The 72089-nt window shown below is 36.0% G+C and overlaps 2 protein-coding genes and 1 long non-coding RNA gene across 3 annotated transcripts; all 3 read left to right on the top strand.

Annotated features, from left to right (window-relative positions):
* The first annotated feature begins 27496 nt into the window (after positions 1–27496).
* On the top strand, positions 27497–28234 carry LOC113340144. Its single transcript, XM_026585349.1, has one exon. The coding sequence runs from the start codon at positions 27497–27499 to the stop codon at positions 28232–28234; it is 738 nt and encodes a 245-aa protein (XP_026441134.1).
* Positions 28235–35261: 7027 nt separating this feature from the next.
* LOC113340143 lies at positions 35262–37187 on the top strand. The gene is made up of 6 exons (XM_026585348.1): positions 35262–35539; positions 35623–35719; positions 35824–35897; positions 36056–36319; positions 36431–36521; positions 37044–37187. Exons 1-6 carry the CDS (start codon positions 35262–35264, stop codon positions 37185–37187), a joined length of 948 nt encoding a protein of 315 aa, XP_026441133.1.
* Positions 37188–44714: 7527 nt separating this feature from the next.
* On the top strand, positions 44715–46067 carry LOC113339423. The gene is made up of 3 exons (XR_003355080.1): positions 44715–45004; positions 45229–45272; positions 45382–46067. It is a non-coding gene; the product is annotated as an uncharacterized LOC113339423 (long non-coding RNA).
* Positions 46068–72089: the final 26022 nt, after the last annotated feature.

Below are 72089 nucleotides of genomic sequence, written 5' to 3'. Positions count from 1 at the left end.
CCTAATATGATGTACGAAAACTCTGATAGGAAGTCTGGTCAAGCCTTGGCTGGTTTGGAAATGGCTTTGTACTCTGTACTTCCTCTTCTGTATTTGAGTAACAATTAGCTTTCAAAATGGATTTTTTTAAACAATTAGCTTTGTTTTCATATAAAAGAAAAGGACAACATACACTATAAAATTTACACAAAATTGGTTAAAAATCAATAATTTCTGTACGAAAAAGACATCTAGATTTTGATACTGTTTAAATGGAAAAAAAATATAAAATTAGTCAGGATGTAAACAGTTTCATCAGGATGCATCCAGTTTCATCCTCGCTATTTTTTAAGTTTAAGCCTGGATGAATCCAGTTTCATCCTTGGTATATTTTTTGTGTCCATTTCACGTATACTAATTTATACTCGTCCATTAGAACCATGTTTTAAAAATATTTTGAAAAATGAACCATTTTCCTTAAAACATACTCCTCTGTTTCTAAAAAATAGGTTTGTTTACATACATGAAAAGTCAAATGTTATAATTTTACTAGTTTACCCATGGAGGGACCACTTTTTTCTCTTCTTTTCTCTCTTAAAATAGAAAGGGGACCACTTCTCTCACCATCTTTTCTCTAATATCAAATTAGTGGGGCCAAGAGTATATTAGGAAGAAGCGTGAAAAAGTGGCTACAGTGATTGCTTTTCTTAATTTTTATGAAAAGCAAACAAAGCAATGTTTTACAAATGGGCGGAGTAAATGTGATAGTGTCACTGTCATACAGTGATAACTGGGTGATGATATCATACTAGTGGTTAGAGTTCGAAATTTGTTAGCATCAAAAATTTTAAGGATCAAGGAAAATAAATAAATTAATGTGCCTTGAAAAACACCTATTTCATATCTCCACGCCGATGTTATTCGGTTTGGAAATGGTAAATTTCCCACGAAAACTACACATCATTGGACTAGGAGATGAATTTACGAGGTAGGTAGTGTTTGAGGAGACTGGTTCCGAAATATTCTCTATTCCTGCTCCAACTTCGGCAATAATTTTTGGGATATTTGTAACAAATCCACGAAAGGATAGAATCTCCCTCTCATGCTGAGATATTTTTTAAATATATCTTGTTAATTGATTTATCTTTATCTTCAACCCTCATGCCTTTGATCGATTAATCTTTTGGTATTCACAATGCAGGACACACGTTCGGGCTTTTTGTAAAAAACGAAACGGCTCAACTTGTCGAATTATATTCACGAACCATAAATAAGGAGGCCCATGCTAAATTCATTTTCAACTTACCTAAAATTAAAGAGTACAACAATTGGTTTCCCTCATCAGTTTCTTGGACCCTTGTGATTTGGGAGCCAAACCAATTTTAGAATCATGCAGATTTGCAGTATATTTTCAGGGGCGGAACTAAGATTTGAATCTAGGAGTGGCTTTGAAAAATATTTATGCATGTTAGGGGTGGCTTTTAATAATTTTAGTTGGGTTTGCATTGGATTTGGCTAAGCTTGACTACCTATTTTAAAAAAAAATTCCAAGTTTAAGGGTGGCTTAAGCCAGCCTAAGTCTAGCTGTAGATCCGCCACTGATATTTCGGGTCATCGAGTAAATTTTGAAGATTTCGTAAAATGTTGTATCAAAGTTGTCTGGAAAAATGGTGAGTTTGGATTTCTTGAGTACTGCCGAAACGCATACACCCCACGATTTTCCTCCAAGCGTTTAGCCTATTAGAGTAGGCACTATGATACCGAATATTGTCATTTCTCTATAATCAAACCAAGCCAAAGAGGAGGACAAAATCGATTGACCATCGCCCTTGGTTACATTTAGGCGGATGTTCAAGTTTGGCGAATAGCCAAGCACCGTCAAACCCAGCACCGCCAAACCCGTGAAATCACGTTCCTAGCGTGCCTTATGGAACTGTGTTAGAGATTAAGGTATGTCGCGTTGTATCGTGATATGGGGTGTGTGTTGAGTTGCGTCAAAAAAATAATGGTGCAATACAGGCACATTTATTTTATGTTATCTGGAAAAAAAAAGTACATATTTTTTTATGTATTTACTAGGTCTCGGCGCGTGCCCATACAAGGATATCAATTCATACATGTCGTAATTGTATGAAAAGATCCGAGTCTAATTGTTTTGAGGAGTTAGTTAATAAACATGTCATTATCCTCTAATGTTTTAATGTTGTGTATGTAAGTCATAAAACCCTTTGGGACAAACATAGTTAATCGTTAGAGAAAATCCTATGGGCATTAGAACATTACTTCGTTCACTACTTCAAAAAAATATCATCAAAGGTCATTCACCAAACTTGTAACAAAACTAAGAACACCTAAAATTACTTTAAAATCAATTAGATTAATCTTGCAAAATCAGTTAGCATTAAAATTTAATTTTTCTCTTTGATACAATTTGTTGGGTTCCCGATTGACATAGATTTGTGTTTATTCATTTTTCTAAATGTTTGAGGGTGAAAACGGTTTCTGCTGATTTTGGTAATTTCGTGTATGGGTGAGAAACGAGTCTAAATCCTAAACAATGTACTGCAGAGGAGTACTTTAGATTCGAGAGATCAATCTGTACAAATCCGTCCTAAACCAAGAAATGACCGTTCCAGATGGTCTTGGGGAGGGAAGCGAAGAGAGTGTTGAGACCAGAATAGTTGATTCTGGAAGAGTGGTTGTTTTACGACTTGTATCAGAAAGTGAATCGCTAGCAATGTGGAAAGCTAACAGGTGATTTCTGAGTGTTGTATTCTCCTGACCAAAACTTGTCCTTTGGTGGAAATAGGTGAGACCTATTTATACAAGTCGCAACGAAACATACCATGGTATCGTAAGAAGTGGAAACGGTTGAGTAAATGGAAGAAAGCGATAACGGGTAACGCCTGGAATTGATGTTTCCATAATGAAGGAAATGTTTCACCATTATTTCTTGTATTTACTAAACGCATCACTCTTATGACACTTTCTTGTAACGGGTGTAGTGTACGCCGCACGCTGTAAACCGCCAGACCAATACCCTGATGAGCATCCCCCAGTTTGTGACATGTTTTGATGTCTCGAATGTTTTGTGTAGCATGTTGCTATTGTTTGGCAAGTTGAGCTTGGGAGGCTTGTCGGCTCGGTGGTGACCTTCGATGGTCGAGATTTTGCATCTTGAGAGGAAAGGTAGCCGTCGATTGTTGCAACCTTCCGTTCTGGTAGCCAGTAGCATGTAGGCATGGACGGGAATGACTTTGGCATGTTTTAGGCGCGGCCAGGTTAGGATTTTGGCATAGTTCAGGCGCGGCCAAAATTAGGGTTTGACATTGGGTCAGAAGTTGCCACGCGTTTGGTGGTGAACTTGTGCGCCTGAGATTTGCAACTCAGAAGGAAAGGTGGTCGTTGATTGTTGCAACCCTTCATTTGGAAGCCACCGGCATGGAGGCATGCCGGCATGGCTTTGGCATGGTTTAGGCGCGGCCAAACTAGGATTTTGGCATAGTTTTAGGCGCGGCCAAAATTAGGGTTTTGGCATGGTTTAGGCGTGGCCAAAATTAGGGCTTGTCATTGGGCCAAAAGTTGCCACGCGTTTGGTGGCGAACTTGGACGGCTAAGATTTGCATCTCATAAGGAAGGGTGGTCGTTGATTGTTGCAACCCTTCGTTTGGAAGACATCGGCATGAGGCACGACCGACATGGCTTTGGCATGGTTTAGGCGCGGCCAAGCTAGGATTTTGTCATAGTTTTAGGCGCGGCCAAAATTAGGGTTTTGGCATGGTTTAGGCGCGGCCAAAATTAGGGTTTGGCATTGGACCAAAAGTTGCCACGCATTTGGTGGCGAACTTGGACGGCTGAGATTTGCATCTCAGAAGGAAGGGTGGCCGTTGATTGTTGTAATCCTTCGTTTGGAATCCAGCAGCATGAAGGAATGCCCGACATGGCTTTGGCATGTTTTAGGCGCGCCAAATTAGGGTTTGGCATAAACCGTGGAATTTGGCATTGGGCCAGAAGTTTCCACGTGTTTGGTGGCGAACTTGTAAGGCTGAGATATGCATCTAAGGAGGAGGGGTATCCGTTGATTGTTGTAACCCTCCGTTTGGCAGCCAGCGGCATGGCCGATATGGCTTTGGCATGTTTTAGGCGCGACCAAATTAGGGTTTGACATAAACCGTGGAATTTGGCAATGGACCAGAAGTTGCCACGCGTTTGGTGGCGAACTTGTACGGCTGAGATATGCATCTAAGGAGGAGGGGTAGCCGTTGATTGTTGCAACCCTCCGTTTGGCAGCCAGCGGCATGGCCGGCATGGATTTGCATTTCTTTGGCGTGGTGGGGTGGTTGGCATGCCGTTGGCACGGTGGTTTGGCCGGAATGGTTGGCATGCCTTTGGGGCGGAGGTGTGGCTGGCATGTCGTTGGCACGGTGGTGCGGCTGGCATGGTTGGCATGCCTTTGGCGCGGAGATGTGGATGGCATGCCGTTGGAACGGTGGTGCTACTGGCATGGTTGGCTTGCCTTAGGCGCGGAGGTGTGGCTGGAATGGTTGGCATGCCGTTGGCACGGTGGTCGGCTGGCATGGTTGGCATGCCTTTGGCGCGGAGGTGTGGTTGGCATGCCTTTGGCGCGGAGGTGTGGCTGGCATGGTTGGCATGCCGTTGGAACGGTGGTGCGGCTGACATGGTTGGCATGCCTTTGGCACGTAGGTGTGGCTCGCATGTCGTTGGCATGGTGGGGCGTCTGACATGGTTGGCATGCCTTTGGCGCGGAGGTGTGGCTGGCATGTGCGGATTTGATACCAGTCAATACCGAGGGTTCTGCCGTGGAACATTGCATATATGTAAAAAAAAAAAGGTACCCTGGTAAATTTCTCGTAGACGTATTTAAAGGCTCAACAAATGTGCTAGTGGAGATATTGGTACTCACGGCTCCGTTTCCTTACAGAGTGACGTCACGTTAAACTAAGGTTTTACGGTTTTAACCCTAAGCTAATCCATCATCAACACTAAAATTTATAGTAATATTTAATTCTTGATCCATTTCTTTTTTTATCTCTTTACCTATTATCATGAACTATTTCTCACACGAAGTTGTGGAGAAATGATAAAAACATAAATCATGAAAAAAAAGGGGAATAAAGAGAGATGTGAGAAACTGAATCGATATAATTGATTCACGCGTAGCCTTGCATAATCTAATGGAGTAGGAGAGAAATAATGATAGAAACAGAAACCATGAACAAAAAAGAGGAATAAAGAGAGATGTGAGAAACTGAACCGATTACAATTAATTCGCGTGTAGCCTTGTGTTTGGTCAATTTTTTTATAGGTTTCATTTTTCTTCCTTCCCTCTACCCGGAAAATCTTAAAATCACAATATCTTATCTTTTGGAAAAATTGGCCTTTAAAAATTGATTTAATTTTAAAAAATGAAAAATAAAATCAAATTAAAACGAAACAAAGAAAAATTAACCAAGGGTGACTAAATAATTTACCTATCTTACGACACCTTTTCTCACCCTACCACCACTACTTCTTCCACCACCATATTATCGTCACCACTCGACCAGTCTCACCACCACCCACCACCATTATCCCCACCATCGATCCACCACCACCACCCATCATCACAACCACCATTAGTGCTTAATTTACCTATCTTAGGACCCATTTTCTCACCCTACTACCACTACTTCTTTCACCATCACATTATCGTCACCACTCCACCAGTCTCATCAATGCCCACCACCATTATCCCCGCAATTTCCCACCATCACAACCACCATTAATGCTTACTGATATGGTTAGTATCAAATAAATTTATCATGTATCAACAAAAATATATTCATTTGATTAATTAAAGAATCATTTATTATGAATATCAATTGAACATTTATTATTAAATTTTATTAAACTTGATCATTTATAGTTATAGATTTATGTTCTGCAAGTATAAATTTGATCGTTCTTTATCTAACCTAACTTGTCCAAACTTTGTTTTTTATTTTGGAAATGTAATCAATTTTATATTAATACTAATAATCGTTATTTATTCGATCGGGTACTATAAATAGCTCGGATCCCATTTTGTTGATCCAGTAGTCATGATCATATTGTCTTATATGATTTAGTATCCTCAAAATATTTATGTTTTGTCCTTACCAGTTGTGCTAAAAACATGCAACTACATCTATCACAATAAAATGTTTCCCATTTTGTAAAGACACAAAACTATTATTGTCCACTACTATTCACTAACATCCACCATCGTACGTAAAAATCAGCCACACCCACTATTTTCCACCACCAGTAATGTTACCACCTCCAGCACTCACAAATACCCGCCACTGTTTCCACCACCCACTGCTTCTTTCACTACCACCATTAAAAATTATTAATATATTTTTTAACCGGGGTCATTGCAGTACCGTGGTAAAGTCATTGGGTGATGATACCAGTTACCTAAGTTCGAAAAACTCGCCAGCACCAAATTCTTTACCGATCAATATATATATATATATATATAGTTTTTAATAAACTTATTTATTAATAAAAATATGTATTTATTAGATTCATTAAATGAACATTTATCATGAAAAATTAATTAATCATTCATCATGAGAAATTATTAGGACACTAATTAATAAAGTATTTATAATTGTTAGTTGAAAAAACCACGACTGTAGATTTATCCCTCCTAGACAAATCTCGGTCGCTCTTTATCTATCCTAACTTGGCCAAACCTTGTTTTGTACTCTTCATTATTATAGAAATAAGTCAAAATAACGAAAATAAAATGTTGAAAATTTTCTAGAATATTTTGTGAAATATACATGAAATGTGATGTACCGTAATACTATGTCGGAGTGTCGTATGTATGTACAAACGTGCTTTCATAGCAAGTTGTGTCCTGTTGTAGGGATCCATTCTTATCTATGTTGCATGTGCAGTCATGTCAGTGTGTCGAATAACCAGGAAAAACCCAGTGCACGAAGCTACGGTGTTGTACTAGGTCACGTACCCTTCTCAGAGCTTAACATGTTGTACTAGGTCACGTACCGTCCTCAATTCTTAACGTGTTGTGATGGTCCATACACGTGATGATATGACTCATTATCTGCATTGGGTGTTTCTCATTTATTATCCCTATTCCTTCATGTTAGACTCCTAATAGCTTTTTTTGGATGCCAGAAGCAGCAGGCAATTTCATAAGTTGATATTTAAAATGATTTTTTTCTAAAACAATCATTCTGAAATTATGTTCCCAAAATAAACTTTGGACTACAATAGAACCTTTGTATATTAATACTCATTCAAGTTATTATTAATACATGGAGTTATTCATTCAAAGAGGTACACATATAGAATGTAAAACTTAAGTTTAGTGTATTTATAGTTGTGCTAGACGATGTACGTAGCTTTTATTGTTCCATATACAAATAATATATGTATCGAAGAACTTATTAGGCTACTAGGAAATTTTTAATGCTTTTGACCGTTATAAGTAGTACCATTACGCATAGTTTGAAGATAAATCATCAATTTACTATTTTTTCAACAAATCAAAATGCCATCCAATGCTAGGAAAATAAATTATATGAGTGTTTAACAAGATCTATATAGTTTCAGTATATTTAGGTAAATTCCTTATAGTGGGACTAATAAAAAAGACCGCGCGGTTGGGGGATATAAAAAACAATTGGGGGATATAGGAAAAGGACAAAAAAAGGGATCCAAATATCAAATCAGGGTCACCCCTTATCAAAGTATTTTAAGTAATTCCTAATCTACCCCTCACTAATCAGGATTAGTGATTAATAATAATTAATAAAATCTTAAGATTATTTGATAAATAATTAGTGTGTATTATTATTTGTGTTTGATTGAGTGAGGTGAGAGTAGAAGGAGGGAAAGAAAATTTGAGAGGGAAATTATATTGGTGAAAATGGAGGATAATTGTGAAGAGAGAATTGTTGCTAAGAGATTGAAAATTTGATTTTTTTTCTTTGAATCCACCATTTTTGCAGCTGAAAAAGCTCGGTGCCGGCATGGACGTGGTATGAATACCATGCCGGAAACAGCCATACCGGCATGGTATTCATACCACGTCCATGACGGCACCAAGCTTATCCAGGGGGTCTGGGGGGTCCGGGGAGTGTAGCCCCTTCCGGCGATGTAAAAAAATTATTTCCGACATGGGCTTCATAATTACCGGCATGGTCTTCATCACTACCGACATGGTGTTCATCACTACCGGCATGGTGTTCATCATTTCCGGCATGGTATTCATCAATTCCGGCATGGTCTTCATCACTACCGGCATGGTTTTCATCACTTCCCAATGTAAAAAAAAAATGTTTTCAAAGTTAGGAGCCGGCAGAGAAGGAGAAGAGAATTTGATAAGGAGTGGGGAAAATTTAGAATTTGAAAAGGAATGGGGAATATTTGGGTTTCAAATCCCAAACCTTAAAATAGATTAATAAGAAGTGAAGATGGGAACGGGGGATGTGATTTTGTTTTTTGATTTTAAGTTTTTAGATTTTTATTTTGAGGGAAGGGTATTTTAGTATTTTCGTACCCAAAAATAACCCGTAACAAACACTACTGATTGGGGGAAGCAATCTATATCGCCCAATTGGTTTTTATATCCCCAATCTCGCGTTCATAAAAAAGCCATTAATATTGAACTATACAGGTTATTACTATTTACAACTAGCCCAAATTGGGACCACATGATGGAAAAACATGAGGAGCCCAAACTTGGTTCCTCTCTTTCAGAAACCCACCATTAAGTTGGCATATATGTGTACCCAAAATACAAGATCTACGGTGAAGATTAGTAGTTTTATCTTGAATTTGAATTTCACATTTCATGTAGGACTAAATTAACCTTTTTATTCAATTTGAGAAAACTAATTCATTTACAAAAAAAATAATCCAATTTATACGGTCAATTCATTGATGACCCGAAATATCTCCGCTAATATCTTTCTATGAACAAAGTATTTACTGCCAAAATAATTTCATACCATAAAAATTTTACTCAAGATCTAAGACGAAAAAGTCGTCTTACTGAAACATATCTGTTGAGAAAAGGTGGAAAAACCCTAATTTCGTTTAGTATGGCATCAGCAGATTGGTTAGCAAGTAGATGTTCTATAGCTTGTGTAGAAACATTATACTAACGAATGAAAATCCAACACACTCCATGCTTCCAAGAAAAAAAAGTCCGACACACTCCCTCACATGCACAGGAAGACTGGGTTTCAATGTATGATCAGGTTATGGATCAGCTTGACATGTGTTCAATTAAATGAGGTATTTAACCTCTTTTGAAAATCTTGATGTTCACTTTGGCTTGGACTCTAAAAAATTTAATTACAAATGCTTTTTTCTCTTACTTGTTCTTTGTTTATCTCTTTTTTTTTTTTTTCCATTTTACCCATATTAATTTTTACTCGTTCATTTGAACCGTGATTTAAAAATATTTGGACAAATGTCCCATTTTCTGAATTTATAAACATAGTTTAATAACACCTTGTAGTTGTTGGATGTCAAAAACTTGACCTGCTTTCCGATTTGCATTAGAGGTTATATCTTTCTATATTAGTATTCAATTCGATATTGTTGGTCATTCGGTGAATGTATTTTACTATTATCTTTTTGCATTTGCGTTTCATTCGCGTTTTCAGTGAAAGAAGATGTGTTTCATTTTCCTCCACTTCATTGGGCATAAAACTTGATCATAATTCATATCTACACTACTCAAATAAGTCGATTCTCTAGTAGAAAGTGGCATCTAATGCCAAAATGTCATCGTCAAAGTTATTTGTGGTTAGAAAAAAGTCCAAAGGTCTGGATTATTTGAAGCAAAGATAGATCTACTTTGTGTGCTTAGAAAAAAGTCCAAAGGTTCAATTTTTTTTTTGTTTATTTTATTTTTTTTTGGTTAGAGTATACTCTAATTTATGAGAAACACTTCACCAGCACAATTCAGAAGTCCAAAAGTTCTACTAGTACCTGATTTATCACTTTAAAGTTGTGGTTCTTCACGTATCAACTCGGGATTTTCCGATGAATTTTTTTTTGCGAAAACATGGCTTGATTTAGGTTGGGAAAACTTGCCAAATGAAAAGTCTAGGCTAGCTGCCTAATTAAGATACACACTTAAGATTTGTTGGTCTGTGGAAACTATTTCATGACTTTGGAGGCTCATCCATTTGTTGTTACTTGTCAATTTACTCGAGTAAGCCTGTAATTAAATAGCATGAAAATTTGAATCATTTGGTTTCACTCCTCATTCCCTTGGAATCTGTCCATATGAAATATCAATACCTTAAATTTTCTCACCAGTTGGTTTCATCGTCTAGTTTATATACCACTTATCATTTGCTTAATTTAATAGATGGCAAGATTTGGGAAGCACCCGATTAAATTCAGAGGATTTTAAAAGTTGAATAATTTATGTTGAGATTGTGGAGGAAAATGAAAATGAACCTAGTATTGTTATTCGTCCATGCTAACCATGATTGAGCCAATTGATGAAGATGTTCTCATGAAGGCGGTTAAACAAACAATTAGCTTTAGTTTTATCACATTTACCCTGAAAGAAATCTTAGCCTAAACTTTTGAACGATAGGTTTTACCGGGACGCTCTAATCGTCTCCATTGTGCTTGTTCATTTTCAACACTTCAAAAGTCGATCAGGTTAATCTTATGGTTATGGTGCTAGTAGGATTGTAGGGGTAGCACCCCATACTATACTTAGGAATTACTTAAGAATGTTAAACTTCTCATTATGCAACACCTTGATGTCCACTTATCGATGAGCCTGTTTGGTTACCACTAATTAAAGTAGCCAAATTTCGAATTTTACAAGCAAAATAGTCAGAAACTAGTTTGGGAAACTATTTCAGAATAATTCTACGAAGCAAAAAAGTGAATTTTTTGTGAATTGAGGGACTTTTACTTCTAACTACCGGGATTGATTTCTGCTTCTGAAAATGCAGAAACACTTCAAATTCTAATACCAAACAACTTCTACAACGCATTGATCTGTTTTATGCAAATAGTGGCTCCGTCCTGCTAATATCGGTCTTGCTAATATAAGCAGCAGTGCCATTTTTTTTATTAGAAGGGAGAAATTTTATTAGAATCGAAGGATTTACAAAGTTTTACCAGCGGTAAAAAAAGGAAAAAGAAAACTATCAAAATTAGAAAAAAAAAACAGTATTCCAATCTCCCACAGAATTGGAGAAATCCAAGTGTACCCTATTAACAACAGCTGCTTCCCAAGAAAGCTAAAGCTTTTGCACTGTCACATAGTTCCATATGAGTTTTGAATGTGTATTTTTTTCAAGAACCGTTTTCTTAGGGACTACTCAAAAATGGTGGGAGACTACTTTGTGATAGGAATGTCTACCCTATATTTATAAGGGGTGTCATAACATGTGGAAATAACTAACCTACCGTTCACCTATATATATAATCACCTCCTCCCATCACCACCACCTATATATACATATAACCACCTCCTCCCATCATCACCGCCTCTCACCACCACCAACCACCACATACCACCTCAAATCACCACCACCGCCACCTTTATATATAGCTTAATTTAAATCATTAACAATACAAAATCAAAATCAAAATTATATCAAACCCATCACTTCTCATTCGTTTTCCATTGAAAAATGAGAAGCAATCATCAAAATGAGTTGAAAATGGAAGTTACAGAGAGAAGTTCGGCTAGGAATTATGTGAAAATTTTTGTCGAAATAGCCGAACTCAACTTTAATGGAGGTTTTTGTTTTCAGAGAAAAATTCGTTTACGTCGAAAAAAATGTCCAAGCCGAACTTATTGTTCGGTTACGTCGCAAAAAGTTCGGTTATATCGAGAAAAGTTCGGTTACATTGCAACTTTTTTCTCCTAACGAACTTTTTCTCTGAAAAACCTGCATATTGAGTTCGGTTACGTCGTAATTTTTTTTCCTAGACGAACTCCTAGTTCGGTTACGTCGCAATTTTCTTCTCCTAACCGAACTTTTCTCTGAAAGAAAAAACTCCATTAAAGCTGAGTTCGACTATTTGTGTTTTCAGAAATATTAGCCGAACTACACGTGCAGATGAGTTCGGCTACCTGTTCTTCAGATTTCGTAGCCGAACTTTTTTAACCAAACCGAAATCAATTTGTAAATTGTTCATTTTTAGGAATGTTTTGGCTAATTCAAGCACCATTAACTAAATTTGAAGTATCCGTGAGTACCCAAAACATCATACTCTTGTTGTGGCTCTTAAAGATAAAGATCTTAACTTTTATTCTTCCAAAACCCTCATCTTCATTATCATCTTCATCTTCTTCCTCTCCCACTCAATAGTTCTTCTTTTGAAAAAAAAATTACTTATCAATTTAATCTCCCTAATCATTAATTAACTCACTAATAATTACACTAATTTAATTACCAAGGGAAAGTTTGGTATTAAAAAAAACTTAGATAAGGGGTGACTCATTATTACTTCTAATATCCACCCCAAAAATGGAGAGTAGTCCCCCACCATTTTTGAGTAGTCCCAAAAAACGGTTCTTTTTCAAGGATCCGACAACTTCTTTCTCTCGAAACTACCCAAATGACAGCATCAGAATAAGATCTCAAACCATTTGCCCGAGTGAGAAAGAACATTACTGGGCCAAGTATGAGCTAATGCCATCATATTTTGTGGGAATATCCAAGCCCAGTTCTTGGATGGAGTTATAATCGACCAGATTTATGTGCACCATATTTTTTTCTCCGACAATTTTGTGCCACATGCAGATGTATCTTTTCAGTGCTCCATCTCCAATACCGACTAGCCAGAACGGCTTGGTTCACTATCGTAAGATTTTGAACCTCTAAACCACCTTTTGATTTTGCAGCACATACTATGTTGCATGCAGCTTAGTAGATGAGAGCATTTACTTAATTTGTGACTGCAGAATCGTGGATCTTTAATTGTTTGGTGCAGGATGATCCCTCAAAACCAGAATGGCTGATGACTTGTATTTATGGCTCCTCTACCCTAGTAACAAAGAGAAGCAGTGGACTCATATAAATAATCTAAGTTCAAATGTCAAGCAGCCATGGGTAGTGCTAGGAGATTTGAATTTGGTCTTCAAAGATGAGAATCGCATCAGTAAATCCTCAAATATGCTTCATACTTCCAATATCTCTACTTCAATTACTTCTTCGTCAAGGGATTCTAATTCTGTCAAACTTATTCAAGACGCTGGTTTGGAAGATCTTGGTTATACTGGCAGATCATTTACATGGTCAAGCAATGTGCATGGTACGTGAATACGACGATCAAGACTTGATATGGCTTTAGTAAATGGATATTGGATCATAAACTTTGCTGATGCTAAACTTCTTCATCTTCCCAAACTTGGTTCAGATCACTGCCCCATTATATTAGAAACTTCTTCGACTAATGGAGATAGCAGGAGGATTGGAAGTACTTCCAATGCTATGAAAGTGATGCATCTCTTAAAGATGAAGTAGCTGCTTCCTGGCGAGTACCAGTTACTGGTTCACATGCATATCAATTGTCAGAACATCTTATTACCACCAGGCGTTATGTGTCAAAGTGGAATAGAGAAAAGTTTGGCAATATACAAAGTAATATACATCTTTTACACCAACAAATGGAGACAGTGCAACAAGAAATTCCGAATTCAAATACTGCTCAGCAAATTCAGCACATTGAAAATCAGATTGAACATTGGCATCAAGTGCAAAGTGAATTTTGGGGGCAGAAAGCAACAGACGAATATTAGCTCCAAATGGATAAGAATAAAAGGTACCATCATGCAAATGCAAATAGAAGGAGATCGAGAAACAATATTACAGCTTTAAGGGATGAAGGTGGACAATGGTGCACTACAAGAAATGACATGGAAAAGCTCCTAGTAAAACACTACATTGATCTGCATACTTCTTCATCACCAGCAACAAATGAAGCTATTCTTCAATGTATCCCTCAAGTCTTCACAGATTCATATAATGTGGAGCTCACCTGAATACCAGAGAATGATGAAATTATTAAAGCACTAAAGGACATGAAGTCATGAAAGGCACCTGGCCCGGATGGCTTCCCTCCGGGTTTATTCAAATCTCACTGGGAAATTATTGGCAGAGATGTTACAGAGATGGTGAAACAGTTTTTTCGCACTGGTTTTATTCTCAAGAGTATAAATACTACTAATGTTTCTCTTATCCCAAAAACGAAGAACAAACAGTTTCCTTCATACCTTCGTCCAATTGCTCTCTGTAATACGTCATATAAGATTATCTCAAAGATTTTTGCATCTAGAATGAAAAGAATTATGGGTAAAATCATATCTCCACTACAGGCAGCCTATGTTCCAGGTAGACAAATATCAGACAATATACATCTTGCTCAAGAGATTATTCACACTATGAACAATAAAAAAGATCCAATCAAATATCTTGCTTTGAAGTTGGACATGTCAAAAGCGTTTGACAGGATCGAGTGGTCTTTTCTCATTGACGTTATGCAGAAAATGGGATTTAGCCAAGAGTGGTGTATTCTTATAATTTAATGCATTAGCATTACAAAAATCTCAATACTTCTTAATGGTGCACCTTGCACTGCCTACCAATGATAGACGCATTTATGTGTCTAATATGTCTCAATTGAATGTATTGTTAGTGCTCGATTGTGTATTTATTTTGTTATTTTATGTCTTTGTAGGTGTTTTGGAAAAATAAGCTCTTCCAAAAATTTACTATTTCCACCCCAATTGCTAAAGGGACCCCAGGAATGGATAAAGGGGAGGTCATCTTCTTCCAAAAATTTAAAACAGAAAATGGCGGAAAAAAATGTTCTTCCATGGCAGAATTTCAATCAAGTGTTTGGACGTGATTGAGTGAGATTCAATCCCTGATACTTAGTGGGTAGACGTGATATGATCATACAAAGCTGGTATGGGTGTTCGTTCAGACTAGAATTGGCTAGATAATCCACGAGTTTCAAACAGAGAAATACTTGCAGGAGAAAGATATTCACGGGATTTGGTGAGGATTGAACGTGTTCTGTACATGTAAGAAAACCATAACAACCTTTAAGAGCGTGAAGGAGTTAAATATAGTGATTTGGAGGCTTGAATTCGCGTGGAGAAGCTAAAACAGGAAAGAAAATATCCAAAAATATTTTCTTTCACTGCCGAGTAAATGAAGATTTTTGGGAGTAATTGAGCAAGTTTCAATGCATGATATGTGTATAAATACAGTCACAAGGTTCCATAGAAGGGTTGTCGAGAGTTTGGGGTCGAGAGGAGGGCCAGAGAAGCAGAAATCACGAATTTCCCAAACTCTGTTTCTGCTGCTGCTGATGATGAAGAACACGAAGAACAGACTACATAAGACTGTCGTTTGTCAACAATGATAGCGACAACGGTTGTGGGTCTTAGAAAAACAACGAAAACAACACTTCATTTCTATCGTTCTTTTGTGACGCTTCCTGTAGGTCGCACATTAGCTGTTTTACACCATTTTATCTTCTTCTCTCCATTGTAAACATCATTTGAGCAATAAATAATTATTTCGAGAGCATGTTTACCATGATGAGCTAATTCCCTCGTAACCAAGGAAATGGAGGAAGCTATTCACACAACATAAATAGGTAACTATTTCATTTTATTATATAATTCACCTAATCGCTGCTTTTGCAGAGTTTTAAATTGTTTGAATGATTGTCTTAATTATTTGTTACTCAGTTTGATAGGATATGCTTGGTTTAATCTCTTGATAATCTATGCTTGAGGTTTACAAATAATGTTTGAGAATTTGTATGATTGATAGTGAATTAAAGATAAAAGAGGACTTAAGAATTGAATAGAGTTTTGAAATATTTATCATTCAATTTTGCATAATAGTGGAATCTAGTGTCTTGGTTACCTCTCTCACCCTTTGTAATATTTTTGTATAAAATTTTATTTAAATGTAAGATTCCATTTCCTTCACAAGTCTGAAACGAATCCCTTACCACTATCACAACAACTATTTAAAAACCCATCAACCAACCAACAAGGGGTATTAGGCAAGGTGATCCTCTATCACCTTACCTCTTCATCATTGCTATGGAATCTTTGTCTCGAAAATTACTACAAGAAGAGAAACATCACAAGATTCAAGGTATTAAACTAGCTCCAAGTGCGCCTTCAGTATCACACTTATTCTTCGCAGATGACTGCCTCTTGTTTATCAACGTTGATATTCACAATGTTAACAATCTTCTTAGTATTATTGAAGATTTTGGTGCGTCCTCAGGTCAATTAGTAAACTTCACTAAATCAAGTGTTTACTATAGTGTTGGGGTGCCACAAAGATTTTGCAGACTTCTTACTCGAAGATTGAAAGTGCAAAAGATGAAACCAAATGAGCGGTATTTGGGTATACCACTTCTAATTGGGAGAAATAAAACTGAATGTTTCGCTAAACTAGTTGAAAGGGTCAAGGGAAGACTTTCATCATGGAATGGAGACTCAATGTCGCAATGCAGTAAGTCCTTAATGATAAATACAGTTACAAACACTATTCCCTCTTATTCGATGAATTATCTGCAAATACCTGCTGAAACAATCAACCAAATCGATTCTCTACAATGAAAATTCTGGTGGGGATTCACTGAGAAGAAAGGTACCTATATTACTTCTTGGAAAAAACTGGGGTTACACAAAGACTTAGGGGGGCAGGGATTCAAGAATCTGAAGCTGTTAAACAAGGAACTTCTTATAAGATCATCATGGAGGATATGTAATAACTCTGAGGCGCAATGGGTCAAAGCATAGGTGCAAAGTATTTCCCAGCCACCAGTATGCTTCATTCCCCTATAAAGCAAAACTGGTCGTGGGTCTGGAAAGGTCTGCAGAAGCAAATTCCATTCATCAAACAGCATAGCAGGTAGAGAGTTGGTAGAGGAGATAAAGTAAAGATTTGGATGGATGTTTAGATAACAGGTCTTAATATCCCACCATATCCAAAACAAGGCATTAATGACAGTGAGAACTATATCTTTGTCCAAGAGTTGAAACTAAATAACGGGAAGGACTGGAATGTCTCACTGCTTAAATCAGAAGAACTACTAGGTTTTTCGCTAATCAATCGACCTAGAGTATCTCTTTTCCAAGCCCTAACAAAATCGGGCATACACTAAAAAGAATTCAAAAAGAAATAAAAATCCTAACAGGAAGGTTCTAGCAAACACACAGCAGGCTGACTCGACTCTACCACAGCAAACCTAAAGATTTCTAGCAAACAACAAGCATGATGGCTCCACTTAGATTGTTTCTATACCAGCTTCTAATCCTTCAAAAGGGAATTCGTTACAATTTGAGCACACCCCTCTGGAATCAATCCGAGCCAATGTAAGTTGAATCGAGGCGAGGGAAGCTCAATGGAGCTTTGATACCCAAAACCTCACCGATCCAATGCGGCGCAGTCACGCATTCAACTCACATAAACCGTCAAGAACTTTGAGGTGTGCCTAAAAGAGTAACCAATATTTTTCGAATGATTGTCCTGTTAAGCTCGATACCCTATAGGTCTCTTTCTAGTCCAAATTTTAGGCTTAGGTTCGCTTTAGGTTTCGTTTTCCTAAGGCGGGCAAGAAGGGAGCGGTGATGAAATCCGAACCCTTATCTTGTTTAGGCCAGGCCTTGCCCTTTACTAGGAATTTAAAAACAGTCCATATTCAAGTCCTCAGCATATATTCACCTTAAGGAGTCTATTAACCCGCTTGCAGGAGATTCGCGGGTGTTTAGAATTTTACCTCCCGTACCAGACGGGCGAAGAACCGCTGAAGTCGACTCGGGCCACGACTCCTATGTCGTGTGCGAACCCGAGGGGCCGAGACGATATCGTAATCGTCGTCCTTCCCTGCACACAGTTTGTATTTAAGGGTACCCTTCCGTAGGGTTTAAAAATAAAAATAAAAATGTCCCAAAATTAATGTCCAAAGTCCAAAAAAAAAATACAAAAGAAAATAAAGTCTAAAAAAAAAAAAAAATAAAAAAAAAATGTCTCCTTTTTTTTTTTCTCTCTTTTAACAAAATAAAGAAAATCTTCTTCTTTTCGCTTCTTTAGCTTTGGTTTTCACTCCCAAACTTTAAGTAAATCACCAAAGCTTTGGCAAATTTATCTCTCGCTCCAACTTCAAAAATCTGCAAGGAAACAAAAAAAAACCAAAAACGTAAAGAAGAACAAGAATAATAATAAAAAAAAAAATCTAAAAAAAAAAATGCTACCTAAACACAAGTCCGCGTCGGCGGCGCCAAAAATTTGATGGTTTTTCAAATAGTGATTGTAGTTGAAGTGGTAAAACGGATTCGTATCAGACTTGTGAAGAAAACAGTTTTTAGATTTAAATTTAAACAGGCAAATAAAAAGAGTTGTTCAAAGTTATAGTGAAAAACACCAAGACTAGGATTCCACCAATGACCATTTTAATAGTAAACTCTAAATAGTTCTTATGCAATTTTATCTTTAAAATCAATTCTAATATTTGCCTCAAATAAGTTTTTGAAGTAATAATTGTAATTAAAAAGTATAAAACATCAAAAGTTACTAAAACCCAGCATGCTTCATCAAGTCAATTCACAATTACTCAATAAAAACTATTAATTCAATTTTAATTCATGCAAATAATCAAATAATAATATTGCAAATAAATGTAAAAATTAGAATTATACCAATAAATTTTGTGCCAATGGCTTCCTCCATCGTCTCGGCTAATGGGTTTAGCTCCTCATCCCAAAAACACACTCACAAGATAAATTCATGGCTAAAATAGGTGTTTTTATTGATGATTATATGATGAAATAGGAATTAGCAACGCTGTAGAAGTGTTACAGCGTCACTGTTAAAAATGGTGTAAGTGCTGAGAAGAAACGATAGAACTAAAGTGCTGTAAGTAGCGACACAGGGTGTAAGCTGCTGGAAAGAACGATACAAGCCGTGTGCTGTAAACAGCGACAGCGTGTTCTGGTTTTAAGACTGATGAAGAACGACTGCCTTAGCAGGTCTGTTCTTCCTCTTCTTCTTCCTCCTTGAACAGCAGCAGCAGCAGCAACAATCAATGGTATCTTCCTCGTTTCGGCTCTGAACTCTCTCCTATTTGTGTCTAAACTTTTCTAACCTTTCTTTGATATAAACCAACACTTATATACCAACAGATCCATAAATCTCGACTAAATCCGAGAGTATTTCTCTTTTTTTCTTCTCGCAGTTGAGAGAATAATCTCTTTTCTGTTGCTTTGTACGCGTCCTATGGCCAGTTATTACGCTCCAAAATTCTCTTAAGACTTGAACAAGACTAGGTACATCTTTATCCAGCGTAAAACTCTCCCAAAATTCTTCACAAAATCTTTGAAAATAAACCGAAAGAGTACGTATCCTGTTGAACTTTGATTCACTTCTCCCGGCCATTCTAGCCCAATTAAGCCCATGAAATCATCCATACTAGAATTGTATATCCATATCACGTCCAGCCCATGAGAATCAGTGATTGAATCTCATTAAAACTCGTCCGAAAATCCAACCCTAAATCTGTCTGGTGAAAGAAAATTTTCCCGCCAAAATTTTCTTTTGAATTTGAGAAGTTGACCTCCCCTTATCTGTGGCTGGTCTCCCTTTAGCAGATGCCTGGAAATGGGTCACCCCTTAGTAATTAGGTTACCCCTTATCCAAAATCAAGGGTCCGTATAGCAAGTGTCCTCTGGGGCATTTTCCGCACTTTTTTCGGGGTTCCTCCGGGGTATTTCTGGGGTACTTCCGGTACACTTCTGGGGCGCTTCCGGTACTCTATCAACGGAGGTCCAAACGCCGCATTTTCAGCCAATTTCGCCGCAAAACTTTATTCTTCTAAAAACACCTACAAATAAATAAAATATCCAAATAAGTACAATATCGAGCACTAAAATATATAATTGAGATAAATTAGACACATAAATGCGTCTATCAAATACCCCCAAACTTATTATTTGCTAGTCCCGAGCAAATCAAAACTACAAAATAAAATTCTAACTCACTGTCGCAGGCATCGTCGATTGCATTTAGCGTATGCAATAAGCCTTTAAACCCCTAGGTGGCCCTAGTGGCCGAGTTATAGTCTCGGGAGGGCTTACCAGAGATATACCCACAAAACCTGTACTCCAGACCTTAGCTATCTACGCAGAACCTTGGAAGGCACTAAAGAATCTCCTTGGTTGGCATACTTATTGACTACAGGAAGAAGTACCCTGATGCGAAATTCCAATTGCTGTACACGAGTTTGCACTCAAGCATACTAAAATTCATATAAAGTGACAGAGCTCTACTCAGATAGTTGCACTATGGACATCATATTCGGAGTCAAAACTAATCACATGGATAGATCAAGAAGATGGATATAGAAAACATAGATGGTTTTGATTTACTAAGTGAACGACGTTTCCCATATCTGTCTGAAGGCCTCCGCCAAAATGAACCTATCCTAATGGATTGAGATACTAGTCTGACTAATATCAACACACTGACATATACAAGGGTACCAGTGGTCGATAACCTAACTCTAGGTCAACACAACTGGCATATACAAGGGTACCAGTGGTCGACTTTATTGAATTTATTCCTTTTGGTCAAATGGTCTGGTCTCAATTTCTTTTTTTTTTTTTTTTTTTTTTTCAACTTTTTTTTCAATTTTTTTTTCATGGTATCTCAATCACTCTAATTCACCCTAGCATTGGTAACAACTTGAATCGTGGGCCCCACGTATCACTTAGAGAAACATAGTTTAAAAACAAAATAAAAAAAAAAAAGAAGTGAAAAGGACTCAACGAGATATGGTGAAACTATCATGTTATTTCTAACACCTGAGCTCTGTGCTTTATGAATAGACTCTTTAGATGTTTCCATCTAATCAGATTGGTTCCTCAAACTCCTACAATCAAAATGCTTCCATCCACTTAGATTAGTTAGTGCAATCCTCAATAGGCATAAATTTCTAGGCTCTGGAGTTTATTTATTGCAAAAAGGTGACAAAAAGTGTTTCTTCCCCACCCCCAAACTTAAATCTTACATTGTCCTCAATGTTCTAAAGATGAAATTAAAAGCATGAACAAGGAGAAACTATTACCACTGGAGGGAAAAGAAATAAGGAAGGATATTACCGTATCACATGAACGCGGGAGCCTCCCAGTAAATGCTAAATTTATAGTCATTAGCTAGACATCAAATACCTCAAAAAGAATTTTCACCTTCCAAAGTCGTATACCAATAGTCGAAATAATTGTGGGTCCATAAGACCAAATAGAACTGCCACAAATAGGAGACAAATGCTCAAGATCAGAAAAATGAGCAGATAGAGCACAACCTGATCTAAAGTTTCTCGCAAGACAACTGGATTTATCTGAGGTGCCCACTTGGGCTTCATATGAGTGTCTCGGCAAACAGATTCATCCGAAAAACGGGTCTCTAACATATGGATTTTCTCCTGGACATTATCAGGCGGATCAGGTTGTGGAGTCTGAATACACTCAAGCGATACCTCAGATGCACTAGGCTTGAGTCCCAAGTTAGGGACTTCTATTGGGGATAATTGACAATCTCTACCCCCAAACTTAGAATTTTGGGTGCCTCTACAATGACTAGTCACAATGTTCCTAATTTCTAGACCATCGGGTTCTTGAAAAAGGTCAATTGCTTTCTCTAAGTCATAATCAGGTGGTTCATCCTCAGCTTGCTTCATATCTTCTATGGTCCACTCTAAGGCTTCCTTATTTTCTTGAAGCACGGTCTCTGGACTACTTTCCTGATCACTATCCAAATCGGAGGCTATAATCACAGGGAAAGACTCGGGTGGGCCTAAAAATGTATAATTAGACTCCAACTCAGGAAGCTCTTTTAAATAAGGTGTTAAGATAGACTCAGAAGCTAGTAATGGTTCGAACCTATTTTTCCATATATCAATATCTAACATAGGAACAGAATCCAACAGAGCATTAACTTGTTCAATGTTACTATTATCGTCGAAATCCAGGCTAAAATGGGATAAACAACTCTCCAATGTATTTTCCGATACGATGTTTGGTAATGACTCCTGAACTAAGGTTCCTATCATGTTCACCTCTTCAATACATGTGCTATCTATCTCAGAATGTAGCTTGTTTACATTAAAAATATTCAGCTCAATAGTCATATTACCAAACGAAATATTCATGATACCATTTCGACAGTTTATGATCGCATTAGACGTAGCTAAGAATGGGCGACCTAAAATCACAGGTATTTGGTTCTCTGGGTCGGGGACAGGTTGGGTATCTAGGACCACGAAATCCACTGGATAAATAAACTTGTCGACCTCAATAAGAACATCCTCGATCACACCACGAGGGATTTTAACGGACCTATCAGCTAACTGGAGTGTTATCTGGGTAGGTTTCATCTCACCTAGTCCTAGCTTAAGGTACACATGGTATGGCAGTAAGTTCACACTGGCTCCTAAGTCAAGCAACGCTTTCTCAACACGGTACTTACCTATTGTACAAGCAATGGTAGGGGACCCTGGGTCTTTATACTTAGGAGTAGTGGTATTCTGAATAATAGAACTCACATGACTAGCTATGAAGGCTTTCTTCTGGACACTGAGCTTACGCTTTCGCGTACACAAGTCCTTAAGGAACTTGGCATAAGAGGGAATCTGCCTAATTGCATCTAATAATGGAAGGTTGATATTAACCTGCTTAAAAACCTCCAATATATCATTAAAGTTGGACTCCCTCTTAGTCGGAACTAGAGCTGGGGAAACGGGGCTCTGGGAACAAAGTGAGGCTCAACAGGACCCTCATTGGTCTCTTTGGAGACTCTATCAGTCTCCTCATTTTCTGGCTCAGCAGGGTGAACTACAGCATGTTCACTATCAGGCATGGCGACCTTGTTGTCAACTTTCTTTCCACTTCTTAGGGTTGTGACAGCATTCACATGATTGTACGATTTCTCTCCTTTGGGGTTAGGATCAGTATGACTAGGGAACCTTCCATTTTCTCTCTCACTTATAAACTTAGCTATTTGTCCTACTTGAAGTTCTAATTTGGCAAGACTCTGGGAATTATTCTTCAACTCTTGCCTAGTTTCTTGTTGAAAGCTCATGTGGTTCTTTGATAGCATGTCATGGTTACTTACTAACATAGTGATAGCTTCCTCTAAGGTAGAGATCTTTTTCTCGGAAGTGTTCTGAAACTGGGTTTGACCTGAAGAGTTCTTAAAACCAAAACCTGGGGGAGGCTGAGAATTACTAGACTGGCCTTGACTCTGGCCCTTAGACCAAGAGAAATTAGGATGGTTTCTCCAACCAGGGTTGTAGGTTTCTGAGTATGGGTCAAACTTCTGACGGTTCTCAAACCTAGAGTTGTTATAGACAGCATGGGCTTGTTCTTCACTAACTTGACCTTCCCAAAATGAATTATCGGGCTATTCCACAACTAGAGACTTGAGAGGCTCTATTAGGTTCAACAAGGGACCTATTTTTAGACTGACCCATTTCTAAAGCTTCTAACCTTCTGGACAAAGCAGCAAACTTAGCATCTGACGCAAAACTCGTATCTATCATATTGGTGCTACTTCTATTGACCAAGAGTCTTTTAGGGGGTTCAACACAAGATTCCCACTGTTGGGATTTTTCAGCGATAGCTCCTAAGAAGGTAAAAGCATCAATCAGCATTTTTACTAGTGAACTCACCAGCGCACATAGACTCAACCATGGCTTTGGTCGAATAGTCTAAACCATCATAAATAATCTGTACGAGTTTCATATTATCAAATCCATGGTGAGGACACTGAGATAGGAGATCATTGAACCGCTCTAAAAACCTATAAAGAGACTCTCCCTCTTGTTGCACACTAGCACTAATTTTCTGCCTAACAGCTGCAGTTTTATGCTTAGGGTAGAACTTCATATAGAAGGCAGCGATAAGTTCCTGCCATGTTTCTATGGATTCAGACGGTAGTGTTCAGCCAGGTCTTGGCTTTGTCTCTCAAGAAAAGGGAAACATCTTAAGTTTCAAGACTTCATCGGTAAGGTCCTTTATCCTAATTGTCCCACAGATTTCCTCAAAGTCCCTAATATGAAAATAAGGGTTCTCATCATCTTTTCCTAAGAATATAGGGATCATTTGAAGAATACTAGGTTTTATCTCGAAATTAGCCGTAGTGGCTGGCAATTTAATGCATGAAGCTCGGTTGGTCCTAGTTGGGAACATGTAATCTTTCAAGTTGCCATCGCTGGCACAACAGAAGTACTAGGGGTACTATCCTCACAAAGAGACAGATTCTCAAAACAGAAGTTTCCAAAAACAGGGCTCTCAAAAGAAGAATCTTCGAGCTCCCTGCTTAAATCAGAAGAACTACTAGGTTTTTCGCTAATCAATCGACCTAGAGTATCTCTTTTCCAAGCCCTAACAAAATCGGGCATACACTAAAAAGAATTCAAAAAGAAATAAAAATCCTAACAGGAAGGTTCTAGCAAACACACAGCAGGCTGACTCGACTCTACCACAGCAAACCTAAAGATTTCTAGCAAACAACAAGCATGATGGCTCCACTTAGATTGTTTCTAGACCAGCTTCTAATCCTTCAAAAGGGAATTCGTTACAATTTGAGCACACCCCTCTGGAATCAATCCGAGCCAATGTAAGTTAAATCGAGGCGAGGGAAGCTCAATGGAGCTTTGATACCCAAAACCTCACCGATCCAATGCGGCGCAGTCACGCATTCAACTCACATAAACCGTCAAGAACTTTGAGGTGTGCCTAAAAGAGTAACCAATATTTTTCGAATGATTGTCCTGTTAAGCTCGATACCCTATAGGTCTCTTTCTAGTCCAAATTTTAGGCTTAGGTTCGCTTTAGGTTTCGTTTTCCTAAGGCGGGCAAGAAGGGAGCGATGATGAAATCCGAACCCTTATCTTTAGGCCAGGCCTTGCCCTTTACTAGGAATTTAAAAACAGTCCATATTCAAGTCCTCAGCATATATTCACCTTAAGGAGTCTATTAACCCGCTTGCAGGAGATTCGCGGGTGTTTAGAATTTTACCTCCCGTACCAGACGGGCGAAGAACCGCTGAAGTCGACTCGGGCCACGACTCCTATGTCGTGTGCGAACCCGAGGGGCCGAGACGATATCGTAATCGTCGTCCTTCCCTGCACACAGTTTGTATTTAAGGGTACCCTTCCGTAGGGTTTAAAAATAAAAATAAAAATGTCCCAAAATTAATGTCCAAAGTCCATAAAAAAAATACAAAAGAAAATAAAGTCTAAAAAAAAAAAAAAAAAAAAAATTAAAAAAAAAATGTCTCTCTTTTTTTTTTCTCTCTTTTAACAAATAAAGAAAATCTTCTTCTTTTCGCTTCTTTAGCTTTGGTTTTCACTCCCAAACTTTAAGTAAATCACCACAAGCTTTGGCAAATTTATCTCTCGCTCCAACTTCAAAAATCTGCAAGGAAACAAAAAAAAACCAAAAACGTAAAGAAGAACAAGAATAATAATAAAAAAAAAATCTAAAAAAAAAATGCTACCTAAACACAAGTCCGCGTCGGCGGCGCCAAAAATTTGATGGTTTTTCAAATAGTGATTGTAGTTGAAGTGGTAAAACGGATTCGTATCAGACTTGTGAAGAAAACAGTTTTTAGATTTAAATTTAAACAGGCAAATAAAAAGAGTTGTTCAAAGTTATAGTGAAAAACACCAAGACTAGGATTCCACCAATGACCATTTTAATAGTAAACTCTAAATAGTTCTTATGCAATTTTATCTTTAAAATCAATTCTAATATTTGCCTCAAATAAGTTTTTGAAGTAATAATTGTAATTAAAAAGTATAAAACATCAAAAGTTACTAAAACCCAGCATGCTTCATCAAGTCAATTCACAATTACTCAATAAAAACTATTAATTCAATTTTAATTCATGCAAATAATCAAATAATAATATTGCAAATAAATGTAAAAATTAGAATTATACCAATAAATTTTGTGCCAATGGCTTCCTCCATCGTCTCGGCTAATGGGTTTAGCTCCTCATCCCAAAAACACACTCACAAGATAAATTCATGGCTAAAATAGGTGTTTTTATTGATGATTATATGATGAAATAGGAATTAGCAACGCTGTAGAAGTGTTACAGCGTCACTGTTACAAATGGTGTAAGTGCTGAGAAGAAACGATAGAACTAAAGTGCTGTAAGTAGTGACACAGGGTGTAAGCTGCTGGAAAGAACGATACAAGCCGTGTGCTGTAAACAGCGACAGCGTGTTCTGGTTTTAAGACTGATGAAGAACGACTGCCTTAGCAGGTCTGTTCTTCCTCTTCTTCTTCCTCCTTGAACAGCAGCAGCAGCAGCAACAATCAATGGTATCTTCCTCGTTTCGGCTCTGAACTCTCTCCTATTTGTGTCTAAACTTTTCTAACCTTTCTTTGATGTAAACCAACACTTATATAGCCCAACAGATCCATAAATCTCGACTAAATCCGAGAGTATTTCTCTTTTTTTCTTCTCGAGCAGTTGAGAGAATAATCTCTTTTCTGTTGCTTTGTACGCGTCCTATGGCCAGTTATTACGCTCCAAAATTCTCTTAAGACTTGAACAAGACTAGGTACATCTTTATCCAGCGTAAAACTCTCCCAAAATTCTTCACAAAATCTTTGAAAATAAACCGAAAGAGTACGTATCCTGTTGAACTTTGATTCACTTCTCCCGGCGATTCTAGCCCAATTAAGCCCATGAAATCATCCATACTAGAATTGTATATCCATATCACGTCCAGCCCATGAGAATCAGTGATTGAATCTCATTAAAACTCGTCCGAAAATCCAACCCTAAATCTGTCTGGTGAAAGAAAATTTTCCCGCCAAAATTTTCTTTTGAATTTGAGAAGTTGACCTCCCCTTATCTGTGGCTGGTCTCCCTTTAGCAGATGCCTGGAAATGGGTCACCCCTTAGTAATTAGGTTACCCCTTATCCAAAATCAAGGGTCCGTATAGCAAGTGTCCTCTGGGGAATTTTCCGCACTTTTTTCGGGGTTCCTCCGGGGTATTTCTGGGGTACTTCCGGTACACTTCTGGGGCGCTTCCGGTACTCTATCAACGGAGGTCCAAACGCCGCATTTTCAGCCAATTTCGCCGCAAAACTTTATTCTTCTAAAAACACCTACAAATAAATAAAATATCCAAATAAGTACAATATCGAGCACTAACAATATATATAATTGAGATAAATTAGACACATAAATGCGTCTATCAAATTTTTTTTGGCGAATAAAGATATGGCCAAGAGTTAAACATTTTTGCTGGAAATGTTTAACTGACATTCTGCTTACTAAGGAAAGATTGTCAAGAAATTGCAGGCACATAAACCGTGATTGTCCGTTTTGTGCACAATATGAAGAAACTATCACTCATGTCTTGTTTTCATGATCATTCTCCAGAGTTGTATGGATGCAAGTGCCGAGAGGGTCTGCTGTTTTACAAAGAATGCAAAATAAAGAAGCTACAATTTTTGAAGGATGGATGAACCAAAACCAGAATCAAACTTCTTCTCCAGATTGGTTGATAATAGCAATGACAGTCTCATGGACTATATGGAATGAGCGCTGTGAAGTTAACTTTCAAAACAAAAAGGCCGAACCATTGGCAGTGTCTAAGAGAGCTATCAGTTTTGCAACATATACCAGTAAACTGAACTCACAAGATCAGTTACACAACATTAATACCCAAAGAAATTCTCCCCCAAAACCTGTGTGGAAACCACCACCAAATCCATATCTTGTTATAAACTGTGATGCATCTTATGATAGTAATACTGGACTAACTGGGGTTTCTCTTGTTTTGCGTGATTCTGCAAACACATGGAGGGGATGCTCTGCAAAATTCTATGCAGGAGTAAGCAATCCAGAACATGCAGAATGCTTGGCGTTTTTCGAAGCTGTCAGCTGGAGCAAGGAGATGCGGCATACTCATGTAGTTTTCGAGACTGATCTACAGGCAATTGAAACCTACATCAACTCAGCAAAGCCAGTTATAGCGTGGGAAAATGAAAGCATTCTAATAGATGTTTTAGACTGTCTTAAGTTTATTCCCTTTTGGTTATGTCGTTATATTCCTAGAGATTGCAATAAACCTGATGATGAATTAGTCGAATTCAGCAGGAAGTTTAGAGTCACTAGTTTGGCTTGATACTCCACCTAGTATCATTACAAACCATTTTATCCAAGACAATGTACTGGTTTCAGTTAATTCATCTATTATTATTTAACATCAAAAAAATAAAAAATGAGAGTATTTATTATTATTTAATTTCTTCGAGGAAGTTCCTCATTTTCTTCTCAAGGTTGTTAATAACTGATTGTGGAGCTTTAAAAAGAAAAAAATAGTGCACATGTAAAGATGCTAAAGTGTACTTGAGTAAAATGAGTTTACCACCTTTTGAGAAGCTTCCTGTCCTCCAGTAAGTAAAATTTGTCCCAAATTTCTCAATAATGGGATCCCATACAGGTGTAAATGAAGGTTTAGCTCTTAGTGGTACGCCAAATGAATGGGATAGAAATCAGTTGCACAGACAAACCTACTGGCCCAATCATTGATATCAAGAACATCATCAATAACGATGAGTCTTATCTTTGAAGTATTCGCCTTAAGTCCTGCAATATATTCATAATATTTGAGAATTAATAATAAGTTTACCAATTAATCCTTTTCATTATCTACAAAATTAAGAAGATTATCAGAATAATGTTGGTCTTTGATAATAAGAGTCATAAGACCATTCTTAGAGACAGGAAAGCCATTTAATAACTTCAAATGTGCAGCGACATTTGTGGATTTCCTCTTTTACGAAAAAGCTATCCTAGGTGATGGGAAATCATACTAATTTCAACTATTATTTATTGAAATAAGAACATATGTGCGATGTGTTTGGAAACCGAGGTTACGTTCATATCGACCGATATGTTTTCATAGAAGTCAATTTCATGAAACATCCTTCTTTAGATAACTAGCTCGAATTCTCCACTTACATCTTTAGATCAACATGGTCGAATAATACTAGTACGAATATATTAAAAATACGATAATAGGCAATCACACACGACGCAAAGATTACATTGTTCACCTTTGTAGGCTATATCCACGGCCAAAACCACCCCGAGAATCTTCATTATCATAACAAGTTATTATATCGGCACACATCATATAGTCAACTAGTTATACAACTCACTAGCGCTAAACGTTAGAAACAACAATACATATTATGAATAGTTTACCACTTCCTTTGTTTTTCTTCTTCCATAAACCTTCACCGCCATGGTTGCTTCGACTTTAGACAAGAACATGAAGAACATCATGAATTCTAGCTTCTCCCATAAGAACCCTAGAAACCATAGATTTCTAACATACCTAATCTTTCTACAACTCACTCTTCTCATATAGATTTTTCCCCATAACCAACCATTGTAAGGCACAACGATTGTGACCCGAACACTCTCATAAAGAGAGGATTCTCCAATAGATTGGATTTCGACTCACAATATAAGCCCTCTTATAAAGTAGACAAATCCTTTCTCTCCAATTTTTAGAACTCCGAAAAAGAGACTCACACCTTAACTAGGAAACCACATAACTTGGGAAACACCGAAGTTACGTTCCGATAAGTTCCGAAATTTTCACGGAACAAAAAACCCAACACGATGCACATGCTTGAATTTAACTCATCCAATAATATTAAATTTGAAAACAATAAAAAAATTGCATAAAGAATAAATAAATTACTATTCATATTTGTACTCGTTTCATAGATAATTCAAAGAGCTTTTCAAATATATAAATTTTATAAAAATCTGGCTTATATATTGAAGATATTAAGATTTTAAAATTCATGCTAAATTAATTTTCAACTTACTTAAAATTAAAGAGTACAAGGATTTGTTTCTCTCATCGATTCCTTGTAACCTTGTGATTTTGTTTCCTTCATGTTAGACTCCTAATAGCTTGTTTATATACTGGAAGCAGAAGGCAGTCTCATAAGTCGATACTTTTTAATCATTCTGAGATTATGTACCCTAAATAACTATTTTACTTTAAGAAGCCAAAACGTAACTTTTCCTTGCATTGGGTGGTAATGTCGAAATTATATGCATGACTTAGTAGCCTCATTTGTTGCTATACTTGAGGAAGGTTGAAATAAGATGTCCTAAAAATTTATAGGGAAACTTAACAAAATGACCAGCTTCCGCCCATAAATTTAATAAACCGACCACCAAATTTAAATCTTTTAGAAAGTGTCATTTTCGTTAGATATAACGCATGGTCACACTAAAATGGTCCACCTAGCTGACTTAGTCAATTTTTAGGCTTAAAATTACCACCATATACCGACCCTTATATCCTTGCGATTCAGATACCTTTTTTCATCTTTATTTCCTTTCTTCTTCTTCTCGTTTCTGTCTCCCCCACTCACGATACTCTCTTCGAAAGTAGGGTTAGAAATTCAAGTAATTGATGAAAAAGAAGTGATCAGCTATGAAGGTGAGTATGTGTGAAGAATACTAACAGTATGTTAGTGATATTTGGAAATTTTGTAGTTTTAGGGTTTCATTGGATGCAGGAAGATGAAGTACAAATTGGGGATGAAGAAATCAGAATCCAGGTGAGATTTTTAGAACCTAGACAGTAATTAACTTTGTATTTGATGAAAACTCATGTTTAGATGGTGAAATCGATTGATTTGAATTCTAAGGTTTGGGGCTCTTTCCCCTTTTTTCTTTGTTTAATCAATTTGAAGGTTGGTTGAAGATTTAATGTTCTGTTTGAGATGTGGGTATCCTGGAATTGTGAAATTACAGGGAGATGATATGACTTCAGTGAGAAAATAGCAGAAATAAGAAATGGTGTTGTTATTTTGATGGTTAGATGAACAACTGATATTAGATGTTTTTGTTGAATTAAACATGGAAGATATGAAGAGACTCAGTTATGCATGGTCCCATGCTGAAGGTATTGATTTTCTAGAGAAGTTGTGTTGTTTTTGTTCTGGTGGAGTTGCAGATGGACTACTGGAGTTGTATGTGGTTTCTGGGTTTGCAGGAGTTGTAGATGTGAAGATGGTGTTTAAGTTACAGATATAGTTGTGTGGGTTCAACTACAAATGAGCATTTTAAGTCAACATGGGGTCTGATAGTGTTTATAAAGATATTTGAGGTAAGGACTTGTTATAACCTTTGTTCAAGAGGTAATGTTGCAGGTACTCTAGTGTTCTTGAGTATGGAGAAGGTTGAATACTGAATGACCTGTGAGATTGTGTTGGTTTCCATCGATGCAAATGAAGGAACTGAGATGAAATACCGTGAGAATGAGAAGAGGTAACAAGCTGAGATGATATTGCAGCTGAAATATGCAGGGTGTAATTATTGCAGTGAATAGGCTGAATGGGTTGCACAGGTGAGTACATTACGTTAATCAACAAGGATTGTTTTAGTTGCTCAATGTGGTGGTTTCAGTGTTTGTGTATCATTAGGATTGTGGGTTGTCGACGAAATATGAAATTACAGCACTGAAGAAGATATCACAGATCTCAACAGAACACAACAAACTAATTCCTACTTCAGCAGCGAGACACACACAAAGTGTCTGTGAAAACGCATGACAGTGCAGTTCCTTATAAATCACTAATTCTTTGAATTTGAGTTTTGATTTGTAACTCGGAGATCCTTAATATATACTTGTTTTCGTATCAATTTGTCAATGAATCACGTAATCATATAGGAAATGAATCAGCTGGGAAGAAAATGAGAACTTGATAACTCGACCCAGTGAGCCGATTTGAGGGACTTAAGTGTCTTTTGAATGGGATGGATAACGGACACATAGGAAATAACTGCTGATTTGAGGGACTCGTTTTTTGAATCTCGGACATTTTATATAATGACTCAAAATAATTCTTAAATATAATCCAAAAAATTGTCCACTTTATTAAAAAGCCCAAATTTATATCATTTGATTTCACTCTTCATTTTCTTGGAATCTGTTGATATAAGATGTGAATGCCATTAATTTTTATACATCATTTAGTTTCCATATATATATAAACACCATTTGTCATTCGCTTAATTAAGTAGATGGTAGAATTCGTCAAGCACCCTATTTATAAGATTCAAAAATTAAACAATTAATCCTTGAGAGTGTGGAGCAAAATGAAAATGAATCTAGTGTTGTTACTCATCCATGCTAGCCCTGATAGACCTAATTTATGAGGCTCTTTTAATGAGATGGTTGAAAGAACAATTAGGAAATGCTCCAGTTTATGTTTTTAGTTTTTTCACATTCACCCTGATGGAAGTTTTATCCTAAATTTTTTCAAGGATGAATTTCACGTGGGATTTTTCTATAATAACACCTCGTACAAGTTGGATGTTTAAATTTGAGTTGTTTTTCGACTTGCATGAGAGTTCGTTTCATTCTATGTTAGTGTTTTAATTCACTATTGTTGGTAATCCCGATCATCTTTTTGAATTTATGTTTCATTCGCGTTTGCTATTGAAAGAAGATGTGTTTCATTTTCCTCCACTTCATTGTGCATAAAACTTGATCTTAGCTACGCTAGTCAGAGAAGTCGATTCTCTAGTAAGAATTAGCATCTAATGCCAAAATCTCGTCGTCAAAGTTATTACTGCCGCTTGATTATTGAGTCAAAGATTTCTACTTCGAATGCTTAGGAAAAAGTCCAAAGGTTTTTTTTCTTTGGTTAGAAATAATACAGGGAAACTTCACAAAGTGACCTGCTTTAAACCATATAATTAATAAACCGGTCAAGATTTTAAAGTCTTTTATAAACATGCCATTCTGTTAGATTTCACGCATGGGCCCACCAGATCGGTCATCGACGTTGAATTGGCCAAACTGGGTCCGTAGAATTACCACCAAGCCCTTACCCACTTCAAAGACGCGTTTGGGTGAAATTAGTTCTCATTTTTTTTCCAGTCTTTTTATTGTCCATTCCTTTTATTCCTTCTCTCCATTGCTTCCCTTTTTTTTTCTTAGTACTCCTTCTGTGGAAACTAGGGTTAGCGATTAAGGCAACTGATTATTAAAGAAAAAGCAGTAGTAGTTGAAGACGTAGATGTTAGTGAAAAACCAGATCGTATTAGGAAGACTAGGGTTTATGGATATCTAGGATTTCAGAGACGATTTTGATAGAGTGGAGATGAGGTACAAATTGGGACTGAAAAAAACCTGAATCAAGATGAGATAAACGTAACCTGCGACTTAATATATGATGAAAATCAATGATTGATTGGCTGATTTGTATTTCTAGGGTTTCTGTTTTTTCCCCTTTGTAATTAGGGTTATTTGAAGTTTATGAGTTTATTGTTTGATTAGGTTATAAATTTCGTGATTGAGTGTTTGTTTGTATGAATTATTGCTTAATTAGAGTTTATTTGAGTTATTTAGGTTTCTGCCCTTTCAATTTTAGTTTCAGTGCGTGGGGGATTTATTTGGGTTAATTGAGATTCAGATGTGCAGTGGGGGATTTGGTCTTATTAGGAAATTTTATCTGATTTTTTTTGGGTTAATTTGGGTGAGAAATTTTATGTGTTTTAATTAGTTTCAGTGGGGGTTTTATCTGACTTTTTTTTATTTGTCGTTGCATTTTGTTCAAATTGAGGAATATTAGTGTGTATGTGAAGCCAAGGAATGAGACTTTGGTATTTCTTGGGTGTCATAGAGATGAAACAGAGTTGAGGAAGGTAGAGTATATGGTGTATTCTAGAGTGTCTTTGGATTGGTATGAGGAGAAGTATTGTTTATATTGGTTTAAGGATCCATGTATGGAACATCCATTGCTAAATAATGATATTTTTGATAATTTTTGGGAGGATTCTTATGTGAATGATGATGGGTATATATGCTTGTCGATGGGGATGAAGGATACAGAGTTTGGGACTCCAAAGACTACACCAAAGAAGAGAACTAGTAAGAAAACTACACCTAGAAGACCTCCAATGATAAATAGTGTGGATAAATCAACTGAAGGTGTATCAAGAAAGCTGGGTTTCACAGATTTGCTACAACAAGCTGAAGAGGTACCAATTCCCAAACATTCTCATGCTAGTAGCAGTGGTTTCAGTCAGTCAAAATCAGCCCAAGCCGTCGACCTTTATGATGATGTATTTGATGTTGGACATTGGGTCAAAGCTACAAATAAAGTTAAGTTTGTTGAAGATGTAGAGAATATTCATAAAGAAAACATTAAAATAGATGAATGTCACCCAATTGAGGATCCAGAAGCTCCTCCAGTATATGACAGTGATGAAGACATTGAGTATGGGTCAGATGAAGAAGAGCAAGAAGAACAAGAAGACAATGAAGAAGGAGAAGAAGAAGATGAAGAAGGAAAAGAAAAAGGTATATTTCATTTATAAATTATTTCATTTATTTTAGTTTGTAACTTATTATATGGTACTATGTTGATCTTGAATGTGTAGGTAAGGATGTGGATGAAAGACCTGTTTACATGGATGACTTTGATGATGATTTTGGTGAGTACATGAAGGGTGAGCATGATATAGATTTATTCCTTGAAGAAGAGGTATTTACTCCAGTAGATCATTCCAAAATGGAGGTAAAAACTAGATTTGCAAGTAAGCAAGCATTTAAGAAACATCTCAGAGGTTTTTGTGTTCTTAATAGGTGTCAATTTAGGTTGGATAGAAGTGCTCCCTCAAGAATTAAGGCTGAGTGTAGGTTTAAAAAAGAACATGACTGCCGTTGGTTTGTGTATGCTAGTAAGAAAGAGGGTGAGAAGACTTTTGTTCTTAGGAAAGTGATTTTAGAACACAATTGTCTAGGGGATCACAAAAATATGAATAGATATGATGATCCTCATTTTGTAAAGGATTTTGTTCTTGATCAGATGAAGAATAACCCTAAAAAAGTTGTTCCAGATCCTTATAAAATCAAAGAAGACTTCTTAGCTGAAAAGAAAGTTAATATACCGTATCAGTGTGCATGGAAGGCTAGGAATCTAGTTTTAGAGTCATTATATTGGGATTATAGAGAGACCTACAATGAAGTACCAGCCTTTTGCAGCATGTTTACCAAGTGAAATGAAGGCTCTGTTGCTAAGTTCACATTTGAGACTAAGGAAAACACATTTGAAGGTATGACATTCTCATTTGAACCTGCAAAGTGAGGTTTTCACGGAACATGCATGGGAGTTATAGGGCTTGATGCCTGCTATCTAACAGGAGAGTTTGGAGGAGTATTGATGGCAGCAACTGCACTTGATGCACAAAATGGGTTAGTAATGTTAGGAATTATAATATGCAGAGTTGAAACAAAGGAGAATTGGATCGCTTTTTTGAAGCATTTGAAGGATGCCATATTAGCACATCCACTGAAAGTGGCTTTCATTTCAGATAGGCAGAAAGGGTTATTGGAAGATGTTACTATAGTCTTCTGTGGCCATCACCACAAATACGGTTGGAGGTAACTTTCTTTTGTAACTTTGCTTCTTTTATTTGTCAAATCAGTTAAAGGCCTTACTTTAATTGCAATTTGTTAAAATGCAGCCATTTATACAAAAATTTCAAGAAGTATTACAAGGGTCTTGAATTACATGGTTTTTTGTGGAATGCAGCAAAAGCATACAAAGAAATGCATTTTCAGGTAGTTGTTATTAGTTTTATACACTGTTTGACAGTGAAGTTAAGCTAGTTTTTGGTTTGGTTATGCACTGTTTGATAGTTGTTATCAATATGTTGGCCGTGCAGGAACATTTTGACAATATTATGAAAGAGAATGTTGCAGCCGGTGCTTATCTTAGGAGAGAAAATCCTGCTACATGGTCCATGGCCTTTTTTTAACCTTATTCACTATTGTGAACATATGAACATAAATTTTTCAGAGTCTTTTTAACAATATGATATGCAAAATGAGAAATAAACCAATCATCATGATACACATAATGTATGCTAACTTAGTGATGGGTACATGGTACAATAGGAGGACTGAATCTGCATCATGGGTAGTTGGAAATTTGGTTCCTAGTGTTGTTACGTTGATTAAGAAAATGTTTTTGTTTGTGACTGATTATGGTGTTGACCCTTGTGTGGATGAAGAGTTATATATGGTGACTAGTCCAAAGAACTATGTGTTCACAGTGAACATCCTTGCCAAAACTTTCTCTTGTTTGCAATGGCAGTTGAGGGGGTTCTCTTGTATGGATACAGTGAGTGCATTTCATACCATAAGACCACAATGGATAAAGTAAGACTTTTTTTTTTCAAATCTGTAACTTTTTTATGCAATTTCTAGTTTGTTGTTACTTTTCTAGTTAAATGTATCTAGAAATAACCTTTAAATACTCTGCTTGATCAGGTACTGCAGTGATTACTATTCAGTAGAGAACTATAAGGCCACATATGCACCAACTTTTGAACCACTAGATGATAAAAGTGAATGGGTAAAGGTATTTTTTTTCTTAAATTTGTAATTATATGCCTTATTTATATTCTCAACTACATTTATATAAGTGCTTTTACTTTTAATTTTGTATACTTTAACTTTTGTATATCTGCTTCTATGTATTTAGGTTTTCATAACCACTAACTATCTGTCATATCTTATCTCATCCCTCTTTCTTCTTGCATCCAAACATATAGAAGAAGGTCTTGAACCCTCCTCACAGTAGGAAACCAGGAAGACCCAAAAACAAGAGGGTTAGAAGTTATGATGAACCTCTTGTTGAGAATAGAAAAAGGAGGTGTGGGAAATGTGGAGAGATTATTAATCAAAACAAAAGAACATGTGCTGGTTGTCAAGTTAGATCTAATCCAACTGCAAAGAGGCAAAGGACTGAATGTAATGCAGAAAAATTCACCTTCACCAACATAGAGACAAGTCAAACCACCAGAGTTAGGGGTGCAACTAAGTCAAACAATAGGAAGGGAACTGCATAATTTGTTGGTGAATGTTCTACAAGACCTGGCAGTATCCCTTTGCAGCACCATCTTCTACTCCATCTTCTACAACACCTATGAGTCTGCCATCTATAACACCATCTTCTACTCCAGCTTCTACAGGACCTAACCTTTCTCAGAACTTTTTGGCATTGGATTTGTATCTCAGAATATAAACAAGGAAAGGGAAGAGTAAATTAAAAGGCTAAGAAGAAATGATTTGAGATCTCTTTTTTTTTTTTGTGTGTGTTTGCACAACTTTTAAGACATTGTTTGTTTTTAAGAAGGCTAATTAGAAATCAGACAATATTTATTTTGTAGACTTGACTTAATTATGAATGAAAAATGGGCTTGTATACCACATTCTTTTGCAGGTTGTTTATTAGTACATTTGCTGGTTACATTTTCAGATTGTTGAGTTCCTTACATATGGCATTAAGTTGTAAACTTGAATGCATAATTCTGTTTTTTTGCAGCAATGAAGACTTCATCTAAGACCCACTTAAAACCATCACAATCTGTGGAAGTGAGGTATTCTATGTTTTTGTTGTGTTCATTCTTGCAAAACTTCATCTCCATCTTTGATTTGCAGTGATCTTTGTTGCAAGTTTGATTTTGTAGTGGCAGTTTTTGAACCAACGACCAGATTCCCCGCAAACGTAACAACCATTCTCTACTGGTAATTTCACCATCTTGCATTTGACAGGATCCATGGCATCGTCAAACCATTCAAAGTACTGACATGATGGAATTGAACACTTCAAAAACATTTTCCCCTTTGTTTCTTTTGTTTTTGAGCAAAATAGTTTCCTTATACCATTACATGGTATATATTTGCACCTGGAATAAATCCAAGGACATACCTTTGGATCATGGCTTCCCTGTTCACAGATAGAACATGAAATCCTTTTTTTTTACTATTACCTTGATGCTGCTGCTACCTGGAGAGTTTACTTCACTTTGGCTCATGTCTCTATTTTTGGTTTGTTTTAGAGTTGTTTTCAAAAACACTAAGGTTCTTCTCTGCAATAAGCCCTAATTTATATGAAGTGTAGCTGAAGAAGACCGTTACAATCCGACCGTTGCAGAGGAAGCATATTTTCCTCACGTGCTACGAGTCACCGGGTTGACTCAATCCCGATTTTGTTACGAACTCAGTCAAGGCTTAAGTTTCCTTTTACCTATCAGGTTAACTTCCACGTAGACATTTAACTGCCATAACCCGTTTTTTTTTCAATAAACGGGATGAAAAAAGTCAATATCGGCCACTTTATATAATGATTCAAAATAACGGGCAGTTTCAAAATTTTAGTTCAAAAAAGTGGCCACTTTATTAAAAAACCCAATAATATACTCTAATTTATGAGAAAGACCTTATCAACATAATTCACAAGTCCAAATGTTCAATTTGTATCCGGTTTGTCATTTTAAAGTTGTAATTCTTGGGGTAACAACTCAACAACTCACGATTTTGGATGATTTTTTGTTTTTTTTGGAAACATGGTTTGATTTAAGTTGCGGAGACTTACCAAATAACAAGCCTAGCTGCCTAACTAAGACACGCACCTTGGTCTGTTGGAATTATATTCATGACTTTGGTTTGGCGAGAGCCTAACAATCGTGTTTTTAAAGCCAAACACAAATTTAAGACTGATGATTTGGGTGTTTGATGCTAAAACTTTAATCCTTTCTTGGGCTGCAGTTGTTAGGAGGAGAGTTCATGTTAATTTTGCTAGTGTTGTGCTAAATGACTGGAATTTAGCTTTTTTACTTTTCTTTATCTACTTCCGGTAGACTTTGTACATTCTCCCTTTTTAATACGATATCTCTTTAGATCAAAAATAAAATAAAATGATATTCATGATTTTGGAGGCAGGAGGCTCGTTCATTTGTTACTTGTCAATTTACTCTGGTAAGCCTGTAATTAAATAGAATGAAATTTTAGTCATTTGTAGGGCTATGGGTTGGTTTTAGCCTCACTCACCACCCAATCCATTGATGGCGGGTAACAAAAATTGTCACCTGCAACCGACTCAACATCATAATAGGTCGATTTTCACCCGACCCACATTACGACGGGTTGGGTCGGGCGGGTTGTGGGTATCCCCATCCAACATTTTTTCTTTTACCAATTTTTTTCCTTATACATAAATTCTAAATCAACCATATATTGTTTTCAAGTCGTCCCAAATTGGAATGGGAGCACCTGTTCTTCAACGTCATCACAGCACAAACAGAACACCATCAGTTCTTCCCTTGTATTTTTCTGAATCTACTTCTTCCTGCTTCTCTGTATTGCAATAATCTTCCCACAATTCAAAAAATACAACCAAACTCATTATAAATCCCACAAATATCAGATTTAAATGGTTGCATTCAAAGCAAAACTCAAACAAAAATAAAACATAGAAAATCAATAAAGATAAAGAATGCTTCAAAATATATATATATATATATATATATATATATATATATATATATATATATATATATATATATATATATATATATATATATATATATATATATATATATATAGATAGATAAATACACTAGCATAACTCAAAACTCAGATCATCTTCTAGAATTAGATTATCATCAGTTGTGTAGGCAATAAAGATCATCTTCAAAAATCATTACAAAATCAAATAATAATCTTTGAGATTATGGAGGAAAATGAAAATGAACTAAATCTTATACATCTTTTATTTTAGGTTCATTTGAAGGATTATCAGATTGATCGAGCTAGAGTTGTTTAGGGTGGCGAATTTAGAACCCTGTATTATTCTTGTAGATGTATGTTGAGTTATTTATGGTTACTTTCTGATGCTAGAATCTAGATTGAAGTCTTGAACCGGGTTCAACCGCTAGTGAACTGGTAGACAAAACTTTGGCAAAATTACGAGTACACATTGGCTGGAGTATATTTGTTTGTCCAACTCCTTTATGTACTCACGAGTATATGTCTTGCAATATATGGTTAGTTTATTCATCGGAAACTGTGTGGGCAAACCACACCAAAACCAAAATTTGAATTTATGTTAGGGTATTTTTGGTATGGTCTCGGTAGGCCCCGTGGAGGACAGCAAGAGAGTCCGGCCTTTGTAAGAGCTTTTGGAACGTTTTTTTTTTTTGGCGATTTTTTTTTACACGATCTGCTTAGGCTTTTTATTTACTTATTTTGATAATCAACAGATGAAGCATATAATAATCAAATCTAGGCGTATTTTGAGTACAAGGTCTACAAACTCTACAACACTTGACCATCTGGTGATTATCATGCCTCTCCATTTGTCTCCTGAGGCTACCCTATCTTCGGGTACCTCTAAAGAATTCACTCTTTATCCTCTTCAAAGACGCTACAATACTTCTAAACATGGCTGGAAGCCCCTCAAAAATGGTAGGTCCTTGTCTTTTATTGACGCTATATGCAATGCTAATATAGACCGTTGGATTGAACCAACTAAATACCGTCCGCTCCCGTTAATGGCTTGGAAAAATGGCAGAATTCAAGATTGACAAAAAACGTATACAGTGAGTGCACCATCGAAATCAATATACATGACTTTGAAGACTTATTCATTAGGAAGTCTTACTTGTAAGCATGTCAATGTCATGAAAATTTGTCGCATTCCGTTTCAGTGGCGGAACCAAGTATTAAAACTGTGGGGGTAAATAATTTTTGTATAAACATGTGGATATAGTGGACTAAATGCATAACATTAGTGAGCTAAATAGAAAATCTAGGAGAGAAGTAAGGGTATTTTGATGTTTTTTCTAGTTTTATGGGGTGGGGGCTAGACTTAGGATCACCCAACCCTTAGCTCCGCCCCTGTTTGGAATCTATCGACATCGAATGTGAATGCTGTGAATTTTCGTACAAGTTCGTTTCATCATTAAGTTCCTATATATATATATACACAATATTTTCTTCGAAAAATGAGTCATTTTTGCAAATATTTTTAAATCACGGTTCAAATGGACGAGTAAAAAATAGTTTGGGTGAAATGGACAATTTTTTTTAACAAGCGCTTAAACTTAAAAAATAGCAAGGATGAAACTGAATATATCCTGTGTAAATTAAAAATAAGAAAAAATATTTGAAAATTGGCAAGATGAAACCGGTTATATCATGGCTATTTTTAAATTCTTGGCCATTTAAACAGTGTTAAAATAATTTTTGACCATTTAAACAGTATCAAAATTTAACTGTCTTTTTCATCCAGAAATTGTTGATTTTGGTCTTTTTAATCAATTTTATGTATTTTCTTTTTCTTTGGCTTGGTTAGATAGTACAATTTGGGAAGAGCACCAGATTCCGAAAATTTCAAAAGTCAAGAAAATCATCCTTGAGATTGCCGAGGAAAATGAACCAATTGTTAATCATCAATGTTTCTTGCACTAATTCTGCTGGATATACATACTCAGTTGGATGTTTTGTCACACTTAACCTTATAGAAGCTTCTGCATTTGCATAAATTCAAACTGCAATGGTTGGCTTTCAGGGAGGTTTTTTTTTTCTTTTCTCTTTTTCGTTTCAGAGTAGTTCTTTGGGAATTTATCATCTTGTTATAAATTAGTCTGGCAATAACACCTTATAGATGTGCATTTGAGCCTGTATTTTACCAAATATCTTGTTAGTTGTAGTTACCGGAGTCCATTTGTACCTATTTCAAGTTTCTCTTGCCTTTTTTACTACCCTCAAATTTGTTTGCATCACCATAAGAGATTTTCTGGCTCCACCCATGTGAGCAAGTCCTTAATTTTGTTGATGCATTATGCAAAATTCATTTCTTGGCTCCACCCATGTGAGAAAGTCCTTAATTTTGTTGATGCATTATGCAAAATTCATTTCTAGCTTATGATTTGATCTTTACAATTGCGCAAGAATTTTACAAATTTTGTATTGCTTAAGATGTACATTTTTTAACTTAATATTATTTAATCAAAGGTTTTCAAGATTTTTAAGATAGGGTGTTAGTTTTTGGATCGGGAGTTTGAGATATTTGTTTGGTGCGCCACCCCCAACCTCCGTCACCTTTTTTTTCCCGAAAAAGAGGGCAAAGCCTCAATCATTCATGTTGAAAATTCTCCTTTACAATCCCACAATAGTTGGGATCGGGAATGGTTACATTTGGATTCCAGAATTGGAATGGAAGGTTGTTCATTAGGACTCTATAGTTTTCCCCTATCCAAACTTGGCTACAGCCATGCCTATTACAAACATTTGAAAGATGAGTTGCTTCTATGATATCAAATCTACTTTTCAAAATAAATCCCTGAGCTTTGAAGTATACAGGTAATAGGATTAACATCAAAGTCTTCACTTATATTGTATCTCCTTTCTTTCGCCTTGACATACATTTTCATAAGCATCATGAGGGTAGGTTCTGAGTCGCTTTGAAAGACCACATTTCGTCCACTCCAATGTGCTGCAAGTTGAATGCATCCTTGGCTCCAATGGATTCTATTTCTTCTCTAGTAGTACAATCTGCATGTTTGCCCCTTCCTTCATCAATGTTTCCTACATATTCAGAGACGAGTACAAACAAGAATTTTACGAATTTTATATCGTTGGAAATCTTTTTAAGAGAGCTACGCAACGAGTACAAACAAGAATATCAAATTTCTGTTTTTCACGAAAAAATCGGAGGTGATCATCATTTTAGGAAATTTTTTCGAAAACTTGATACATAACCATTATGCAGCCACCAAAAAAGATGGATAACACATTCTGCAGACGCATAACGAATTATGCAACCATTTTCTTGACTGCATAACGAATTATGCAACCATTTTCTCGATTGCATAAAAAATTATGCATCTATAACAAGTTATGTATCCATTGTTTTGGTTGATTTTAGTGCGTACATAAAGAAATTGATGCATAATGCATTACGCAACCATATTTTCGGATGCATAACAGGTTATGCATCAATTTTATCGATGCATAAAAGATTGTGCAACAATTTTCTCGATGCATAATGCATTATGCAGCCATATTTTCGGATGCATAACAGGTTATGCATCATTTTTCACGATTGCATAACATGTTATGCAGATATAATTCTAGGTGTATGACAAGTTATGCAGTTTTTTTTTTCGATGGTTTCAATAGTGACTAAAAAGATGATGCATAACGTGTTATGCAACATTTCTCTAGACTGCATAACAATTTATGCAACAAATTTTGTAGATGCATAAGAGGTTATGCAATCAATTCCATAGTTGCATAACAGATCATTCAACTATAAGAATAAAAAATACTTTCCTAATGTAAAACAAATTCCACTATTTGATATTGAGTTCAAGTTCTATCCAAGTAAATAGCAATTTGATCAAAAGCGTGACTGAATAATCCTAATTTGCAATTGAATCTCATTACCAGCAAAACCTTCTTCCACTTCTTTTCTTTCCAGTCTCCGCTTCCTTGGTTCAACGACAGCTCACATTCCCTGTAATAGCATTAACACATTCCTTCACTTGCAGCTGCATTACTTGCATCTTTATTGCCACCCTGTAACCATTACTTGGCTTTGAAGCTCGAGTCCTTCTCCATTTGTGTCTGCAATTCTGCCCGACAACCATCGTTAATCAAGAACAAAAATGGGTAAGAACCCATCTCCACGGAATCGATTCAATTAACCAAAGACCCCCAATTTCAGTTCAAAACCATAATTCCCTAGAATCCCATTTTAGTTTCTGCCAGGTACTGTTGATTTTTCAATTACAAACCTCCAATTTCAGGCCACAACAAAACCCCAATTGACAGCACCAGTGGCATCTATTTCAGCTGGTTTTCCGGCATAACCAAAACTCCACCAAACTCTGTCTATATCCAGAGAACACTCGACGGAAATCAACACCAATTTGACCTGCAAACACTACCACTACCTTCATAATTTCTCTCTCAATCGAGTACCACACTGAACCCCAACAGATCCATCTCATTTATCCAACAACTCCATACAAAACCCATTTCGGTTAACTTCAAAAACCCCAAAATCTGTTGCTTAAACTTCTCGTATACAGCCATGAATCGATGGCAGAAACCCTAAATCGAATCATCGAAAAAAACCAGTTCTTCAATCAACAGAGCCCAAATTATACCACCTGCAATCAATCCACAACTAATCACTTCCAAATTCAATCGTTGTTGTTGAGAGAATTGAAGCAATTGGATTGAAATTCAACCCCCAAACACCACAGATCCATTCTCTTCATCGCTGCTTTAATCAATCCTTGATGTCTCCATATCAGTTCAACTGCAAAACCTCAAAATGATGCTCAGATCCCCTTTCAACCCCCAAATACGAAGATGTTGAGATTTACCTGTGAATTGAAGCTCCAATGAAGAATTGAGACGAAAGCAGTAGGGAGATACGAATCAGAGAAGAAGAAGAAAAAAGACAGAAACATAATTTCAGGAATTATGGGTTTGGGAGATATCGTGTCGTAGAAAATGGGTGCGCGCCTGTGTTTTTTTGAGCGTGGGTTTCACAGTGGGAAGAATCTGTAAAATGGGTCTGTCTGTAGTTTTCACATTGAATTATTGTCCCTTCTTTTAATGGGCCTTCATAAATATCCTTGAGGAAATTTATAAATATCCGTGATGGCATAATTAAAATTTTCTATAAAAACATAATTTTTATAATTTCCACTTTAACCTGTACTACTTCCCTTCTTGTTCTTCTTTGCTATTTCCAACAACTCCGTCATTCTCAATCGTCTCCACCGCCACTATCTTCATCGCTCACCGTCACCATTATCTTTGTCGCCGCCGACACAACCAGCATGACCACCTCCGTCGCGTCCACCAAGATTATAAGCAGATCTATTACGATTATGCTTTCAATTTCAAATGATTTTAAACCAGGTACAAAGATTATTTTTTTTTTGGATTTCGATTTGATAGTTTCGAGCGGATTACGAGTTAAAGATTCATATCCAGTGAGTTTGATCTCGAGCTTTGTTCATTCTGAAACTTAAACTGGTAAGATTCAAGTTTAATTTTATGTTTTGAATTTTGAAATTTCTGAAAGCTAATTTAGGTTGTTGTTGTTGCATGTGTGATGTTAATGGATGTTATAGTGGTGGCGATAGGTGCCGCCGCAGTACAAAATTGTCTGTTTATCATTTAACCATTTATTCAATACCAAAATACCAAATTATGGTGTTGTTAATAACACTTCACAATCGGATCCAAATTGACCTCAGGAGATGTCTTGTGATTGCACTTAGTTGAGGCTACCAAAGTTCAGGTGATCATTTTGTGGTTTGTTGTCCTTACTGTGAATTGTGTTAGAACTGAATAAGTATCTCTAAAGTGATTTGTTTGTTTATTCATATATGCATTTGTATTCATGACAGGTTGGTGCTGATGAATTCAATGTTGACATGCAGGAGAGGTAATGATACTGATTTTACAAAGTAAGTATACGAATATGTTTAATAGGAACAGTAATGGGTATAAAAGATTTGTGAAAAATGAATGATTTTTGTTGGGGTCAAGTTTTTCGTTACCAACTCGAAATGATTATGGTAGTATGCTTTTTTACTACGATGCATTTATCCAAATATGCTGTTAATGCCTGCATAAGCACACTATCAAAATTTAATCCATTGGTTGGCCAACAACGAGACAATTATTAGGCTGATTTGGTTGTTCTAAACACCGTTGCGGCTAGGAGGAAGCATAAGATGATGTTGGTGGTTACTGCAATAAAGGTGGAGGTGCTGGCAGTGACTGAAATGTGCAGTATAGAAGTAAAAATGGAGTTGTTGGTGTTGTTTTCCATGAATATGGAATTGCAAGTCTGGATTGTTGTTTATGAAGCTACAGGTGATGATCAATTGTTGTTGTTTATATGTTTTTATGGGATCAACTCTTATTGTTGACCCAATTTTTTATGGGATCAACTACGGCTGTTGATCCATTTATGGGATGAACTCTTGTTATTGATCCAATTTTATATGGGATCAACTATTGTTTACCCATTTTTTTATGGGATCAACTACTGTTGTTGATCCTTTCAACTCCTATTGTTGACAATATTTCCTTGGATAAGTATAATCATGCTTGTAGTTTAAATCATGTAATTTTCTTCCAATGTTGAACTTGTGGTGCAATGGTAGCATGACTGACTCCATGTCAGATGATGCGTGTTCGACTCCCGCCAAGTTCACCCCATTTACATGTATTAACTTTCATTGTTGATCCAATTTAGTGGATCAACTACCATTATTGATCCCTTAAATTGGATCAACTTCTACTGTTAATCCTTTTTTTTGGATCAACTACCGTTGTTGATCCCCTAAATTGGATCAACTTTTACTGTTGGTTCTATTTTTATTTGGATCAACTACTGTTGTCGATACAAAAATATCTGAAGCAGTAGTGGCGGTGGCGGCGGACTAGTGGTGGTGGCGGCGACGGACTAGTGGTGGGGGAGGATTGTTGGCGGTGTGATGATGATGGTAAAGGAGTGGTGGTCGAATATTAGTGGTGGTGGCGGTTGGTATGTGGTGGTTGTTGAACGATGGTGGTGGAATGGTAGTTGAATGTTGGTGGTGGTGGTGCTACTGGTGGTGGTGAAGTGGTAGAGGAAGAAATTTGTTCCATTTTGAAATAAAGAAAATATTATATGGGTGGGGATATTAAGGTAATCTAATTTTAAATGGATAAAGTTATTAAAAAGTAAGGACATATTTATTGTTGTATAAGAATATATTTATTGGGTGTCAAAAATAGAGATATATAAATAATGTACCCAAGATCTAAGATATGTTATGTCATGCAACTGTGCCGTGATAAAGGGTGCATAGTGTCAGAAAATTAACTGCAGTAGCACTTTTATTTTATGTTTTCTAAAAGATAATAAGAAATTAAGTATTGGAATATCTCATTTTATATAAACATATATTGTTATAGAAGTAAGTTGACATAACGAAAATAAAATGTACCTATACATGAAATGTGATGTATCTCACTGTGTTGTAGTGTCGTATGCATGCACCGACGTCCTTTAATGGAAAATCATGATGAAATGTATTTTGAGCTCGCTACCTATTTACTATTTTTATTTATTTAAGGCCCCGACATCCATCATCAAAATTCTTGAACGTATGATGGGGAACTTCCTCTGGGAATATAATAGCGTTTCAAAAATCTCCCATCTGGAGGTTGGGATATGGTTTGTGCCGATAAGGAAAAAGGGGGATTATGTGTATGTAATTTTAAGAAGATGAATCTTTCCATGCTTGCAAAATGGTGTTGGAGGTTTGGCCAAGAGAAAAATAGGTTGTGGTACAGAATTATAGCGGACAAACACGGCGACAATTTCTCTTACTGGATTCCAAACAAAACCAATTCTGCACACGGTGTTTCCTGCTGGAAAAAAATAGCTGAAACAGCCCACCTGGTGAGTATGAATTCTACTTTATTTCCTCACTCGGGTACATATATATCATTCTGGAATGATATCTGGAAGGACAATACTTCCCTAGCTTCTATCTTCCCCTCTCTGCACAAGTTATCGACCAACAAAAATGTGAAGGTTGATGATATGGTATCTACAGATGGGCGTTAGCAATTTAGTTTTAAGCGAAATCTCATCGTCTCAGAAGCAAACTTGTATGCAGCTCTTTTGCTTATTATTGGCAGCAACCCACCAGTTTTAGATAGCCTTCCTGATACAAGGCGTTGGTCTCTGCACAGTCCCGGCATTTTCAAGGTTAAATCACTATACTCAAAACTCATTGAAGATTCTGGTATCCATGATTTTCCACATTCCTTTGTTTGGAAGAAGCCTATACCACCCAAAATTAATTTACTTGTGTGGTGTTTAATCCATGAGAAGCTGAATACAATAGACATGATGCAGATAAAAGGTATTGACATCTACAACTCTTGCGTTCTCTGTGGTGAGGATATGGAATCTCAGGATCATATTTTTCTGCATTGTAAAATAACTCACAGAGTTTGGCTTTCGGTTTTACCAAGTGAGGGTTGGTCCTAGGTAATACCACGAAGCATGAAGATGCTTGCACTTGGATGGAATCAATCTCACTTCTCAACTACAGGAAATTTCATATGGGGTCTAATACCGGCTGAAATCATCCACACCATATGGACTGAACGTAACAGGCGCATATTTGAGCAAAATCATACTTTTAAGACAGAATCAGACCTAGAAATTGAAGTCAAGTCGGTGATACTGGATTGGGCAAGTGCAGCTGTAAATAGAGTTCATCTGAACCTATCTAGTTCTATCCTTAACAATTGGGATGCACTTTTTATGTAACTTTGATATTTTCCTGTTTTTTCTTTTAATCTACCTCTGGTAGAATTTTTTGTAAATTCCTCTATTCTTCAATATATCTTCTCTTCTTATCAAAAGAAAAAATGTTGTGATGGGCTCCATGCTTATCTGTACAGTGCCAAAAACCTTCACCAATTGACAGAACATCCCGCTACTGACACTTGATTCAATGTCTCTTCACTTCGGTGAATCACTTAAGCCCTGATACATTTTCGGTGTCACAGAGCTAGACCAGAGATCTATTACGCTTTCTCCAAAGGATGGTTGCTTCCAAGCACACCTCCTGATTATCATAGCTCGATCGCTTTCTTTTCCACTAAGTGATGTTTTGGGGCCTCATTTTCTAGTTTGTGACACTTCAAAATCCACTCATTAAACGAGTAAACAATCGCATTGTAATCACTTGATTAGTACTAGCGAAATCAAGTACCACCTCCTATTTATTATTGTATTGAATTAACCGATCAACCAGCCTGTTATCTGACATTTTTTTTCTGAATATTCGAACAACACCCAACACACGAAACTGCCGTGTTACACTACATAATGTACTATCCTCAAATCTTAACGTGATGCGATGGGCTATAAATGTGCTGGGACGACCCATTATCTGCACTGAGTGTTTCTCATTCGTTATTTCTATTCATGTATGTTAGGCTCAAAGTTAGCTTGTTTGTATGCCATAAGCAGAATGCTATCTTAGAAATAAGGCAATTTTCGTGTGTATGGCATGAAATTTCATAATAATTGGTATCATTCTTCGTTTTCGTGGAAGTAATGCGTACCAATCAAATGCGGATCCCATGAATTTTTTCAACCGTTCGTTTCATCCTTTAGTTTGTATACAAACACACTATTTCATCTGTTTAAGTAGATGGTGAAATTTGGGAAGCATCACATTTGGAAGATCTAAAGTATGACAAATTATCTATCCTTGAGATTGATTGCGGAGGAAAATGAATGAACCAAATCTAACAGGGGTTAGTCGTGAGAGAGTTTGAGAGATTTTAATGTATTTGAATCCTTAGGGATTTAGAGAGAGTATATGGGAGTCTAGACCCCAGAGATTTCTTGTTTTTGAGAGATTTTGTTCAAGGACAAAAACATCATGAAACTCCCTCAAACTCCCCGAAATTGTAAACTCCCTACACTTCCAGTGTTTTACGACTAACATGGAGTTTAAGAGATTCTTATCAAATCTCTCACCAATGACAGGGATTTTGAGGTATTTTTAGAAACTCCCTAGAAATCTCTCACCACTAACAGAGATTTTAAAAGATTTTAACAAACTCCCTCATGACTAACAGGGGATTTGCCAACTCCCTTGAAATACATCAAAATCTCCCTCGACTAATCCCCTGTAAATTATCCATGTTTTCTTACACTAAATAGGCTGGGCGTCTATCCAATGATGAAGACTGAATTATCTATAATAAAAAGCAGAAGGGTTTTTGAGCACCAACGCCCGGATGATATTTTTAGAGACAAACATATGATCCAACCATCTAGTTTCATCTTAGCAATAGACATCCGAAGATTGTGATATTTGTAACTCCTTTCACTATAAATCCAAATTTACTAACCATTAATCAATGGATCACATAACTCAAAAAATTAATAATGGATAACATAATTCAAGATATTAATTAAAATATTTAATGTTAAAGAAAATAGAAAACGTGTACGCCATATATATTACGGTTACAAACATAATAATGAGAAAATGATCGGATCAAACGTAAACTGGCGATTAGGGTACCTAACCGTATACTTACTCATTTTGTATAACATATCTTACTAGTAAAATATATATGCTAGCTAGATTTAGCGGTTGCAAGGCGAATCCGATGGAAAGTGGTATACATATGTAAACTAGATATTACTTAAATAATTTGTTTGTTATATTTTGACGATGTATATGGATAATTTTATTATGTGTATAACATTATATTGACATGAAGAAAAATTCAGAACTCTCTCAAAACACTGGAAAAAAATAATACATCAGCAGTGCCGTTATGGCACCGGTTATCTCTAGCCTCAATATCCTCCGCGCGATCTCAAGTAACCGATTTATAATCAACCCATTATTTTGAAGAATTCCTCCTTAATTATCACGTGCTTTTGTTTTCTATATCCCTAGTATGATTAGAAGCTGGCCACAAGACTCACTACTAGGAAAAAAGAAAAGAAAAAGGTAAGCCCATGCACGCACCTGCGACATCAGTAAAAAGTTAAAAAGAGTTTTAAACAATTCCCCTTATGTTACTGGTATTTAAACAGTCATTTTAGTCTTCCATGTTTAAATTAATTTTAAGGAAAATAGATTGGGTGAAATATCCAGAAGATGTTAAAAAAAAATTTTGATACCCTTGAGTATAAAACCATGTCTCCTTTAAATTGTCATTTTAGTTTACTATGTTCAAATTAATTTCACTAAAAATACATTAGGTGAAATAACTAGAAGTTCTTTTACCTGGCTAAACTGGGGCCTATTGATTTTTTTCATCCACCCAATAGAGAATAATAAGGGGTGTTTAAAGAGTATTAAAATACTAGATTACCCTTATACATTCTTAATAATTCCTAAAACAAATTCTAAAATCTAAATCATTCTAGAGTACGTCTTGAACTCAATCACTTGAATTGTCTCTTTTTTTTTTTCAAAACCCAAAAAGAAATTAGATTTCAATTGTTTTTTGTGATTGATTAGGATTTAGTTTTGATTTTGATTGAAATTGAAAAAAAATTTAAGTTATGATTAATGATTTTTGTATTTTTTAATTAAGTTATGATTTTGTATTTGTATTTGTATTTGTGTTAGAATAATTAAGGTTTCTTTAAGGGTTAATTTAGTATTTTTACAATCTTTTAGACACCCCTTATCATTCTCTATTGGGTGGATGAAGAAATCCATAGGCCCCAATTAAATGGTATAGGTCCCAATTTAGCCATGTTCTTCTATATCCAAGAGTTTAAAATCGTATCTACTTTTAATTGATATTTTAGCCTACCATGTTTAAATTAATTTTACTAAAAATAGGTTGAGTGAAATATCCAAAGGATATTAAAAGCATATCTTTGGTTATTAAAACAATATCTACTTTATGGTTTACAAAATCGGAAAAAATCTTCTGAATTAAATCAGCTGATTTGCAATTATTTTTGAAAACTTGCTATTCCAATCAATCACAATGTCAAAATCATTTTCAGGCTCAGGATGTGTTGCTGCCATCTTTTTCTTCACATTTGTTACTTTATCACTATTTTGTGTAAAGTCAGTCAAAGGACAAACAACCGTCACTATCCAAAATGATATAGGTCCGAACATAGCATTCACATTCCATTGTTGGTCAACTGAAAATGATTTAGGTGTGCATAGACTATTTTTAACACGAACTTTCAAATGGAAATTTAATATTAATTTCTTTTATACAACTAAATTTGTATGCGATTCAAGTTGGTATGATCCTCAAAATGGTCAGTCACATACACAACACTTTACAGCTTACTACGTAAAGAGAGACTGGGTCAATCATTGTAAATGGAATTGTATATGGAGCATTCGTCGAGATGGTGGCTACTATGGGGATGGTGCTGAGCACCCGTTTCAAAAGATGTTTTCTTATTAATATTTTTATTTTTTCCATTTGCGAATATATTTAGTTCTTATGCGAATCAAGTATTTACTAAATAATTAATAAAAAATTCTATATTACTCCCTCTGTCCATTTTTATCTGTCCTAATTTCTACTTTGGTATGTCCGTTTTTATGCTCTGTTTATAGACATACTTTTCCCTTCAACTATCAAATATATCCTTTCTTTTTAATAATTATAAAATCATTTTTAATCTAAACTTAATTCAAAATCATAAATATCATCACCATATATAAGAAAAAAATCCATTCATATTTTTTCATATTAATTTACATTCCTTTTCTAAATTAAAGCATTTACGGGTAGTTACAAAATTCCTAATACTTCTATTTATTCCTACATTTCCTTTTCATCAGTATTAATGTAATAATTTCAATTTTGGTAATAAATTAGGCTAGTCAAAGGCTAGTCACGACATTTTATAGGATTTCCTTAATATCTTGAGAAAGTCAAAGCGGAGTCTTAAAAGTAGACGGAGGGAGAGAGTATAATTCCAACCCCTATATATTTGCTATTATCGATTGTTAGTATATTGGCTCCAGCCGGGGGATTTTGTAAATGGAGTACTAATGTTGCGTGGAGAAACAGTGACCTTGTTGAAGACAGTCAGAGTTTATTTTCTAGTTAAAGAATACAATTCACTATGGCGTATGCTCCAGTTTAGCCTAAAGTTTTGCCTGTTTGTTTCTTCCAATTTTAAATAGCCTAATGAGAAGTTAAATTTGAGCTCTTTCTCCATTTGCTTTAGAGTTTGTTCTATCATCCTGTATTAGAGTTAGTTAATTCGCTTTTGTTAAGTGAAAACTGGAAACATAGTGCTTAAAACTTGATCATTTCAATGCTTCTAAATTCGGGCTAATCTTAGGGCGCGAAACAAAGATGATCTATATATAAGAAAATCCAAATGTAAGTTACGTACAACATTTCCACGATATCATTATGATCAGGGATAGGGATAATTGGACTTTGGTACCTAGGTTTAGATCAATACTAGACTTTGGTCTAATATTTGTCCAACGTTAGTGCTTGGTACCTGGACCGGATGTTGACCCCGGTTGACTGGGTTAAGTCCTAACTTCTGTTTTATAATTATTTAAAAAAATTATTAAGAAATTACTATCATACCCACTGAGACCAATAGTTCTAGCATTCATACACATGCTCTTTCTAATATTCCCACACCTTCTATACACCACCATCGATGGCAACAGCTCATACATAACAACAAACTTCCATTACCATGTTGTCTCCGACAGATAAATCATGAAGCTGAACCTATATTCAGTCGATTGAATAGTAAACCAGCCAACATACATCTCCACCTTGTAATAAAGCCTCTCAATTCACATCCAAAATACAATGGCAGCAACCCAAGTTCTTCTTCATTTGTGTACAACCACTATTACAACACCATATCACCGAGAGCTATAACTTCAGCCATCAAGAACACTTCATTTATACACAAATCTGCAATTCGACGCTTCCTCACTGATTCAACACTTTCCCTTCTCGACTACAAATTCTTGAACATCACAACCAAAAGAAGCAACCTTCAAAGCACATCTTTACCTTCTTCTCTATCACCATTATCAAATCAAACAATACCCAACTTCTAATTCTTCTCACCGTTCACACAAACAACACCACAACATCAAACCCCTAATTCATCATTAGAACCCTAAATCAACCACCATCTTCAATTAAACCCTAAATCAACCACCATCTATGACCATGTTTCTTCTTCTCCGTCTGTACATCTCTGCTGAAAAACCGGTAAAACATTAGGACATGTTGGTTAGTTTTGAATTCTAAATCTCAGTAGAAAACAATGGAAAATTGATTTTTTTATACTTGATTGATAAAATTGGTCATTCAATTTCAACTTGGAAGCTCTGATTTATCATGGGTTTGTCTTCAATTTAGGAATTAGGGTTCTTCATTTTGGGGAAGAACCTTAATCTAGGTTTGAAGTTTGAAGGTACTGTCATGGAGGTGAGACCGACAAGAGGGATGAATTTTTGATTTTGTGAGTTTGGGTTGCTCAAGTTACAGAATTTTGGGTTGTGTTTGAATAAAATTGTGGTTGCAGCTGATTTTGAAGTTGAATGAAGAAGTTGCTTCTGCTGCCAACGGAACGGAGGAAGAAAGATACAAAATTACGGTTAGTCGATGTGTATATCAGGAATCACCATCAAAAGACACATCCCCTATTTATTCGAATCTTGATCCTTGATCTCCTCCATCAAAACATTCAAAACACATCTCTAATCTCTGCAAACCACAATTTCGTATTTTTTTTTGTCTCTTCACCGATTCAAACAAGTGTTGATTTTGCCTCAAATTAACACAACCATCTTCGAATTAAAACAACCATCTTCAACTCATGATTCATTTATTCGATTGTTTCTACAGGAAGAAAGAAAAAAGAATATACAGGGGAGGTTCAATAGAATGGGAAAGGCAATAGCAGAAGACTATAACGGTGGGTTTGGATGTAGAATTTTAAAGGTGGGATTTATGGGTTCATGGGATTTGATGTAATTACGCTTCCTTTCATATGTTTGGTTGCCCAAACCCCCTGGAATTATGTTTTTCATGGGATTCAGTTTTCCATCAAACCTTCCATATGGAGTCCCACCCCTCCCTCTAAGATTTGGTGGGAAACTTACCAAGAGATTTATGGACCCATTTTTTTAAACTTTAAATCTCATAAATATACAATTTTAAGATTCTGAGGGTAATACCAAACAGTATATGGACTTTCAAACAAGATAATTTTATGAATCCTAAGAATTTTAAATGAGTTACCAAATACACGAGGGATTTACATGAATCTTAGAATTTGTAATCCCATGAGTTTATAAATCCTGAAAATTGTGAATTCTGTAAACAAACCCACCAGAAAAGATTTTTTGCATAAGAGAGATAAAGACCGTATACTTTTATTTCAGATTCCCTTTAAGGGTAAAATTGTAAACTCACGAATTTCCACTATTTTTATTTCATAAAATTAGTTAATATCTGGTCATAAACAGTCAACTTAGGTCAACGTCTAGTCCAGCTACTAAGGCCTAACATTGGACAAATGTTAGACCAAAGTCTAGTGTTGGTTAAATCTGGTTACCAAAATCCAATTATCCCGTCGGAATAAGTTTGGCTGATATCCTAGACTACTCAAAATTTACATTTCAAGTGTAAAATTCTCGGTATGTTACACCTTGTTGTCCGATTATCAGGAGTTTTAGTATGGTTTTTGAAAGCAAAAAAATTGTATTTTGGTAAAATAGATTATTTTTGCTTCCGATTAATGGGATCGATTTGTGTTTCTGGAAAAGCAGAAACACTTCAACTTGTAGTATCCAAATACCTTTCAAAACACATAATCTGTTGTGTATAGAGAGCGGTTATGGCTTACTGCTAATATAAAGGCGACGACATTTATCGACTGCGGATTTTCTTTTTTAAGAAAGAAATTATCCTTGTGGAAGGCACAAATCATACCAAATTCAATGTTATTTATTTGTGGAAAGGAAAGCTCAATTAGCATGATTATCTACTAAAGTTAGACCAAATAGCATTATACATCACCTTCTTTGACTCTTTGGTGATTTGAGAGTGGAGTAGCTTATTGTAACGGAGTGCTTATGGACAGACCGAGTGCTAGAACCGCACAAAAACCGAATCAGCTTTTTGTCTCACAGATTTTTTTGGTAGATCCCGATGACCCCGTGGAGGACAGCAAGGAATCCTGCCTTTAGTTTGGTTTTGTGTCTGGCGATTTTTTTGGACGTTTTTTTTCTAGTTCATCAAGGATTTTTGTTTCATATAACCATAAGTGAGGCCACATGGTATTTTCAATCGGAGGGCATATTTTAGGGGAAGATAACAAATTTTGGATCATAAGATAGGTTTTGGGTTACTGTGACACATTTTGGATCTCCTTGTAAGTTTATGATCACCGGGTAAATTTTTCTTATGAGTAGGTAAATTTTGGACCTCCAAAGTTCACTTGGGTTTATAAAACGACAAGATTTTCTAACTTTCTTGTATGGGTTTTGGAACCTTTCTCAAAAAACTTATACCCCTATTAACAGCCATGGAACTTTGGATTACACATATCGTTAAAACTTCGGTTCATCCGATAAATTATTGGTCTAGCATGGTAAATTTTGGAAACCAAGACAAAAGGAAAATGGTTAACCTCATGGCTAACATAATGCCGAAATCTCATGGGTGAAAATATCCGTGCCAGTTGACTTGCCATAGATTATCGGACTGTATGCCAAATTCTTTCCTCTTTTTGTAGAAATACTTACTTGCAAAACCGTGGGGCACCTTTATCCTCTTTTAGTCCAAAGGTTCAATTTTCTACTTGTTCAATCATTTTGGCATTCGGAGTCGCAATGCGTCCTAGCTAGAGCTGTCAAACGGGCAAGCTAGGGTCAACCCTAGCCCTATTACTATTCACGAACAAGCTCAAAACCTCAACCCTAGCCCTAGACGGGTCAACCCTGACGGGTTGGCGGGTTGGCTTGTTAATGTTATCAATTTAAAAATTAAATTTAAAATTTAGGATTGTTTAGGATTATTCATTTAGTAAAGGTCGAACCTTGGTCAATTTGGTGTTTAACTAGAATCCCCACCACTGAGTTGTAAAGTGGACGTTTTTATTGTCACTTAATCAACGATATAGCCGGTTACGACGCTTTAGTTTTCTTAGGCAGAGAACCCTAACATCAACTAAGCATTTTACTTTTTTTTTATCATTTTATAAGTTTAAATTAATGTGAGTAAGACTAACTCACTGTTTAAATTATGCTAGTCCTTTTATCAATTTAGGACATCCCGAATAAATATGTGATTGATGAATCTAAGTTGTAATTTAATTTATTGATTGATTATTTAAAATCTAAAAATTGTTATATTTGTTTGGGTAGATCCAAAATTAGCTTTATTTATTGATTTAAAATTAACTAATTCTAATATATGTTTGCAAATCATGGATTTTAAAGAGTTGGTGGGATTGAGAGATATATTTATTAATTTTGACGGGTTGACGGGTAACCCGCGGGTTGGCCCTAGCCCGGCTTGTTTTCTAGTAGGGTTGTATATGCCAACCCTAACCCGGCCCGTTTAGACAATAAGCCAAGCCGGGCAGGGTTGAAACAAGCCGGGTTAGGGTCAACCCGCAAGCGGGGTTATAAATTGACAGCTCTAGTCCTAGCTCTGCGCGCGATTAACAAAATTGACTAGAGGACCAACCCTCACTCTTGGAGTACCCAACCGTTTCCAGAAAAAGATAAAAAATGAACAACTAGAGGTTAATTAGTTACTACTGAAAATTTGCAACGTGTAATTTTCAATTCAAACTACTTATATTAGCTGAAAAGAAAATCTTTGCCAAAGGATTGCCAGAACACCATATAATGGAGATATATTTCAAATGGAACGAAGATATTGTATCTAATGTTGTCTACTTGTTCTTTGCTCTCCAAGTTAAAGAAACACCTCGACTCCGTATTTCGTTTGTCCCCGGTTAACAAAGGAGTAAGCAGGACTACTATGGGGTTGTTTAGATGACGAAGATCAAGAAGGATACTGAAAGGTGGTAGTGAACTCGATGGACATGAAGTTATATTTGTTAGAATACGGGCATCCTACTCAATATCAATTGACAATGAGTGGAGAGGTCCTAAGGGATTATAAATCGCAAGATTTTAGATTGTCCAACAATGTGGGACTAATAATCTCAACAGGCCCACTTACGTGTAGCCTCGTTGGATCTAACACGTGGACAATTAAATCGGGTGACGTGGAGTAAAGGCGCGGTCAAAGACTCGTCGCAAATAGCCTGCTCTGATACCATGTTAGAATATACGGGCATCCAAAAAAATGCACAATAATGAAAAGTGTCGCATAAGCATGATTTGCGAGAGGCGAGGAGAGGCGATTTTCTGACTTTATTCTTCTTATTTTTGACTTTTCTAGGGCTTAGTTTTTTTCATCTGTAAACTGAATCAGATGGAAAGAACTTGATAAATCATTTGTTTCTTGTTTCGGGTTGATGTTTAATCGTGATTTCACTCGTTGTTATGGTTCTCTTCAACTTTAGTTTGGTGTTCTTCGTAGTTTGTTATCCCTGGTAATTTTTATTCTTTAAATTTGTTTCGATTGATTCAAGCTTTTCCATTTCTAGTCCCTATGTTATAATTGATCCCCCTCTTCTCTTCTCTGGCAATTGTCTAGTTTCTGGTTTTTTTAGGTTTTGATTTATCTGTAAGCATTTGTCGACTGTTGCTTTTGTTCCTCGACCTGCCTCTTTTGCGTTTGCGGAATTGATTCATTTTCTCTCAGTGGAGTTTGTTCTTTCTAGATGGTTTTCTTATGTCGGCTGTCTTGAGAAACTGACCTCTCAAGGGAAGTAATTCTTCTGATTTTTTGCAAAATCTTATAAAGATTAGTAAACTCTGTCGCTAATCCGAATGGTGGTGGTAATAGAGTTATGAAAGGGAATGGTAACCATAGATTAAATTTTCAGTTTTCTCATGTCGATGTTTCCTCACTACCTTCTGCGGGGAAGAAAGGTGATGATCCTTGTATTTCTTTTCCGGATGAATTAATTGATGAATGCATGGATGCTTGGGATTTCAGTCTCATTGGGAGATTGGATATTCAAAAATTAAGCTTTGAAATTGCGATGAAAATGCTGAAAGATCAATGGAATCTTAAAGGGTATTCTCAGCTAGTGCCTCTAGGGAAGGGGTTCTTTGCATCAAGCTGGAAAATGAAGAAGATAAGATACATATTTGTAGCAAAGGTCCATAGAAGGTGGAAGAGCAATATCTAAAGATTAGGGATTGGGAGCCTAATTTCAAACCTGAGAATCAAAGATTTTCAACTGCTTTTGTTTGGACTAGGTTTCCTGGTTTAAGCTTGGAGTTTTGGGATGAGAGGATACTGTTGGCTATTGCGAAGGGAGTTGGAAGGCCTGTGCAAGTGGATTATGCTACTTTGAAGAAAATATTTGGCTTCTATGCAAATGTGTTGGTGGAGGTGAACTTTGCAAAGACTGTACCTCAAAAGATTTGGGTTGAATCAAAACTAGGAAATTTCTTTCAGAAAGTGGAGATACCTAAGTCTCCAAAGTTCTGTAGCCACTACAGAATCATTGGAAATTTAATTGCAGAGTGCAGAACGAGAAGGGAGGCTACTCAAGTTGAGCAGCAAGCAGCTGATAAAGGGATCAACGAGAACTTGCAGATTGGCAATGTTAAGAGCATAAGAAGGAGAAATAACAAAGCAGCTGTTGAAGAAAAATTTATAGAAGAAGGTGAAAATTGTGATGTCTCGTAAAATGGTGAGAAAATTGTAATGAGTCAGGTATCTGTTGTGGAAGGGGTGAGTATCTCTTCTACCGATCCATCTCTTCCTCATGGTTTTGAAAACCATAATAGATTCCAAGATCTTGAAGAAGAAGAGGAGGTTGCCACTTTTCAATTGGTTTTGGAAGACTCAGAGACAAGCATCACAAAGACGTCCTCGTCCGAGCCGGTTATCGAATGTAGCAAAAAACTCCGACTAAATGATAAAGTAACAAGTATGTTTTCCCATGGTACTTTAAGCAAAAAAAAGAAAAGCTCCCAAAATTCTGGTGTTCCTAATGACATTTCAGCAACTAAACTTATGGATTTTGGTTCACAATAGGGTTTAGACTTTCCCCTTCTGAAGAAAGATCGTCAGGATATGTTTAACGAACTTGCAAAAATCATGATGAATTAGTCATAGGGGATATTGAAGAATCGTCTACTTGATAGTAGGCTGATATTAGGCAATCATTCTAGTTTGCAAGTTGTTTCTTAATTCATAGGTTCGACAAGACGTATCTTATGATTTTGATCTTCTTCGTGTCCTTTGAAGTGTTCCGTCTTTAATTCGAACTTTGTCTGTTACTTTTGATTTGGGCTCCTTGCTCATCTTTAGTTGTAAACGCCCGTACACGGTTTGTGTGACTCTTCTTATATTCTCCTTGATCGATCAAAAAAAAAAATACGGACATCCAACTCAAAATCAATTGGCAATGAGTGGACATGCCCTAAGAAATTATAAATCGCAGGATCTTAAATTTCCCAACAATGTGGGACTAATAATCTCAAAAATATTATCACCGGAAGAGTTCCCGGTTTCCAAAATGTTAGAGAAATCGGGATTCCAGACCAGTACACATGACATGAAGCATCTAAGATGACAGAAAAACGTGCACCACCGAAATAAAAGTGTAATTGGCATGATTATTCATCACAGTTGGTTTCATTCTTCATTTTCTTGAAACATATATATTGACATCAAATGTGAATGCCATAAAATTTCTCCACAGTTTATTCATTGTTCAGTTTCTAGTATTTATGTTACATATACCCGCACTATTTTTCGTTTGCTTCAATAGTTTGGTAAAATTTGGTAAGCACCGATTTGGAAAATTTCAAAAATTAACCAAATGATCCTTGAGATGGTGTAGGAAACTGAAAATAAACTAAACGTTATACTTCCGTGTTTCTTGCACTAAACAAGCTGGTTGGTTTTGATATATCCACGCGATGTAGATTCCAACTTGTTCTGGAGCATACTCTAGTTCATCTTTTTATATCTTATCTTTACCCTCGTAAAAGATCAAGTTTTAGTCAATGTGGGAAAATTATAGCTGGTTTTCACCTAGTTTTCAGTAAAAAGAAAAACTCAATTGGTTTTCCAATTAAAAAACAAATATGATGTGGCAGTTTGGTGCAAAGCGACATGGTATCACGTCTTCGCTTTGTCTTTGGACGTTAAAGATTTCGAGTATTTGGATTTCAATAATGTAATGATCAAACAGATTAATGTTTATTTTGACCCTCACAGTCTTGCTGGTAGCTTATTAACATATTGTCTTGTGTTTTCTCTTTATTTATATTTCTCATTTTCCTCAAATGCGGTTTAAATCATTTTACTCCCTTATATTTTTTAATAAATCATTCTCTTTCCGTAAACAGAATAATAGTGCAAATTTACATAATTTGATGAGAAAGACTGTCATGCTCTCCTGTCCAGAAGTTCGATTTTGATACGCTTATCATATGAATAAAGTTGTATTTTAACTTTTAACCTGCAGAATAGAAAACTCTTGATTTTCCTAAAAAAGTATTTTTGGGCACCAAAAACTTGATTTAGGATTGTGAATAACATACATCATTGAGTTTTAAATATTCAAATAATTATTAAGATTTGTAATTTTTAAGTACAAAAAAGACCACTTAATTATATCAGTAGTAAAAGTGATCTGAATGAAAACATAGAAAATAGGAAGAGGTTGTTTTCTGGAATCTCACCAGATCTGAATAATTTTCCACTTGAATCGGGTCTTCTGCAAGTTGTGGTATCTCAGAGATTATCTTCATATGAACCGAGGCCGGATTTCAACTTCGAAACTGCTGATGCTCATTATTCGTTGTCAAAGGATCTGTTTGAAGATGAGGATGAATATTACACCCCGTATAGAGAATTGGAAGTTGAAAGTAGTCAAGCTGCTTTTAGAATGTCGCTGAAATCTCCATATCCAATAGAATTGAATAGCTCTCTAGACTCGAATACAGTAGATGTAACCGATGAAGTCCAATCTAAAATTTCATTAGATCAGTTTGGGTCATTCCCGGGGTCTGACGTTGCAGAAAAATTGGAATCAAATTTGAACCATAAGGAAATTGAAGAATTAGGGAATGGAAGGAATCAAATCAATAAGATGGTGACTGCTATTAAAAATGGAGATGCTGGGGAAAAATTGAAGGGGATCCAGATACTTTTTTATATAACAATCTTAGAATTCTTATCTCATTTATGCTTATAATAAGTAATTAAGTCTTTACCTTTAGATCATAATTGCATAAGACTTTATTTCAGTTAACAGCTTAATCTTTAGATAAGAACTAGAGTGCAAGGAATTACTTTAGAATACTTAGAGTTGTTTGTGTGGATTGGTTCTAAAATTCTTTATGTCAAAAGATGAAAATCCTAGCTTGGAATGCCCAAGGTTGTGTATCAAAAAAACAAACAACATTTCAACCTTTTGATAAATACCGAGAGACCTGATGTAGTCTTTCTTTCTGAAACAAAAAAGAAAAGATCAGTGGTTAGGAATTTTTTGTCTGAGTTCCCAAATGACTTCATAGTAGACCCAGTGGGAATAGAAGGATGACTTGCTATGGCATGGGTGGATGGATTTAATTTTGAAATTGTTCACTCAACCAAAAATATGATCAATGTCCTAGTTAAAACCAATTCTCTAACAATGAATGGTTGTTAGAAGGATTTTATGGATCACCACATAAACCATCTAAGCTAGAGTCATGGATTTTTTTGGAAGAAATAGCATTTAAAGTACATTATAAAAAAATGGATTGGATGGTTTTAGGGGACCGGAACCAAATCTTGTGTAAAGAAGATAAACAAGGAGGAGCACCTTTTTTTGAAAGTGAAGTAGAACCTTTCAAAATACTCCTTGTTAGATCACCATTAGAAGACTTTGGTTACGAGGGACCTAAATTTACATGGAATAACCATAGAGAATGTAATGAAAATATTCAGGAAAGATTAGATAAAACCTTTGTTAATGTTGAATGGAAAAACCAATTTAGAGATTCTTCTCTCAAGGTTTTAATCTCAGTTGACTCTGATCATTGTCCACTTTTGGTTAATATGGATGGAAATGAAAAGAACAACCCTGTTTTTTCTTTTAAATTTTTTGCCACATGGTTAAAAGATCAATCTTGCTTAGATTTGATAAATTAGTGTTGGATTAAGGAAACAACTAATCCAACAGACTCAATGATTTACAACCTTCAAAATTTGGGTAATCACCTGACATTTTGGAGGAAAAATGTGTTTGGATTACCTACTAAGAAGATTAGGAAACTTCTAGCTGAAATAGAAAACCTGAACAAGTTAAATTTTTCTGCTGGTTCTCAACATTTGATTAGCTCTAAATGTTGAGTCTAGAGAAACTTTATGATACTGAGGAGGATATAGCTAAACAACTTTCTAGAGATAACATTATAAATCTAGGAGAAAGAAACACGCGATATATCCATTTCAAAAAAATGAAAAGAAGGAAAAGAAACAAAATAGACTTCTTTTGAATGCTGATTCTAAAGAAATAAAAGATAAGAAGGAAACAGCGCAAGAACTGAAAAACTACTTTGAAAATCTCTTCAAGGCATTGCCAACCCAGGAAAATGAAAATATTTTCTCTTATCTCTCTGGAGGAGTGACTGAGGAAGATAACATGAACTTGATGGCTTTACCTACTCATGAAGAAATTTGGGAAGTAGTACGAAACATGAAACCCAACAAATCGTCGGGACCTGATGGCTTCCAGGTATCGTTTTTCAAACATAATTGGTCCTTAGTGGGAGATAAATTAGTAGGTTTAGTTAATTATTTTTGGATTTCAAAAAAACTGAACCCTGAACTAAACAAAACCTTTCTTTTCTTAATACCCAAATGCAAAGAACCAAAAACACCTTCTGAATTTAGACCAATTGGTCTATGTAATGTTCCTTATAAAGTGATTTCTAAACTGTTAGCAAATAGGATGCAAGGATTACTTGATAAGCTAATTTCTCCTTTCCAATCAGCTTTCTTGTGAAACATACAAGTTTCTGATAACATTATTGTAGCACACGAATTAATTTATGCCATGAATCATAGAAAAACGAAAGTTAAAGGTCTAGGAGTCAAAATAGACATGTCGAAAGATTTCGACAGAGTAAGTTGGGTTTTTTTACCATGGAGAAATTGGGCTTTTGTAAAGATTGGTGTACTTTAATTACTCAATGTATTTCAACAACATATATTGCTGTTCTTTTAAATGGGATTGCCGGTGAATTTTTTTAAACCATCAAGAGGATTAAAACAGGGGGATCCACTGTCCCCCTACTTATTCCTCATATGCATGGAGGTATTCTCAAGATTCCTAATTTCTAAAGAAATCTCTAAGGAAATTCAAGGTTTAAAAATAAGCATGAAGAATACCCCAATTTCCCATCTTTTTTTTGCTGACGATTGCCTAATCTTCACAAACGAAAATCTGTAAAGTTGCAAAAATTTACTAAATGCACTTCATGAGTTTAGTATGGTTTCAGGTCAAATGGTTAACTTCGAAAAGTCAGGCATTTTCCTTAGTAGGAAAATACATCATAAGCTTATAAAAATGATGTCCAAGATGCTAAAAATTAAGAAAATAGATATCAGAGATTCTTATTTAGGAGTTCCATTGTTTATTGACAAATCAAAACTAAAACAATTTGACTTCATAGTTAGTATAATGGAAGAAAGAATAAAAGGTTGGAAAAGTAAGATTCTTAGCCAACCAAGTAAATTGATTCTTAACAAATCAGTTCTGTATGGTATGCCAATATATCAAATGGGATGTTTTAAACTCCCTAAAAAGAACACGGCTAGAATTAACTCCATCCAAACTTCTTTCTGGTGGGAGAAAGATGCTAATTCCAAAGGGGATTACATAAAATCCTGGAAATTCTTGTGTAGACCAATCTCAATGGGTGGTTTCGGCTTCAAAGATGTTGAAAAAATGAACAGAGCAATGATAGCCAAGATTGCTTGGAGAATCATCTCTGAACCCAACTCTTGGTGGGTTAAAATGTTCAAAAAAAATAAAATAATCAAAAAAAAAAACTTTTTAGCTTTAGAAAAAGTAGTGGAATCATCTTGGATGTGGAACTGTATACTGCAAGGGGAAAATTTAGTCCATAAATACGCCTGCTGAGAGGTTGGAGATGGTCAGTCAATCAATATTTGGACTGACCAATGCATACCAGATCTTGAAATCACTCTAGATCAAATTTGTTCCGAAAGGAACACATAATTAACACTTGTATAAGATCTGATTAATCCAGATACTAATAAGTGGAACCATGAAATCATTATTGCTTCATTTCCTCATGTTATTGCTCAAACCATATTGAATATTAAACTGTTTATGAATGCACATGATACCTTAGACCAGGATAAACCTAGATGGAAGCTAACTAGAAATGGCATATTCACAGTTAAGTGATCACTATATGATAGGTTATGTGGAAAGCATGAAGGAAATAAGGTTACTGAGTTGTTCTGAAGAAATTCTGGAAAACCCAACTGCCACAGAGAATTAAATTATTCTTATGGAAATGTTTGAATGATGCTTTTCCTGTGACACAAATTCTTAGTAGACATATGCAAGACGTAGACAATAAATGTATCTTCTGCAAAGACAAAACAGAATCTGTAGTTCATCTTTTGTTTGAATGTTGGTATGCTAAATCAGTATGGATGCAACTAACTTTTGTTGATGTAAGTCATTCTAATTCTGTTAAAGTTTCTTTTAGTGATTACTTCAATTGTTGGAAATCACAAGGAGATAAGGTAATAGAAATAAATGCTACAAAATGTTGGTTTATATGGAAAGAGAGGTGCAACAGGATTTTTGAAGACAAAAACGTTATTACTTTACAAACATCAATTATCATTCAAAGACATTTAAATTACTAGAGTTGTAGTGAAAAGAAACTAACAAACTCAAGGACTTCCTCTACATTAAAACAAACTCATAATGTTCCTTGGAAATGTCCTACTAATAATTGTTTTAGATTAAATTATGATGCCTCTTGGATTTCAGAGACAGCTTTTACTGGTTTTGGTTTAATCTTGAGAGATGATGCATGTAATGGAAGAGCAGCTGAGTCTGGTGTATTCCTTACTGCAAGTGCAGAAAAAGCGGAAGCTGTAGCTCTTCTGCAAGGAGCTAAGTGGGCCAAAGATGCATATTTGGAACACTTTTGGATGGAAGGTGACTGTGAAAGAATTGTGGAGTTTATCAAAGGCAGGACAACTATGATGGATTGGAGGAACCAGATTATAGTTAAGGAAGCAATGCAAGTTTTAGCTGAATGCAACAAATTTTTGGGATTCAAGTTTGTTCACAGGTCTGGCAACTCTGTGGCAGACAAGCTGGCTGCGGATGCGAGGAAATCTTCAATTTTCAATAGCTGGACAAAAGATTACCAGCCTTTCTAAATAGATTTATCAATGTAGATAAAATAAGTAATCAAGGTATTAGTACCACTAATAAAGTGTTGTCTCAATCTCGGAACAGGAAATGTCCTGCACTGATAACTTGATAACACTCTGTCTTTCTATATTTTGGTGTGTTTCGTATACTGCAATCTTTTATTCTCAAAAAAATAAAAAAAAATAGTAAAAGTGATCAAACAAGAAATGAAATAAAATAAAATAAAATAAATAAATCAGAAATAGCATGGATTACATGAATAGAGCATCCAGTCATATAGGCATCTAAAAAGTGCATTAGCAGCAAGCATTGACCTTCACTATTGGTGACAGCCCAAAAATCTCTAGGTTTCTCCTCGAAAAGCGGTGGTTTCTTTCACTAGAAAATCAATATATTACCTTTTTTCATCTTTGGATATAATAATGTTCAAGCTTGAGTGGACACACCGAGATCTTTGGACTAAATGGCATACCTTTCTGGATACAAAATTCAGAATAACAAAGAACACTTGTAGACATTTACTAGGAGGCTCATACTTGAGATAAAAGTATAAATGGAATGAGTATTCATAAGAATCACAATGGTTTCATTCTTGGTTTGTTTGGAACCAACTACAACTAAATGTAATTGCCATATATACGCATTTGTATTATCGGCAGATGCTTATCTTTTTTCATTTTCTTTGTTAGATGGTAAAGTTAACTATATGCTATGCAAGTTCTGAGTAATGTTAACGGAGAGGAAAATCGGAATGCGCCAACCACCCATCGTCCAGTGTTATAAATTATATTTGCCTTCATGACATTAATTTTGAACTTTCGAACCAACTGTGGAAAAAAGGGAACCCGCTGGATTTGGGACTTTCGAGTGAACAAGACCACTTACAGTAAAGCTCCATATATTGATATTCTATATATTAATAAAAAATTATGGTCCCAACTTAGACCAGTTATAAATGGTAATAAACTCCACATTTTAATATTTAATAGATGTTTCTAGTCCCACCTTAGTGAATTTACCTTCATATTAATAAAATCAACATAATAGGAAAATTATAGATCTTGTTACATCAAAATTTAAGAGGAAGGAAAATATTTATCTATAGTTGGTTGAGAAAATGATGTAAATTTTTGGATTGTTGTGGCATCTTTTGATTTGTGTATGCGTAAGACCTCGTTGCTATCTGCACCATCTTGTTGAAGCCGTAACATTTCCAACTTGCCGAGCATGTTTAAAGCTTCTTGGCATGAAACTTTTGGTATCTCCGTACTATCATCATCGGGATTATCTCCCTCCACTTCTTGTCTAATTCGATCGATTATTTCTTCTTCGCTTGAAGCATAAACGACTTGTTGCTCATTGAGGTGATTATGGAAGACGTCCATATCCATTCGATTAGTGTAGTGCAACTGTTCAATTTGATTACTCATAAGTATCTTTTAACCATTTCGCAAGATCTTTTTGCGTCTAATTTGGATGTGATTTTTTCTTTTCACACAATTTTATACGAATTTTATCACTCATATGAGTTCTTTTTCTAACATTGGATGACATTTTGATTTGGTTGAGAAGAAGAGAATATTAAAAATAATGAATTATCTTCTAATATATCTAGTACTATTTATAGTGTAGAGAGAACTTTAAAAATTCTTAACAGGATATATTATTCAATATATTAAAGGATATTCAATATATATTAAAAGATATATTAGTCAATAGGATATATTTTCAATATATTATTCATAAAGGATATATATCCTTCACATAAAGGATACATTATTCAATATATGTATGAGGGAGGATCCATGGACACTCTTAGATGAACAAGATCAGACAAGATTTGCGCCATTTTCTCCGCAAAACCCAAACGATAATGAATTAAAGTCTAATATTTTGATGGTATATTCTTCTTATAAGATTCTACATTCCTACAAAAAAATGAGCACAATTCGAGATGTATAAAACCACCATCTATCCCTTTGAATATCAGCCGTTAAAAATTAACGGTTGAAATTAAGATCGGTAGATGGTCAGGTTTGTTATATCGAATTGCATTTATTTTTGGTAGGAACATAAATTCTTATAACAGGAACATATCATTAAAATATTAGATTAAAATTCATTGTCGTTTGAGTTTGTCGGAGAAAATGGCGCAAATTTTGTCCGACCTTGTCCATCTAAGAGTGTCCATGGATCCTCCCTCTGTATGTATATACATGGGTACATTATTTATATGTCTCTACTTTTAACACCCAATAAATATATCCTTATACAACCATAAATTTGTCCCTACTTTTGAATAACCTTATCCATTTAAAATTAGATTACCTTAATACCCTCACCCATAAAATATTTTTCTTTATTTCAAAATGGAACTACCATTTCACCACCACCACCAACATTCAACTACCCTTCCACCACTACCGTTCAAAAACCACCACCTACCAACCGCCACCACCACTAATATTTCACCACCACTCCTTAACTACCACCATTACACCACCAGTCTTCCACCACCACTAGTCCGTTGCCGCCACCACCACCAGTTCTCCGCCGCCGCCACCATTGGTTCAGATATTTTTGTATCAACAACAGTAGTTGATCCAAATAAAAATAGAACCAACAATAGAAGTTGATCCAATTTAGGGGATCAACAACGATAGTTGATCAAAAAAAAGGATCAACAGTAGAAGTTGATCCATGTAAATAGAGTGAACTTGGCGTGAGTCGAACACGCATCATCTGACATGGAGTCAATCATGCTACCATTGCACCACAAGTTCAACATTAGAAGAAATTTACATGATTTAAAAACTACAAAGCATGATTATACTTATCCAAGGAAATATTGTCAACAATAAGAGTTGAAAGGATCAACAACAGTAGTTGATCCATAAAAAATTGGGTCAACAACATGAGTTGATCCCATAGATGGATCAACAACCATAGTTATTATTTTCTAGTCCCGAGCAAATCATAACTACAAAATAAAATCCTAACTCACTGTCGCAGGCATCGTCGATTGCATTTAGCGTATGATAAGCCTTTAAACCCCTAGGTGGCCCTAGTGGCCGAGTTATAGTCTCGGGAGGGCTTACCAGAGATATACCCACAAAACCTGTACTCCAGACCTTAACTATCTACGCAGAACCTTGGAAGGAACTAAAGAATCTCCTTGGTTGGCATACTTATTGACTACAGGAAGAAGTACCCTGATGCGAAATTCCAATTGTTGTACACGACTTTGCACTCAAGCATACTAAAATTCATATAAAGTGACAGAGCTCTACTCAGATAGTTGCACTATGGACATCATATTCGGAGTCAAAACTAATCACATGGATAGATAAAGAAGATGGATATAGAAAAACATATATGGTTTTGATGTTTACTAAGTGAACGGCGTTTCCCATATCTGTCTGAAGGCCTCCGCCAAAATGAACCTATCCTAATGGATTGAGATACTAGTCTGACTAATATCAACACACTGGCATATACAAGGGTACCAGTGGTCGATAACCTAACTCTAGATCAACACAACTGACATATACAAGGGTACCAGTGGTCGACTTTATTGAATTTATTCCTTTTGGTCAAATGGTCTGGTCTCAATTTCTTTTCTTTTCTTTTCTTTCTTTCTCTTTTTTTTTATCTCAATCACTCTAATTCATCCTAGCATTGGTAACAACTTGAATCGTGGGCCCCACCTATCACTTAGAGAAACATGGTTTAAAAACAAAATAAAATAAAATAAAAATAGAAGTGAAAAGGACTCAACGATATATGGTGAAACTATCATGTTATTTCTAACACCTGAGCTCTGTGCTTTCATGAATAGACTCTTTAGATGTTTCCATCTATTCAGATTGGTTCCTCAACTCCTACAACCAAAATGCTTCCATCCACTTAGATTGGTTAGTGCCATCCTAAATACGCATAAATTTCTAGGCTCTGGAGTTTATTTATTGCAAAAAGGTGACAAAAAGTGTTTCTTCCCCACCCCCAAACTTAAATCTAACATTGTCCTAAATGTTCTAAAGATGAAATTAAAAGCATGAACAAGTAGAAACTATTACCACTGGAAGGAAAAGAAATAAGGAAGGATATTACCGTATCACATGAACGCGGGATCCTCCCAGTAAATGCTAAATTTATAGTCATTAGCTAGACATCAAATACCTCTAAAAGAATTGTCACCTTCCAAAGTCGTATACCAATAGTCGAAACAATTGTGGGTCACTAAGACCAAATAGAACTGCCACGAATAGGAGACAAATGCTCAAGATCAGAAAAATAAGCAGATAAAGCACAACCTGATCTAAAGTTTCTCGCAAGACAACTGGATTTATCTGAGGTGCCCACTTGGGCTTCATATGAGTGTCTCGGCAAACAGATTCATCCGAAAAACGGGTCTCTAACATATGGATTTTCTCCTGGACATTATCAGGCGGATCAGGTTGTGGAGTCTGAATAGACTCAAGCGATACCTCAGATGCACTAGGCTTGAGTCCCAATTTAGGGACTTCTACTGGGGATAATTGACAATCTCTACCCCCAAATTTAGGGTAATCACTATTCTCCGTAAGACCTTTAACTATGGCTTGAATTTCCGGATCCGGAGAGTATTTAAAATACTCTAGAGCTTCTTCTAGTTCACGACCCCCAAACTTAGAGTTTTGGGTGCCTCTAGATAAACTAGTTACAATATTCCTAATTTCTAGACCATCCGGTTCCTGAAAAAAGGTCAATTGCTTTCTCTGAGTTATAATCAGGTGGTTCATCCTCTAAACTCTTTTGAGGTATACTAGCTATAGGGCTTATATGTTTCATATCCTCTATGGTCATCCCTAGAGTTTCCTTATTGTGTTGAAGCACGGTTACTGGCCTAATCTCATGATCACTATCCAAATCGGAAGTTATAGGCAAAATCTCAGATGGGCCTACAAATGCATAATTGGGGTCCAACTTAGGAGGATCTTTAGGCTCTTCGAAATAAGGGCTTAAGGTAGATTCGGTAGCTAGTAATGGTTCAAACCTATATTTCCATCTATCAGTATCTAACATAGGAATAGAATCCAACAGAGCGTTTACTTGTTCAATGTTGCTATCATCGTCAAAATCCATGCTAAAACGGGCTAGACAACTCTCTAATGGATCTTCCGATTCGGTGTTTGGTACAGACTTCGGAAGTAAGGTTCCTATCATGTTGACCTCTTCAATGCACGTGTCATCTAGCTCAGAATGTAGCTTATTGACATTAAAAATATTCAACTCAATAGTCATATTACCAAAAGATAGATTCATAATACCATTTGGACAGTTTATGATCGAATTAGACGTGGCTAAAAACGGGCGACCTAAAATCACTGGTATTTGGTTCTCTGGGTCAGGGACAGGTTGGGTATCTAGGATAATAAAATCCACTGGATAAATAAACTTGTCAACCTCTATGAGAACATCCTCGATTACACCACGATGAACTTTAACGGACCTATCAGCTAACTGGAGTGTTATCTGGGTAGGTTTCATCTCACCAAGTCCTAGCATAAGGTACACATGGTATGGCATTAAGTTCACACTGGCTCCTAAGTCAAGCAACGCTTTATCAACACGGTACTTACCTATTGTACAAGCAATGGTAGGGGACCCTGGGTATTTATACTTAGGAGTAGTGGTATTCTGAATAATAGAACTCACATGACTAGCTATGAAGGCTTTCTTCTGTACATTGAGCTTACGCTTTCGCGTACACAAGTCCTTAAGGAACTTGGCGTAAGAGGGAATCTGCCTAATTGCATCTAATAATGGAAGGTTGATATTAACCTGCTTAAAAACCTCCAATATATCATTAAAGTTGGACTCCCTCTTAGTCGGAACTAGCAGCTGGGGAAACGGGGCTCTAGGAACAAAGTCGGGCTCATCAGGACCCTCATTGGTCTCTTTGGAGACTCTATCAGTCTCTTCATTATCTGGCTCAGACGGGTGAACTATAGCATGTTC

Source organism: Papaver somniferum, unplaced genomic scaffold, assembly GCF_003573695.1.
Source record: "Papaver somniferum cultivar HN1 unplaced genomic scaffold, ASM357369v1 unplaced-scaffold_21, whole genome shotgun sequence".
In the NCBI taxonomy this organism is placed as follows: Eukaryota; Viridiplantae; Streptophyta; class Magnoliopsida; order Ranunculales; family Papaveraceae; genus Papaver; species Papaver somniferum.
The sequence above is the reverse complement of the archived record's forward strand: the minus strand, read 5'-3'. Positions and strand labels throughout refer to the sequence as shown.

Coding starts and splice junctions, on each gene's coding strand:
- LOC113340144 (XM_026585349.1), top strand. CDS start 27,497: ATGCAAGTGCCGAGAGGGTCTGCTGTTTTACAAAGAATGCAAAATAAA.
- LOC113340143 (XM_026585348.1), top strand. CDS start 35,262: ATGGGAGTTATAGGGCTTGATGCCTGCTATCTAACAGGAGAGTTTGGA. Junction 35,720..35,823: donor ACAAAGAAATGCATTTTCAG/GTAGTTGTTATT, acceptor TTGGCCGTGCAG/GAACATTTTGACAATATTAT. Junction 36,320..36,430: donor ATAAGACCACAATGGATAAA/GTAAGACTTTTT, acceptor CTGCTTGATCAG/GTACTGCAGTGATTACTATT.